At 46.0% G+C, this 60,948-nt stretch overlaps 1 protein-coding gene across 1 annotated transcript; it reads left to right on the plus strand.

Annotated features, from left to right (window-relative positions):
- Positions 1 to 39,672: 39,672 nt before the first annotated feature.
- Positions 39,673 to 60,260, plus strand: LOC144097214 (scoloptoxin SSD976-like). The gene is made up of 7 exons (XM_077629966.1): positions 39,673 to 39,700; positions 49,582 to 49,999; positions 50,829 to 50,916; positions 52,778 to 52,923; positions 54,089 to 54,180; positions 57,892 to 58,004; positions 59,947 to 60,260. Exons 1-7 carry the CDS (start codon positions 39,690 to 39,692, stop codon positions 60,003 to 60,005), a joined length of 927 nt encoding a protein of 308 aa, XP_077486092.1. The 5' UTR covers positions 39,673 to 39,689; the 3' UTR covers positions 60,006 to 60,260.
- The last annotated feature ends 688 nt before the right edge of the window (positions 60,261 to 60,948 follow it).

The raw sequence follows: 60,948 nt of genomic DNA on the forward strand, positions 1-60,948 counted from the left end.
GCTTTATCCTCCCCAATTTCCGGGCACATTCCAGGACAAGGGAGCTGTCAGCGGGCCAGAGCGCGCCGTACCACAGCCGACGCTATGCGCTACCGCGAAGACAACATTCTTTCCCTCCTTCCCCTTTCGACGTGGGCTATCGCCGGGAAGGCACCCACAGCTTCCCGCCGTGCCTCGTGAACAAAAGCGCATTCCCAGAAGGGCCGCGACGGACACCTGTCATGGCGGACAGGCAGTACTCGCCAAGAATGTGGAAAGACAGGCGCTAGTGAATTAGCTCCGAAGAGAGAGCCTGTGTATACTCTCACTTGAGAGAGAGTGGTGGCGTTTTTGTTGTTTATTTAGTTTGTATTGTTAACAGACTCTGGGTTCGAGGCTAAGCCCAACCCAAGGGGTGGTCCCCATCTCGCATGTTATTTTGGATTGGAGAATTGATGCTTTGGGCGGGCCACTGGAAATGACCGCCCTTAGTCCTTTGTTAATCAAGTGCTTAAAAGCACATGTAAACGGATGCAGTCCAGTCTGAGCTGGGGCTCCATGCTTAGCATGTAATGTGATGCTACTTAGGCACTAACCTGCCCGGTCGATGAGTAAAGTAGTGCAAAGTTTGTTCTTTTGTAAATTCAGTTCTGCTTTTTCCAGTTTAACTCTCTGTATATGTATGTTGTAAAATTATGCTCTGCTGTCATCATCTACAAGCTCGCCTCCTGTTCATCTTCCAAGCCGAACGACACTAGAGGAAGGGCTTGTGAACCATCCTCGAAGAAACGGACGACTATTGAAATTCTACTGCATACACGCTCAGGACGACATCGTTCGCGAAGAGGGCCTTCAGCGCCGAAGCCCGACGGCGTGCAGCGTCTGCCAGCAACCGCTCGAGCCCGACTCCGGAGCCACTCCATCGCCCCCATGAAGTCGTCGGCTCGTAAGCTCGGACGCCCCAGCCTCTGATGTATAATCTTAATCATGTGTAATTATTGAATATACCTGTTTGTTTAAACTGAGCCATACGGTGTCTCTTTGCCTCTCCGTCCCGTGTGGACCTGCGCATTATGGGGGTCATCACACTGGTGTCAGAAGTGGGGTCTCAAAAGCAAATGTCCTCTGAATGCTGTGACATTCATGACTTCAAAATTGTAATCAAAAGGGAATCACGGGACTGATTGTGGGACTTTTACATCCATTTGAGAGGCTTGAGGCACTGGAGGGCTTGAAAAAAAAATGACTGTATCTGAGGGAGCTCCCACTCCACAGCCGTCGCTCGGAGCAAGCATGCTGGCATTAGGAAGCGTCATTCCGACGTTTACGGGAGATAAGACAGGGGTTCCAATCTGCGATTTCTTTTCCATGCTAGAAGAGATTGGGAAAATGGGGGGATGGTCCGATGCTCAAATGCTGGGAATGGCGAGGTGTAAGATGGCAGGAGCTGCTCATGATTTTGCATGGCGAGACGAAAAAGTAAAATCCACAAAATCATTTGCGGAATTTAAGAAGCTCGCGTTTGAGCATTTCGACACTGAACCACGTCACGTGCGGGTACAGAGGTTCCGTGACGCCGGACAGATGGTAGGGGAGGACGTGCGAACATTTGCGTCGCGGCTTCAGCGCCTAGCACGCGATACGTTAACCAGGGAGGAGGAAGGAGACCAGCTAAGGAAGAAATACGCGGAGGATCTACTTAAAGAGGAAATGACCGCTTTGTTCGTGGCTGGTCTGCAAGACCCCGTGCGCCGGTTCGTGCTCTCGCGCAAGCCGAGCAATTTCGACCAAGCCGTGGAGGCCGCATTGGATGAGGAACAAAATGAGGCGTTAACGACAGCCGCAGCGAGAGTACGCGTCATAGAGAGGGCGGTGCTCAACCCTGAGGTTGCTCTCTTGACAGAGCGGTTAGATCGCTTAGAACAGCTGCTATCTCAGCAGGTAGAATGCCAGGTTGAAGCGCGCACTCAACAGCGCCCATTCGCTGGAAACCGGAGACCGCCACAAAGCTACAGGCGCGGTATGCGAGATTTTGAAGAAATCGTATGCTTCGCTTGCCAGGGTCGCGGACACATCGCCAGGTTCTGCCAAAACGTGCGCCGTGGGGAGCCACAAAGAGAAGCAGGCGAGACACGCCCTAAGCAAGCCTACCGCGGGGCTCCAGATACCGAGACAAAAAACTAGTTAGTCCTCCCCAGCCTGAGGAGCGTGGGGAGGGAGCAGTAGATGATGAGGTGGTGGTAGTTTGTGTGGCCGACGAGGCATGCCCTGTTGTGCGTTGCAAGTTAAATGGTTGTTGTATGGAATTGTTGATAGATACGGGGTCAAAGGTGACATTGCTTAAGGAGAGCAGTTTTAACACGCTTCGAAGGAAGGGGGACCGCGAGGTGTTGGAAGCGTCTGGTGGTATGGCAACCAAATTTGTAGGCATAACGGGGGATCCTCTTGGCATAAGTGGACTCTACCGGTTACACTTCTCTCTCGGCGGAATTGCATTGGAGCACCCCTGCTACGTATGCCCGGACACGGTGTCTCTGCCAAACGGAGTGTCAGGTATATTAGGGCAGGATTTTTTGAGAAAAGGGAAGGTAGTAGTCTCATTCTCTGAGGAAGAGGTTAATGCGGGCGGCTCAAAAGTTCCGTTTTTGAACAGGAGAGGGGCTGAGATTCGCATTACCGATATTGACACCCGTCAAACAGTGGGATCATTGGAGAAGGTATATTCGCGGGTTGCCGTCCGGCTGGTCGAGGAGGCGGTCGTCCTTCCTTGGTCGGAGCACATTTTGTACGCGTTTGTGCCTTCAGATGTAGAGAGCGGCGCCGTGGGAGTGCTTGAGCCGGTCGACTCTCTCAGCAATGGCCTGAAGGCAGCCGCGTGCCTCGTGACAGTTAATGACGCCCACAGAGTGCCCCTACGGGTGGTTAACTGTAGCCAGCAGCCACTGAGCCTTCCCAAGAACAAAACATTGGCTTTCTTCACTTCTGCGATAGAGCAACGTGAGCCCACCGATACGGTACTCGCAACTGTAGAGCATGCTAGTCCTTCGGCTGCTCCAAAGGTGTCGTTCGATCTTTCTCACGTAAAATCCAGGGAGAGGGAGGCTCTGGCTGGTTTGCTGAACGACTACTCGGAGGTATTCGCCGCGTCCAACCTGGATTTGGGCTGCTGTGGCGTTATAAAGCACAGGATAGAAACCGGCACTTCATCGCCCGTTTACCAGCGTGCGTACAGGATTCCTTACTCCCAACGTGAGGAGATGGAGCGGCAGGTGCAGGACCTGATTGATCGCGGCATTGTCGAACACTCAAAGTCACCCTGGGGAGCACCAGCACTATTGGTGGAAAAGCCAGATGGCTCGTATCGATTGGTAGTGGACTACCGCAAACTAAATGCCGTAACTCGCATCGATCCATACCCCATCCCCAATATACAGGAGACGCTTTCTCAGCTGGGCTCTGCCAGGTACTTCACGGTAGTGGACATGGCGGCGGGATTCTGGCAGATAGCAATGGATCCGGCAGATGCCGAGAAAACGGCATTCAACACGCCCTCAGGGCACTATGAATGGAAAAGAATGCCGATGGGTCTGGCCAACAGCCCTGCTGTCTGGCAGAGAACCGCTGATGTTATCCTGGCAGGTCTTCTGGGGAGGCTGTGCTTCGTGTATATGGATGACATTATCATATACAGTGACAGTTTTGATAACCATTTGCGCGATATTGAGCAGGTTTTGGTGCGACTAAGAGCAGCGGGTCTCAAGCTGAAGCCCTCTAAGTGCCAATTCCTCAAAAACGAGGTGAAATACCTCGGGCACGTTGTTTCAGCTGACGGCGTGCGACCGGACCCTGAGAAACTAAGGTGTGTCTCGGATTTTCCATCCCCGACTAGCGTCCGCCAGGTCCGGCAGTTTCTCGGCCTGATCGGTTACTACCGAAGGCACATAGAGGAGTTCGCCAAGCTCGCTAAGCCGCTCACCGCCTTAACAGCCAAAAATGTCGCCTTTCGCTGGGACGAAAACGCGGAGAATGCTTTTGGGGCCCTGAAAAGGAAGCTAATGAGTGCACCGCTGTTGCGCCACCCGGATTTTTGTTTGCCCTTCGTTATGGCCACAGATGCGTCAAAGTTCGCAGTTGGTGCCGTGCTATCTCAGGTTATCGAGGGCAAAGAACATCCCGTTGCTTTTGCTAGCCGACAGCTGAGCCCCACAGAGCAAAAGTACGGAGCTACGGAAAGGGAGTGCCTCGCCGTTGTCTGGGCAGTAAAGCACTTCAGATGCTACCTTTACGGCCGCAAATTCAAGCTAGTCACAGACTGCCATCCTCTGAAATGGGTGATGAGTGCCAGGGACCCTAGCTCGCGACTCGCTAGATGGAATCTACACCTGCAGGAATACTGCTTTGAAGTTGAGCACAAGTCAGGAAAGACACATCTGAATGCTGATGCACTCAGCCGCACAGCTGCCGTGGCAGCTATAGATGAGTTTGTCCCCGTAGTCGACCCCGCCGAATTACGCACAGAGCAGTGCAAAGATCCTGACCTGAAGCGAATAATCGAAAGCTTAGAGGGCGCACCGTCTCACCCCGAACAGCTAGGTTATTTCATTGACAAAGACGGCACCCTGTGTCGGCGCACGAGGCCAACCAGGAAAGGGAGATTAGAGAAAACCGCTTGGGAGAGAGTCGTCATACCTCGGTCGTGGACAGAAAGGGTTCTTCGCGCGTTTCACGATGCGCCATGCGCCGGTCATTTTGGCGTAGCGAAGACACGCAGGCGTGTGGAGCGTTTGTACTTTTGGAGTGGCATGCGACAGGATGTTAGAGACTACTGTGCGAAGTGTCATTCCTGTCTCGAAAGAAAAACACCCAAGGGACGAAGACCAGCTCCAATTCAGCCGTTCTCTGAGGTTTCGGCTCCCTTCGAGCGGACAGGTATGGACATAATGGGCCCATTGCCCACGACCACTTCCGGAAACAAGTACATTTTAGTATTTGTCGATCACCTTTCAAAATACGCGGAAGCGGTAGCACTCCCAGATCAGAAGGCAGACACGGTTGCAAGAGCATTTGTCGAACAGATCGTGCTCCGACATGGACCCCCGAGGCAACTCTTGACAGATCGGGGAACGAACTTCGTGTCGCAGCTAATGAGGAGAGTTTGCGAGCTGCTTAAGATCGCTAAGAAGCAGACAACACCGTACCATCCGGCTTGCAACGGCGCGGTGGAGCGACTGAGCCAAACCGTGGCCGGGTTCCTGTCGCATTTTGTTTCGCGCGACCAGCGGGACTGGGACTTGTGGCTCCCGTATGCAATGTTTGCCTACAATTCCGCAGCACACGAGAGCACGGGCGAATCGCCATTCTTTCTTCTCTACGGCCGAGACCCGGACCAGCCTAGTGAAGTGCCAGAGGGCCCCTGTCGTGTCCCATACGCTTCACTGGACGACTATAAGGTTGAGCTAGAATCGCGCTTGCAATTGGCGAGGGACATCGCAAAGGAGTCCTTAAAGAAAGCGGCGAAGCGCAGGAAGGAGGTGCACGATCGCAGTGCTAGAGACGCGCTGTTTGATGTGGGGGACAGCGTGTACATTGAAAACTGCCAAAGGCAGATTGGGCTAGCTCGTAAGTTCCAGACGAAGTGGAGAGGACCGTGCGAGGTTGTCGAGAAGCTTTCTCCGGTAAACTTCAGAGTCCGAGACGTGAACCGGCGTTTGATAAGGATACACGCAAATCGCCTCAAGTCGGCACCGGTTCAGTATTCACGAAATGAGGAAAGCGAAAGCGCGGATTTTGATGGGGACAGAAGTGAAGCGGAGCGCGCAGATAGTTCGCAAGAAACGCTCTCTCCTGCATTTGTTCGGCAGGCGCCCGAGATGTCGGCCGGAATGCCACCGGATTTACTTCATGCATTGCTAGAAGAAGAAGCGCGCGAGGTTGCCGCGCAGATAACACCAGGAAAGGCTCCTGCAACGAGCCCTCGCGAGTCCCAAAGCAGACAAAGGGTCACAGACTTACTTAGTATGACTCATGAAGGCCGATATCCGCTGCGAAATCGGAAAGCTAAGTCGGACTAATGGCGTAAACAGAGCGGAGTTGTGAACTGGTTAGAATTGTGTAATGCCGCAGCTCATAACATTGCTATATGCGTATGTGTTAAGTTATCGGGGTTAATAGTTAAACCTTTCTGTCATTAAGTAACACCTTCACAGGAGAGCATGCGGAGCGCATGCAGAACCTGCCCTACTTCCTTTCGTTATCTATATTTTTGTCTGTGCCGTGATCGTGCTAGAAGTGGGAGCTCCTTTGTAACTGTGGTAAATTTATTTCGTCCAGTTTGGACTAGAAAGGAGAGGCTTGGGTGCTGAGTTTCATGTTTATCTGTAAAAGAAGATCAGTGCTGCCCCTGGAGACGCCAGTATCGACAGCGGAGGCATATGGTGTTGTGCAGTGGTGTTGAGTGCAGCGAAAAGTGTTTTGTCGGACGCACTGTGCGAGGCGATTCAGAAAGACAAGGGGAGCTGCGTGGACTCAAATGTTCGGAGAACATTCTTCTGGAGGGTGAGCGAGTGTGACATTCCGTGTGTGCTACTAGGATCCACGTTCGACGGCGCGGCGTAGACGGAGACCCGTGACAGCGGCATCATGAATTACCCAGCCATGCTATTTGAGTGACGACCAGAACAACCGGACCCGCCGCCGCCGCCGCGGGGAAACAGGCTTTATCCTCCCCAATTTCCGGGCACATTCCAGGACAAGGGAGCTGTCAGCGGGCCAGAGCGCGCCGTACCACAGCCGACGCTATGCGCTACCGCGAAGACAACATTCTTTCCCTCCTTCCCCTTTCGACGTGGGCTATCGCCGGGAAGGCACCCACAGCTTCCCGCCGTGCCTCGTGAACAAAAGCGCATTCCCAGAAGGGCCGCGACGGACACCTGTCATGGCGGACAGGCAGTACTCGCCAAGAATGTGGAAAGACAGGCGCTAGTGAATTAGCTCCGAAGAGAGAGCCTGTGTATACTCTCACTTGAGAGAGAGTGGTGGCGTTTTTGTTGTTTATTTAGTTTGTATTGTTAACAGACTCTGGGTTCGAGGCTAAGCCCAACCCAAGGGGTGGTCCCCATCTCGCATGTTATTTTGGATTGGAGAATTGATGCTTTGGGCGGGCCACTGGAAATGACCGCCCTTAGTCCTTTGTTAATCAAGTGCTTAAAAGCACATGTAAACGGATGCAGTCCAGTCTGAGCTGGGGCTCCATGCTTAGCATGTAATGTGATGCTACTTAGGCACTAACCTGCCCGGTCGATGAGTAAAGTAGTGCAAAGTTTGTTCTTTTGTAAATTCAGTTCTGCTTTTTCCAGTTTAACTCTCTGTCTATGTATGTTGTAAAATTATGCTCTGCTGTCATCATCTACAAGCTCGCCTCCTGTTCATCTTCCAAGCCGAACGACACTAGAGGAAGGGCTTGTGAACCATCCTCGAAGAAACGGACGACTATTGAAATTCTACTGCATACACGCTCAGGACGACATCGTTCGCGAAGAGGGCCTTCAGCGCCGAAGCCCGACGGCGTGCAGCGTCTGCCAGCAACCGCTCGAGCCCGACTCCGGAGCCACTCCATCGCCCCCATGAAGTCGTCGGCACGTAAGCTCGGACGCCCCAGCCTCTGATGTATAATCTTAATCATGTGTAATTATTGAATATACCTGTTTGTTTAAACTGAGCCATACGGTGTCTCTTTGCCTCTCCGTCCCGTGTGGACCTGCGCATTATGGGGGTCATCACACTAGTGTAGGAGAACGGAACTCAACACACGACAGACTGATCGCTGGCGAAGAGACATTGCTTATGCTTCGTCAGCTACTGCCAGTGCCTCCTGGAAAAATAAGGACCTATGCACTCTTCCTGTGACGTCACAGGAGGACTGCAGAGGCTGTTTCTTTCTAGTGGGAACTGGTACCAATCATCCCTGTTACTTTTTTTGTCACAGCTCTACACTGGCGACCCAGACAATAGGGCACCGAGAACTCGACATTTATCATCCTACTTTCGTTCATTTTTTTATTCTTAGATTGTGCGAATGCCACTCATATATCGGTTTGCAAAAAGCCCTTGCGAGACGTCTCTGATGCCAAAAAGAGAAAAAAATGCCGGGCACACTAATACAATGCGATGATCAATGCCAAAAACCATGAAAGATAGAGCGAGAAATAATAGAAGCATGAAAGGTCAGAAATTTTTGAATTTTTTTCGCTGTTACCCGCTTTATTGCCATGTTACACAAAATGCTGTCACTTCTTGAAGAACCATAATATCTCAGTAGATCTTCCTGAGCATATGTTTATGGTTGTTTTCGTCGTGATTTTTCTGATACCTTTCAGCGACATCTTCCTGTTTCTACATGAATTCAGTCAATTAAAACATGGGTTGCATTCAGTGCTCTGTATTCTGTAGTGCCCTTCGTCATTCACTGTGTGTGTCTGGTCGTCCATGTCGACGTCTGCACCGAAACACAGAATCTCTCCTGCAGGGCAGCCTCATTACCTTTCTCAAGAGCACCAGTCGTACATTATACTCGCTTTCAAGCTGCCTTCACGCGCTTTCTTATCTGATCTAACCACTATATTTTTAATGTGAAAGCATTAATAGCCTTATCAAGAAAAAGTTTGGCATTGCTCACAAAGTTCTTGAATTAGCTCGAGAGAAGCGATGTTAACAGACCGGATGATTCCCATTGGCTAGAGAGTATTGACGTCACCAGAGATGAAAACTTCGCTTGGCTGCAGGAAAGTGCTTTCACTTCTGGTGGAGGCATCCGCAGCTTCTAGGCCCGTCGCTGTGGCAATACATAAGGTACTTATTTATCCCTGTGATTTTTTATTGCTCGCGCTTATGGTTAGTCAAACTCCATTTCTCTCACTTCTCATCTGAGTCAACGTTTTAAAGTGCAGATGCCCGAAAGAGTAGCGATATCTCCTGGATAAAACATAAATCAGTTGAAACTGAGCAATTGAACCATCTTTTTTCTGGCTAAAAACATGGTCGCATGCAAAATTAATGCCATGATGAATACTACTCGCATTCAGAGGACAATAGGACTTGCTTCTGTTTTATTTGCTCCTTTTTTAGGAAGTCTCAAGGTTTTAATTTTTACCCACTCAAGCTTGCTGTTTACGAAAAAGAGCGGGTTTCCAAAATTATAAAACTGCTTAGACCTATGCTGTGCTTCAAATACGACGGTAAAACAGACAGCGGATCGCGATCTGTCATGCATCACATTAGCTTCATAACCCTGCCTGTTCAGAAATAAAGTAACTTGAATGCTCTACTAATGCGTCCTAACGGGGCCACAGCAGTGCAGAGATAAATATAAGTGGTTGTACTACTGCCCTGCAGCTTTGTCGGTGCATATCAAAGACTGCATCACGCATGTCATATGCAGATGTGCCGGCCAGCCGTAGCACGGAGTATGTTTCAAATTTTCTGACATTCATCAAGAGAGTCAACGTTGTTTGTTTGCCGAACTTGAGACATTTGCTCGCTCTCTTCATTGATGTACGGTCGTGACGGTAAACATCAAGAGTTGCTGTTTTTACGCGGAAGTGCACAACGCACCTCCTTGTATAAGAATGAAACACCACTCAATATATGATAAGAAATGCATGAGAGAAGCTTCAACTACGAAACGTGCTTCGTAATACTGTAGCCTTGAGTATGCTGTCTATCTGTGATTAAAGCAAACAAAGGCATATTGTACATAGCTAGAGTAGGACTTGTTCTGATATTGACGTTCTTCGCGAAAACGAAGTTCTGGGGATCAGGTGGAGTAGGCTCTTTGACCACCTTGACTGCCATTGAATGGTTCATGCACTCCACCAACCGCTTGGCCGTGTCGGCGTCGTCAATCATTCCCAGCAGACGAGGAGGAGCCCATCCGATTACTCCTCGATGTAAGTGTCGTGTGGTCTGTAGTACAAGAAGGCCCTAGCGATTAAGTTTATTCCGTCGTGGCTAGCGCCGATCGATATGTAAACACACGCTATGGTCGAATGGCAAAAAGATTTTTGCCGTTGATGCATGCAGAGACGCTCTCACTCTTGCCATTTCTCTGTGACAGAGGACCTCGTCTGCCGCATAAGGAGACTTTTTCCTTTCCCACCGCTCCTGCATGGGGGAATCCGGCGTGTCGTTCGCGGAACCGTGCGCTTCCTTCCGTGGTTACCATAGCAAACTGCTCAATGTGATCATATTAACTGCGCGAGTTGGAGCACGCTCCAATCAAAGGGCGCCTCGCACCTGCTTCTTATCCACAGGGAAGGCACGAACTGATGACTCAGGATAGAGACGTTAATGCGTGCCTTGCCTACAAAACAAAATCCACATAGCTCCTTAGATTCAGTACATGCGATATTCTTAGTTTTTAGCATGCCTTCGCAACTCGTGCTGGACCTTACGTTAGCAACAATTACAACTTCTCAAAGTGAATGCGTTTATTTCAATACAGTGAGGCCAAACCCTTGCCCTTTAAAAGATCTCCTGCCGCTGTCTTCTTAATCAGTCCTGGGAGCCCGTCTCTCCTCCAACTCTGTTGGGCTACCACATCATACGGGGATTAGCAATGCACGCATAGTATAAATGGTAAACAGTACTTCAATGATGCGTGTGTGTTAGAGGGTATGTATGTATGCTGTGTGCGTAGTGCGTTTGCATGTAAACCTCAAGTCAAGTGTTTATTAATGCCAAATCCTTTCTAGACTTGTCGACGGGGTCGTGTCGCCAAAGCGTGTCACAAAACGTGTCCCCAGCGATCATGACGTTCTCAAAAGAGACAGCAGCAAACGAATTGCTGTGATCGATAAAGGACGACGTGAGGATGATGCGAAAAAAATTTTGCGTCAATATTATGATGAAATACTTAATTAGAGCCAATAATGTCGAAAATGTCGAACTAGCTCTGGCGTTGATATAGTGAGTGCACGGCATAACAGCCGCGGGCGGCAGAACAGTGGGAAAATAGGCAAAGAAATAAAAACAAAGATTGAAATGAATTGAAAGGTGTTTCATGAGTGATAATGAAACAAAGCGCTTGATTGACATAGCTTAATTAGTTTATTGATTAGAAGCAAATGTAAATGGACTCAAAGAGAAGAAAAGAGGCGAAGGGTGTCGAAGAGGTGTCACTGCTATCGTGTTCCTCCGTTGCGTGTAGCCGCAGTGATCTCTAACATTTTTTTAACTAAGGCATAAAGTACGGAACTAGAGTAAAGTATGTTACACGAGTAAAGGAAAAACAAAATTAATGTGGATTAGCTCAACTAATCAAGGACATACAAAGCGAAAGATGTCGGCGTTCACTGTGTCCGTTGGCGTTGACAATGTTCTAGATGGCGACGGCTTTGAGCAAAGGAAGGGCGCATAACTGGCTTCCTGGATATGCGGATGCCTCATTCGTGCTTTCATACGTGTGGTGGGGGTGAGAGAGACAGATATGTGGCCTGAATGCATTAGCGCTGACAGCGTTGTGGCTGACATGCGGCACTGCCGCAATAGCTAGGCCGCAGCGTTCATTGGGTGATCAATCTCTCGCGATCAACCATTAACTGTATGCCACCTTCCAGGGTGGCAGAGAGGGCGCGCTGCCTATTCAGTGTGCGGAACGCAATCAAAGCAGGCTTTTGCAGTTGGACACCAACCTACGCCACGTACATTAAAGCGAGATTGAGGTCTCCACTATCCCACCGAGCCGGTTGCGCGCCTTTCCATTCGTGAAAATTAACGGCCTTTGCAATGTTGTCAACGCCAATGAACTCTATGAACGCCGTCCGCTCGCTTGTTTTGTTTGGTTTTGAGGAAAGGAAATGGCACAGTAACCGTCTAACATATCTCGGTGGACACCCAAACTGCGCCGTAAAGGAAGGTATAAAGGAGGGAGGGCAAGAAGGAAGTAATAATAATAATAATTGGATTTTGGAGAAAGGAATTGGCGCAGTATCTGTCACATATATCGTTGGACACCTGAACCGCGCCGTAAGAGAAGGAATAAAGGAGGGGGTGAAAGAAGAAAGGAAGAAAGAGGTGCCGTAGTGGAGGGCTCCGGCAAATTTTCGACCACCTGGGGATCTTTAACATCACACAGCACACGGGCGCCTTAGCCTTTTTCCTCCATAAAAACGCAGCCGCCGCGGTCGGGTTCAAACCCGGGAACTCATGGATCAGTAGCCGAAAGAAGAAAGAGAAGACTTAAAATTGAAAGTTGGAAAGGCGCGGCACTGCGCTGCGCGGAACACCTGTGGTTCAGTGCTACTAGTGGCGCATGCGCAGTAGTGACTAGAGAGCGACAGAGAGAGAAATATCCGCAGCGAGGCACGCGTTGTGACGCCATGCGCCTCCTCGAAGCACCGCCACGGCGAAATCGCAAGTTCGCGGGCAGTAAAGCTTTAGCTTTAAAAAGAGGAGCAAAGAAAGAATGGGGGGGGGGGGGGGGAGGGGGGCACCTCACCTTTGAGGTCAGTACTAACACATGGTGAAGAAAGGTTTCTGCGCTGGTGCTGACGCACCACCGTGTCGGAATGAAGACAAGCCAATGTGTTCTAATTCTTTTGTGTGGGGGTCGGAATAAGATTGGCGCCTTTGTTTGGCAGTTGGTCTTTGGTGCTTGCTTTTTTCGTTCGCTTTCCTACTTATTCTCTTGTCTTTCTGGAATAAAATTCAGTGGCGAGTTAGCGCCTGTCCGCGTCGTTCTTTCTATCTTCCGTGGTTTATTTTCGCAATTGAGCAGCCTTAGGTGCTCAATGAGAAAGAAAGGAAGTTCTATGTCCTGCTTGACAGTACTGATGAACTTCAGTATGAACAAAAAACACCTGGATATTTTTGTGCACTCTAAATGTGTGGGTATTGATGGAAAAGGCCTTACGGTGGGGCCGATGACGTCCCAGCCGTTGGCGTGATGCCACAAAGAGAAGGTATCTCGCGATAACGAAACAACAAACCAGATTCCACGCCTCGGTATCCTGGCCTGTGGTCCAGCCTATTTGCAAAGCAACAGCTCATGTTCCTTTCAGCTTGACTGGTCGTTTTGATGTGGGTCGTGTTTTTATTACACTTCATCAATGACTGCTAATGGTCTCTGTGGATTGCCGTTTTGCACAGCTCCATACTCTCGCACATAAAAATTAATTTTTAACCTCGGTTAAGTGACCGCTTACTTCTAACTGGTGATGAAAAAGCTTCACAGTTCCCCTTAACGCTGGCAACGCATGTGCTGAAAGGGAGCTTGGGTATGTTTGTTGTGGCACAGGCGTAGAGGCGGTTGAAACTCGCCAAGTTATAAGCGATAGCTCACTGGCTGCTTTGTTGCAGATTTCCGGATGACGAGCGTGAGATACCCAGGCGATAACGAATATAGTAAAGTTCGTTTGGCTGACACTATAAGATCATTAATACCAATTTACAAATATCCTCTCTCTTCCGAGGGGATAGTACACAATCTTGCCAAGAGACAGAAATATGGAAGCTAAAAAAAAAAAGACTCGTAATTAAGTAGAGGACAGCGTAGCCCTATGGAAAGGAAAAGTGTAGGTGCGACGTTAAGAGTTAGGAAAAGAACTGGATGGGTCAGAGAACAAATGTTAGTTAATGACACACTAATTGAACTCAAAAATAATATAAGTTCAATAGAGGGCATAAAATGCGAAGATAACATGACTGACGGGTCCTTAGGGTAACAGAGTAGATTCTAACCGAGGGTAAGTGTAGCAGGGAACAGCAGAGAGTAAGGAGGGCGGACGAGATTAGGGACTTTTATATTAGGGGAATCTTATCGATTATGGGGATAGGAGAATAACGGTGTGCCAGTGCGCAGGATAACAGCACAAGGAGCATCATTGTTCTGCGCGTGCGCACTGGCTCCCCGATATTGCCCTATCCCCCTAATCGATAGTGTCCCCCTGATATAAAAGTCCATAATAATAACCTTGCATAGAAAACGTGGGCGCAGCTTGCGCAGGACAGGGTTGATTGGCGTTCATTTGGAGAGGCCTTTGCCCCCGGCAGTGAGCGTAATAAGGCTGGTGATGACGATAATTTCACTTTAACAAAGTCTCAACGTAATTACCTGCACCTCTGTAAACACGACAATGCAAGGTAACACATACGATATAGACAGGCAAGATTTATAAATTTCGTCGCCAATTCCAGACAAATCCAACCACACGAATGCACGTCACAAATATAAAAATAAAGTAAGACTTTGGTTGTCTACCCGGGCTTCAGAACAGGCGCCGTCGCACTTCCCTCTATCCCTAACAGAAGCACAACCCTACTGCTAAGCTCCAACTCTCTCCAACCTGGGATAAATGGCTCGCCCCGAACTCTTCCTCAAGAATATATCCCTCGGCAGACCAAGTACATTTCACGGGTGAATTTAAAGGGAGCCTGTTTAAAGACACGCCGAGGAGAAGTTGAAGGTTGCCTGCATGAGTTGACTACCACATGCTGATCACAAAGAGATTCTTTAAATAAAGTCACTCTTTCATAAATTTTTCGTCCTATTTAAGTCTTTCACTCGGAGAGAGAGAGCAGGGAGGTAAAATGCAGGCGCGGCACATTTCTGAGATATCTGCGAAAATGGCCCTATTTAGCAGAGAACTAGAGGAAATGCCGGCAAGTACTTGAATGCTATACATTTAGGCGTTTATGGGTATTTTTAGGCAAACAGCTAGAAACGCCTCCCCTACAAGCCCTGTTGAGACGTATAATGCGTTCAGGAAATTATGTATTTAGAACGTCATCTGTGTCTCCTTTGTGTCCTTTGCAAGAATGACAGTGTCGAAAATACTGCTTGTTCGCCAGAAGTTCACGTTAAAACCAGCATCTAAAAGAATAATTCCAAAATAACCAGTTTTCGTGTATTGATACACAGTGCAACCTAGAATCCAAGTATTAGGTAAACGTATTCACTCATTTGTCGGGCATATATATACTGCCAGCTGATGTTCACAGGTGGCGCATGAAGGCGCATGAAGGCCCTGGCAAAAAGGCTTAACTAATCACTTGTCGCTATGAGCTTTTAATTCCAGACCCTCTGCTCTTCAAACCTTTTCAGTGTTGCTGGTTTCCGTTATCACAACTCCACAGCTTCAGTCCTTGCTCAGCGCGAAGACTCAGACACGCTACCAAATAGAGCCCGGTTTCAAGCTGTAGCCTGAGCGTCGTGACAATATACGAGTCCACATATCACACAGTGGGCTGGATGGAGTGGCGATAGGTTATGTACACTCATGGACAATGGTTTGCGGAATGCCCTTCCACAGAAAAAAAAAAAATTGTGGCCCTGCAAGGCAGGTTTATACAAGCATTGATTTACAACAGACAAGCCAGCTCCATTTCCTGGAAAAATACCAGGTGACTAGGTAGCGAGGCAGCCCATAAATATATTTTTTTTCTTGTGAAATCCGCATCATACCAACCTTTGTCCATGACTGCACGGTTAAAACTACACAACGAGCGATTGCAGATTTCGGGAAGGTTTCATTTTCCAAAATAGTTTTATGTATGTTTAGTATTTCTGAAATGTTCGCCCCTGAGCACGCGGTATGCCGTCAAACAATTCGTTATGTTATGAGCGAAGATATTATAAAAAAAAATGTTCCAGCCGCAGAATTACCTGTTACTTCAGTTTCTTCGGGCTGGAAGCACAGATCAGTGCCACTAAGCGCCTTTACAACTGGTCTTCTATGCTGTGCCACAGCATGCACAGCGTATGACTACAAAAAATTACATGAAAGGGAAAATTGCGTTGCGCATGCCAATCTGCAAATGGAATATGTTAAAACAAAAATCGTCATATCTCCATAGTCGGCGGGGTGTATTCCATAAGCTATGTGACCATTCTGCCAACTAGGCTTTTTTCATACCATCTGTGGGCCAGCGTGAACTTTGGGACGCAGGGACATAGAAAGACACGTGAAATACGAAAACACTCCGTTCCAGAAAACATTTCTTTGTCAAACGAATAGAGCTATCTTATTGATGCATAACGGACTTTCCGGTTCGCAGTACTGCTACCGTGTTTTAATACCTTTAAGAATTTTTTTCACCAGTGTACAGCGGTGTCCTGCCCACTTAAACGAATGCTATCTGCTTAGTATGCAAGATTTATTGCGCCCCGTTATCCTTTTCTGATACGGTTAGGTAATTAGATATATTATTCAAGTCTAGTTTTCTGACACGATAGTAATCAGCCGCAGTTCCGGAACGTACCGCACAACCTGTGGGCAAAAATTACGCAAGATACCAAAGTTATCACACACAAAACATTGACACATTTATCAGGTAAAATGACTCATTTGCGCCATCTCTCTGAAAGCCTAACAGTAGCAGCTTCCGCCTGCGGCCAGGTTGATATAGCTTCCTCTGAGTAAAAAACAAACACACCGTGCCCCCCCTCCCAAACCCCCTCCAAAAAAAAACTGCATAATCTGTTTCGTCACTCTAGTAAGCGAATAGCCTACAGGAACGATTCAAAACGTGAAGGTCTCAATGCGGTGAATTACCACGCCCATTTATTTATTTATTTACCCACAGCGCCACAGTGGCATTACTGTGTGTGTGTGTTAAGTGGGGGGGGGGGGGGTGTAGGTTGTACAAAGCAACAAGAATTCTTACAAGGCAGTCACAATGACAATGCAAACACTTCATTGTCAGTAATATTAACAAGAAATGAAGACAAAGCATTCAATTCCATTCTGGAACAGTGTGAGGAAAAAACGACATTTTGAACAAATCGGTTCTTCATCTGAATTCGAGCCCTTTATGGTTATGATCAACCCGATCGGATCATGTAGTGTGGATGTAAAATGTACTTGTCCCTAGGAATAGCAATTCTGTTCTAATATTTATTATTAAAAAATTTAAGCCTTAGCTTTCTCCTTCTTACTTCAAGGGGTTCCCATTCTAATTTCTGTTTTATGCCAGACATACTAATGTATTTGTTATAATTCCAAGAAACATAGCGGGCCGCTAAGTTCTGGTCTGTCGGTCTTTGTCGGCGGGCCCCATACAGTTCAAGCATATTCCAGAGTGGACCTAATATACGTTTTAAATAGTAAAAGCCTAGAGTCTTGCGGTAACATCCTCGTGTTACGGCGCAAAAAACACATTTTGCAAGCTTTCCCAGCAACATAATCAACATGTCGATGCCAACATAGTTTTTAGGTGATATACACACCTATACACTTATATTCGAGAACAGTGTAATGTTGGCTTATGTTGGCACTTTAAAAACGGGACCTGCTTCTACACCGTTCTTAGCCGCTTCACTTATGAGTACGGCAATGAGCACATCCGCGCAGAGATAATGGGGCGTACTATGACAAAAGGGTAATCTTACTCTAATATTTTTTTTTTCTAGTGAGATGGGGTTCTCTTATTATTTCTGATCGGCATGTTCGCTACTCACAGATACGCCAGTCCGCTTCCAAATGCTGAATAAAAGTTCCGTGCTGTTGACAGTAGATCATAGACCAGACCAATGGGTTCAGACCATCGTTTGAAATAGAAAGGCCTATAATATTGGTGGTGTGCTGCGTGAGTTCAAGGGGATGGAAAATACTGGGCACTGTCTACTGTAGAGTTCTTTTTTTCTTTCTGCAGTGCGAAGCTCTTTTTACTGGAGCGTTAGACGCCTGCCATTACAATGCAGTTTATTCTATGCAATATGCAATAATCGCAGTGGCGCCTTAGTACTCTCAAATATTGTTCATATCTCTTCGGCATGAATTTAAACGATTCCTCGCTCTAACCTCCTTGTATGGTTGAACTTGCATACGGCTACGTAGTTCGAGTGTATTCCTGGAAAAATAAAGTGACGCAATCAGCGGAAAGTGGAACGAACTTTTTCAGCTGTGATTTATTTACTATCGTTTATGTGCGGTTCGTTGATCCCAGCGTTGCGCCTGACATGGTGTGCAGTGAGGTAATTTTTTTCTAGTTATGAACTTCGATCCGCACTGCATCTGTCTCATTTAGCCCAAACGGCCATTCTCCCACTAATGGGGGAAAAAATTTGCACAGTGCTGCACTACTGTAATTGGTTTATGGGCGCTCGGAGCTTTCATTACTCTAAATCAGGAACCCCTAAGTACTCTTCACTTTTACAAGTTCAAGCATATCCATACGAACAGTGCCCACTAAGGACAGGAATAGTTCTGTAGTTAGATAAACGAATTATTATCAATGGGGGCCGTTGTATTAGTCCAGGTCAAGGAGAAAGGTTCGAAACGAGGAAGTAAACCTTCTCTGTTACAAAAAAACACAGTATAAAACTAGTACTCAGGCATAGAGGCCAAGATTTTCTTGTGAACAGCAGAGCTCGTTCTTTAAATACAGTCTTATTCACTAAGCTAAGCACTAAGTGCAAGTTAATAGCACTTTCGAAGCAGAATGAAGCAAGCTGGTGTTGCATAATGAACTTCGGAACTGCTTTACTAAAGAAAAAAGAAATGCACTTATTAGGCTAATTACGCAAGGCTCGCTCTCCCATCTGGAGTTTTTACACTCGCTAAGTGAAGTCCATTCGCAGCAAAGGTACCACTGTAACTGAAGTTATCTTGATGGCGCTTCATTGCAGCTAGGTCATTTAGGCATCCTTCAAAGAGGCGTAAGCAGCCGATGTTAACTTCTAAATCTCATTTGCACTGCCATGCGTGAGAACGCCATCGAGCTACACAGCATACCGGCCCCGTTAACGTTCGCTGTAGTTAGGCTAGGTGATAATGATCCTATTTATTTTTACGGCCAATGGAGCGAGGAAAAAGTCCAGGTCGTAAGTTCAATTTGATGTGTCTGCCACATTTTCAGGAGATAATTTTTATACCACTTGGTTGTAAGTGCGGACTAACCAGGTTTTTACCTACTCCCAAAACCTTGCAGCTCAGCCGTTGTTACGAACGGAGAACCCCAACATGCCAAGAATGTTCAAGTGAATTAGGGGCCCACATCTAATAACTGGTGGCAGCGGTGGGATAGAAGCCCTATCTCTAACAACTAGTTGGCAGCGGTTGGACCGACCATGCGGCGTGGTGTTGCTTCTGTGGGTGAGTGCTCGAACTTTGCTTGAGATTCGCCAGGCTTCAAATGTTTGGGTTAATACTTTGAACTGCTGGGAATCGAGGGAAGTTGATCAGTGAGGCGAGTGTGTGCAACTCACGCCAACAGTTGTTCAGCAAAGTCGAGTTGAGGCTCAGAGCAGAAAACATGGATCTAACAAAGTTGCTAAGGACAGGTTTGGTGTCATTATGCGAAGAGTTGAGTGTAGAGGTAGAAGTTGAGATGAAAAATCGGACATTTGCAGGTTTATCTTGGAAACTGCCGAGGAAGAAACGGTTAGCAATACGTGGAAACTCCTCGAAGCGGAGCGAAAGAAAAAAGATGAGCGAAAAAAAAATAGAGGAATGACGGCGAGCGGCAGAGCAAGAGGAGCGCGAGCTCAGATGGTTACAGCTCGCGTGTGAGCTAGGGAAATTGGAATATGAGATCTCGAGAGGCACGACTCCGGAGAAAGCGAGTCAGGCCGAATCGTTTCAGTTGGACAGACGTGACGCCGTAATATAGGATTGTGAAACGGCGCACAACCACCATGAAGTTTGCGGAGCTGTAAGCGTGTTCAAACGCAGTATCGAAAGCCACCCTGAGACAGAGGACGAAAGCTCAATTGCAGACGAGCAGGGCGTTTCATGGGTAAGCGCTCAGAGCGATAAGCAGGCGGTGGATGACTGCCTTCAGGGAGGCGAACGGCCCAACTCGAGGCCAGTGGAAGGTTCGCCTGTCAGCAATGTGTAGCTGCCACCGTGCTGTGAAGAGGCCAGTCTAAACTTGGATTGGCCCAGCTTGGGGGCGGTGGAAGGTCCGCCTGTCAGCTGTGTGAAGCTGACATTGCGCTTCGAAGGTGATGAGGCCAGTTTAGACTTGGAGAGAGGTTTCTGAGGAACGATAGAAGAACTAGAAGAAGCTAGTTTGGATGAGGTGACGCGCACGACACAGCCGAGAGGAAAAATAAAGAAAAGATCAAGAACCAAGATGAAACGATTCAAATATCGGGCCCTAAATTCAGCTGCGCAGGCAGGTGCTAAGGTTAGCGCGCAGGGAAATGCGGCAGAAGGGAAAGAAAAACCTTCCCACATTGGACCTTGTCATCTTGCAGCTACAGTTACTGGTCAGGCGGCACGCGCAGGTGCTTCTAAAGGTGACCGCAGTAGCGGAAAGAGAAAACCGCATCTTGAAAGCAGAACACGAGCGAGGTTTTTCAAAGGGCGTCGATCTACGGAAAGACTAAGACCGCGCATGCTTCACAAAATCGCGGTGAGAAAACAAGCAAAGCGACCCGACAGGTCAGGAGGCCCTAAGTTGCGTGACATTCTGAGGATGCGAGCGCGGGCATCGAGCAACATAGACCACGTATGCATGCGGGTTCAGCGCGTGCACTTGAGAAGGATGAGTCCTTCACTTTCCGCACTGCATTCGAAGAAGCGCGCAGGGCGAGTAGCCGAGCTTGCTTGAGACGAGAACAAAAGGCAGCTTCTCGCGCTGGTCGCGGTCCGCCCGGAGTTGGTTATCGACACTGCATGTGCTATCAGGGCCTTTTGAGCCTGCCGAGGGGCTGTGGAGATGACAGTAGCGATCAGGGATGGTTTTTTTTCAGTTGCCCTTTGTCACGAGTTTACAGCAGTACAATCAGTCAGAGCGCGACCCCGGCTGGCGCAGCTGAGAGACTAATCCTTTCGATTCTGGGGTAGTGAGCCATGTTTCACCCCTCGTAGCCATACGAAGTAGCTGTTTTTTTATTATTACTCTTTCGTTTGTGTGCGTGTAAATTCGAGGAAGGAAATGCTATTTTGACTTAGGTCAAAGATTTGGATCTGATCAGGTGTTACTGTTTTCTTAACACTTAAACAAAGGTCATTGTGTCATTGTGTTAGAAGGGACGCGTGTGAATTTTGGGATGCTACCAAGTGATAAAGGCACCCACAGGAGTGCAGCGAAGATAGTTCCCGAGCAGACAATGAGCTCTTTGTGTAGGTAGAACCACTGAGAGCTAGCAAGTTTTTTTTTTGTGTGTGTGTGTGTGTCTGAAAATTTGGCACAGGTTTGCTTTTATATCTTTAGTAGATTCAGACATGTAGGACTTGGTCGAGATACCAAGTGTTTTTCGCTACATAACGGCAGTGTTGCTAATGTCAGGCGCAGGCAAAGAAAGCACAGATATTTGTGCTCATTTGAGTACTTGTGTTTAGCGGCGCTTGGTTAGCTAGCCGAATTTGGTTAGCGAATGAAGTGAGGCGACAGAATTCTGTGGAGAGCAGCTGTAGCAGCTTTCTGTGCAGGTGATGGTGACGAGGTGTATAATTGACTCATTGAGTTTAAGAGAAGGCTCTCGCCAGTACGGGATTGAGAAAGGATTGCGATGCGCAGTCACATCTTTGTGAGATCAACTCAAACAGTTGATTATTAGTCTCGAGCGTCAAGCTTCAGTGAAAAGAGCCAGTGGATTAATTTGAGCCTGGGCCAAATTTTAAGCAAAATATCGATATTCGGGTGGTATAGGGGGATCACAGGTTTGAATGATAGGGAGTAGAGTTTCCAATAAAAAATTTGTTGGCTTTGACACACCACCGCTGATCGTACAACGTGGCAGTCTGTCTTTGGCGACCTCAGATCAGACGCGGACGTTCGCTTTGTCCTAAATTCGGGCAAAATTGTGATGCCAGATTGTTTGTTTGTTTGTTTGCTTGTTTGTTGTTGTTTTTTGCGTAGTGTCGTCATTATTATTCTTCTTGTTGTGCTTCCAAATTTGCTACCGCTCTGCAAGTCGTGTGCAACGAATCGGGCTTTGGCAGCCAATTTGGCAAACATGGAAGCTGAACTTAGTAGCCGCGAGTATTGTTGTCAGCTAGAAAATTTTGTGCTTGCGTTTATGCCGACAATGCAGTCGTATTGCATAACAGCCTGGCGGCTCCCGGATGAATTTCGTGCACTGCCTGGGGAGTGGCGCCATGTTGAGTGGCTGGTTTCGATTAATGACTCCATTGAACAAGGTTTAGGACTCTGTTCTGTGCTCGCAGACAAAATCAAGAATGACCTCCAACGCTACAACTCAAGTCCCTCTCTCCTCGGCCAGTGATTGTGACCACTGGCCGATCGAGATTCTCCTGGCCGCGGAGGAGCCGTTACGGACGGAGAACGCCAACATGCCAAGAATGTTCAGGCCAACTAGGGGCCCACATCTAACAACTGATGGCAGTGGTGGGATAGAAGCCCCATCTCTAACACCGTCCACTCGACTGGTAGGCTATGTTTTGTTCTTTGTCTCTCCATCAACCGGACTCAAAGAGAGCCTGCCGAAGCAACGCCCACGAGATAAAAGCTTTTGTCACATCAATCTTGCGCTGGTATTCACTTCCTTTTTTATGAGTGAGTCTGAACTTGCGTCGCTCCGAAACATTTCGCGCGCGAAATTGCTTGCGAAAGTTCTAAGCAGAGGTGGTAGTTTTACTTGTTTATTTTGGTCCCTACTCCTGCTTTCCTCGGCAGTTCTTCGTCTTAGGAGAGCACAAAAAGTCTCGACGTTTTTCGAGATGTGTAACGACGTTACCAGTCTGCTGATGCTGCTGACATCGCGGCACCGCTCCCACTGACATTGCCGTATAGGCGGTGAAGGAGCGTTATTGCAAAACATAAAATGTCCGAACACGGGCACCGCAAAGCGCACGCCGTCGCTTGTTTGGAGACACTTTTTTTTCTTTTTGTCGTTGCTGCGAAATATGAAGCAATTGTGTTTGGAAAAAACATCATGGTAGCTTCCTCTGTAAACAGCGACCGTCAAATTAAAATGTCCGAACACAGCCTTTTAATGCTGACATGAGAGGCCAATCGAACTGAGGCGATAAGTAGAATTAAAGTCCGAGGCAACGTGTTGCATGTGGCAAACTACAACAAATGAGAATACAGTACGGCCTACACCAGGCACAGACGAACGGTGCGGTTCTTGCTCCTGACAGAGAACATTATTCGTTTAACGATTTCCAAACTTTTTTTTTCCTCTTGCCTTTCCCCATATCACTGATTGCGCACATGCTACGGTAAGAGTCGGAGCCCGCGTACCCGCATCTCATAACAGGAAGCCGTCAACTGCGAAATAAGTTGTGAAATAAAAAGGGGTACGATAGAATTGTATAGCAAATCGCATTCATGAGAGGAAGCTCACCCGGGAGCTCACTTGCAAGAACCAAGAACCATGATGCATTTAGGATAAACGCAAGGATAATGATTCTGGCGGAATGGACAGAGCCGCCAGCAACTACCTACACTAACACAACGCTATCTAACACAACTAACTAACAACACTAACACTAACACAAGTTACGGGCCGTGTGTCGCGGCCGCTTTCGCTGAGGCCTCTTCGCACTCACCGGATCGAGGTTTTCTACAAAACCACACTCACTGAAGAATCAGGAATAGCCCCACCCCGCAAAACAGAACCCATGAACCCATGCACGCTCACGTCGAACCCTGTCTATGGGTCGCTCATTCGGCCGTCAGCAAACACCCCCCCCCCCGCAATAACGCTCCGGTTTCCTCCCCTATATTGCTAGGTAACTATATATTTGTGTTGAGGTTCGACTTACATTTCCACATTCACTCGTTGACAACTGCGTGACAGGACATTCCTGCTGACTCATAATTTCCCAATGTGCAGTTTTCGCCACGCGGGCTGACGTCGGTAACTATACCGCGCTTTTTAGGAATTAATACGCGTTCTTTAGCATCAAATGACCATCTTGACTGAACTAGTAAAATATACAATCTCGTCGTAACCTAGGTTTGCGGTATGCTAGAGTGTATTTTAAAGCAATTTCCAACCAAAGCCGTTTAAAACGACATCTTAATTAGCTACAAGAAAGCGGGATTTTCAGGGAAGTGCGCAATACATCACAGGTCCTTCGACACTTTGATTAAAAACCTACAGACTAAAAAAATCTATATGCGTGATTTTAAGAAAAGATTTCTGATCGGGGAAATGATCAATGGTACGGCAGACAATGCGTAAAAGAAGAGCAGAAGAAGCATGCGTAATGGCAATGGCAATTTCCGGCGGGTTCAGCACACAGCTAGTTCTCCAATAAAACTTGATAAAACGATACCACTAAAATTGAGTAACAAAACCTTTGCTGCATTCTTGTTTTCTTGAGTGCATGCTTAAAAGGAACGACGTTTTCGCTGCGATCAATTGGCAACCATGAGTTTAATCATTATTTATTACTGAAAATATCGGGCAAGAGTTACATAGAATGCTTGTGCACTTGCAAAAAAAAAATGTATGATGACCGGCTTTAAAAATAAAAAGAAGACACTAATGATCGACCATCTGGCAACGATGCACTGAATGATGGGTACTGAGAGAAGGTAGAAATAATGAGGCACTGCGTCTGTCTTACAACAAGAAGCCATGGCGAAACAGGTGAAAGAAGACCACGAGGTATTTATATATATATATATATATATATATATATATATATATATATATATATATATATATATATATATATATATATATATATATATAAGCAACGACGGTAAGCAATGAACACAAGGAAGCAAGCGATAAGTACGAGCGTATTTTGTGCTTCTTGCATCTTGATAGGTTCATGCGTTATTCAACTAATTATAGATCAGCAAGTGGTTGAAAAATCAAGATAATTCACTCATGATATTTTTTATTAGGTAACTTCCTTATAGGGCAGAAACAGGATACTAACCGGGATACCTCTAAACAAGACTGCCGACGGCACATCGAGCAAAATAAAGGCAAATTATGACCCCTGAAACACGACCGTCTGTCTGGCCTCGCGAGAATTTAAGAACCACCTTCTAAGTTTGTGAAAAAAACAAAAAAAGAACACCAGAAAATAAGTAAAGGAGGAAAGAAAGGAAGAAGAAGAGGGATAGGTGCGATGATAACAAAAAAAAGTATGGTATAGAGGAAAAACGCAAGCGGGTAATAATCATCATCAGCATTAGGCCAACAGCATCCACAGCAGCACAAAGGCGCTTCCTTTTGATTTCCATGCAGCCCTGTACAGCGCAGCTGCGGCCCCATTATTCCAATTTTTTCAATGAGCGTTTATTTTGGAACACACATATTTCACAAGTTGCACCGCAGCGGTGGCCTAGTCGTTCGAAGAACAACGCAATGGCGTATATCGCTGTTACGAATGCTTCCGCCCTCGTTGAATCTCCCGGAAAGGTAAACTTCACATTGCCGCGGTGTCCTAGTCGTTTGAATATCCGCCTCGCATGCGGAAGGTGCCGGGTTCGATCCCCAGTGCCGGCGGGTGCCCACCGGGTGATGCAATGTGAACAGGTTTTCCCCTGGTCTGGTGCTCGGCTTATTTACGGTGAAATGCTTGGGGAAATGGGTCTTTCACCCTATCTTGAAAAGTCGAAAATGCATTGTGCCATGGCGCTCTTAGGCCATAGATTTCTTTGGGCCATAAAAAATCTATCATCATTTCACAAGTTGCCACTAACTTTAGTAAAACTTTTGGTTGCCTTTACCGGGTCAGCAGCCTCTTAACCATTTCCCTAGAAATGTCTACGTACTAGCACTATTTTTTTTCCAATTTATCTTATTGTGCAATGCTGTGGGGCGCCACCATTTTGAATAAATTCCCGAAGTTGTTGCTTTTGCAAAACAGAGGCCCTGCAAGCTATTGAAGGGTGCTATGGCAGACCAGAAAACTTGTCAACATCCCCACTGTATCATAAGTGTAATCTGGTGAAAGCATTCCATGTCTACATATTTCGCTCGTTGCAATACATCCATAGCAATCATTATAGTATCCCATAGGTCGTACGCCCTCTTCATATTTATCCCCTCCGGCAACAAAGACACTTAGTCCCTAAAACCGGACTATTTAGGGAAAACAAAAGCTCAGTTACTAGATTCTAGTTGTTCTCAATAACTCATCTTTTTAAATTTTTCCCCACTAAGCGTTTTTTGTTTTTGTGATAAGTAGATGGTACGAGTCTCTTAAGTGTTTTCGTGTCATGTTTATAGACTGCCTTGGTTTTTAGTGTACTGTCTTTTTGTACATGTCATATTTGCGCCAAAATACTGGCATTTGATGTAACTATTTATTTGCTATTATGCTCTGTTAATATTTTGAATTTCTGTGCTGAGTACTGCTGTACTGACTGTTTTGCAGAACTGTGACCTCGTCAGTTTCACCGCATTTTGTCACAGTTCTCTCTTCCAACCTTGAAAGAAATAAACCTCAAACTCAATTTCAGTAGTTTATTTCCATACAATGTACTAACTTTCTAAAATCCTAATCATCTACCCACGTTACTCTGTACCGCTCTTTGAAAAGTTTACCGTCTGTTAAAATCCGCTCTGTTATCTCAGGGGACCACTGGTCATTTGTTCTCCTGTTTATACTTCTTTCCCACGTCGACATCTTGATTTTAGCAAGAATATCATCAATTAGCCATTTTCCCCCCCGCCCTTCTCTCGCTGTGTCTTAACGTTCTGTGTATCTTTTTCGTACAATACATGCTGCGTTGTCTCCACTTTAGATCTGAACATTTTTTTCTCAAAGTTCCTGCCCCGTAGGTGAGTACTGGGATGTCACAACTATTATGTATTTTCCAACTGCGCAATACCAGTAAGCTTCTAGCCATGATATGGAGTACCTAACAAACTCGCTCCAAGCGATTCTTATTCCCTTGACAACTTCATAATCATGAATAGTGATCCGCGTCCACTGCTATCCTTAAGTGATGAAGTAATTAAAACACAGAGTTAAGCTGCTTTGTAGATTCTAATGACAAAAAAAACAGAGCGTTGACAAGGGACCGGGTAATCTGCCGCGGCGCTGTTTTTTCGCCATCACTACATTTATGCACTTCGTTATCACAACGAGCACCTCGCTGCCTATGGTAAACTGTTGCCCCTTTTCCAGAATGTTCAACTTTGCTTCAGTTTCCTTCCCAATAATTATCAGCCACACCCTCCTGATTTCAGGGCTCATGTTCGGTACTCTAAACGGGTGTTTACCAGAGCAATATTATAAGAAGTTTGAGCACATCCTTCAAGCGAGTTAATCTCTTTTGCAGTTGTCCTTGTGAACTGCTTCTCTTAGGAATAAAATGCTTTGGGTTCCCGTACTCGCCATCATCCGTAAGCAGCAGCAAACCTTAAGGCGAATGTGAGGCCTAATATTGAGCCTAACCTATCCGAAATGTTCAGAAGAAACGGCATCAAGCAGAAAAGACCTTTCCCATAACATAGCCGCAATCGGCACTCGAACCAGCGTCGCCAACAGGGTGTTGCATTTCCCGATGTCTTCGTCCACATGGCCGTTGCTGCAGCCTTGCGCGCAGCGTGCTCTGAATGGTATTCGCTCGCTTTAAGTGCTGTGAATTGTCGTCTTTGTCCTATTTTATCCGTTAGGTCTGGGCTTCCAAACGGTGGGTGATAGTAGTGCTGAGCACTTGCTAGCGGCTAAACTGTCGTCGTCGCTTTCATCAGTTAGTTCGGAACTTCCAACCGCTCGGCGCCAGTAACGACTGTAAAGCAGCGGGCTACTTAGTAAACCGTTACCTTTTCAGTGTTGTGCTGTTGTAATTTAGCCAGATCTCTGCTGACGAGATTGTGTAATCAAATCGGATTTACAAAGAGTTTGCTAGCCTCTGTTGATCAAGGCAGCTTATCGTAGCAGCGCACAAAGACGACAAGTCGGCCAAGGCGGCACAAAGACTCGCTAATGCCGATGAAGAGCAGACGCTCTCTACGGCGCGTCAAGCACAGTAAGAAGCGAGGGATGCTGAGCGCGCTGCCCGGTGCGATAAAGAAAAACGGCTGCAAGCGGCGGCACACAAAACACAAAACGCTGCGTGTGAAGCCGAGCGAGCTATCGAGGCAAGGAAAGCGGCTAATTGCAATCGTTCCTCATGCCGAAAAAGCAGCCAGTAAGAGAGACGACGCCTGCTGCTGAGTACGATGAAAAAAAAAAAAGAAACGATTGAAGATGGGGGAACGTACGGCAGCCGAAAGCCCTCACGAAAAAAGTCTGCGGCTGCCACCATCTATGACGTGTGCGAGAACTGATTACGTATTTCCTGCACTGCCCTGCATTCTTATAGTTACTCACGAAGACGAGATTAGTTACACTTGACAACGAGATTATATATAATCTTGTCGATTAGTTACTCTTGACGACGATATTAGATATAATATATAATCTCGTCGTCGGGAGTAAATATACGTATGCAGTGCAGTGCAGGAAATACGTAATCAGTTCTCGCACACCTCGTAGATTGTGGCAGCCACAGACTTTTTTTCGTCCGGGCTTTCGGCTGCCGTACGTTCCCCCATCTTCAATCGTTCCTTTTTTTTTCATCGTACTAAGCAGCAGGTGCCGTCTCTCTTACTGGCTGCTTTTTCGGCATGAGGAGCGGTTGCAATTAGCCGCTTTTCTTGCCTCGATGGCTCGCTCGGCTTCACACGCAGCGTTTTGTGTTTTGTGTGCCGCCGCTTGCAGCCGTTTTTCTTTATCGTACTGGGCAGCGCGCTCAGCATCCCTCGCTTCTTTCTGTGCTTGACGCGCCGCACAGACCGTCTGCTCTTCGTGGGCATTAGCGAGTCTGCGCCGCCTTGGCCGACTTGTCGTCTTTGTGCGCGGCTACGATAAGCTGCCTTGATCAACAGAGGCTAGCAAACTCTTTACTAATCCGGTTTTATTGCACAGTAGATGAAGGGTGGCCATAAACGAATATTCAAAGAGCCATAAAAAAATTTTTTTAGCGAAGAGGCGCAATACAAAGGGAGGTGTAACAATTCTGTCTAAAAACTTCTTTCAGCGTAGCTGGTGGTAAAGTGAGTCCCACTCATTAAATTATTGTACACTGTGCCTTTGCAATGCGATGCCCCATTCGTGAAGCAAGCACCTTTAAGGTGTTTGCTTCACCCCGGACAAATTTTGTATATTTTTGTCCCAAATACACTCTACTGCTACTACTACTACCACTACTACTACTACTACTGTCTTTAAAGGCAAAAAGGGAAGGGGGGGGGGGACATTGGGATTACAGACGCCAGGGAGTCCCGAGCCGCACTTGGACACGCCAGGAGCCACACTCGGCTCGTCAGCTGCAGTTTGGGCACCCCTGATATAGACTATATGTACATTTTACTATTTTTTGTGAGATCGCGAATATTTTGTTTCTTGGAGTGTTCTGCATTGACGCATCCTTATATGAGTGTAGCTCTGAGTGCGGCATAAAATGCAGACATAAAGTTAGAATTCGAAAAGCATTGTTTTCAACCGCAGAGTAGGGGCAGTTGTCGCTAAAGTAAACGACTCGTTTGTTTTGCCACTGCGTCAGCTAAGCCAACGCAGATTCATACACAGGAGGAAGACCAGCTTTTCGGGGAAAGGGAAGGTGGGTACGCTTCAGACTACCACTCTGTGCGAAATGTTTTTCTGATCCATGGAGTTCAATATCGCGACGCTGCAGCACCTGTGCTATGTGATGCGGCATAGTGGAGGGCTCTGAATTAATTTCGGCCTAATGGTTCTTTACACAGTGCTCGAATTTTACGCAGCATACGGATATTTTATTTCGAAAGCCCCACTTCACTGGCAATTTTGAAAAACGCGATATCTGTCGGATGCCCCTCAGATACCTAAGAAAGAAATTACTGGATTGCACATAAGTCTGCTTAAGAGCGGATATGCGCATGCCTTTTCCTTTCATCTCTTTTTCATTCAATTGTTTATTTATTTTTCTTTTATTATTTTTATTATGTTTATTAGTTGATTGGTTTTTTTTTCACATTTTTACTTTCATAATATTTCCTTTTGTTTTATTTTTTATTTTACCCACCGATGCCATCATCATCATCGCTATAATCAACTATCACAATCGCTGTCATCATCACTGTGACCACCATTATCACTATTTATCTGTATCACTCTCGGCAGCTATCATTGTAAAATCACTGCCACTATCTATCTTTAGCACTAAGTGTGACTATCAGTAGCTATCACTATCACTATCGATAACAATTTTTTACAATCAATTTACTAACATTCACTACTATCATTACATTGATGTTGCTTATGAACTGTTGCTTAATCAACTTCTACAATTTATTGTTTACGATCTATTTACTAACTTTCACTACTATCATTACATATATGTTGCTTATGAACTGTTGCTTAATCAACTTTTACATTTTATTTTAATTATCATACAACTTATGATTGACAGCTCGCGTGGATACTTTTGTGTACAACTTCCGTCTACAGCTTCCGCCTACAACTTCTGTCAACGCCATTCATCAGCCAAGAACGGCTTGCGCCTTAATAAAATAAATATTGCAGCGACTGGATTTCGAACCCGCGGCGGCGCGGACAGATTAGCTTCGGTGACCACAGCACGAAGACACTATGCTATCGACGCAACCGATCACGCCTCGTGTTAAACTGCCACACTTTCACTCTGTGCACTGCACGTCTTCGACTTCATCAACTTCCATCCGTGCGTAAAAAGCACTAATACCTTCCTACCCCGCTAAATCAGCAGGTGGACGGGAAGCCTATGAGACATTCACGAAAGGAAAGGAAACGCGCATAACTGACTCCCTGGGTCAATAAACACCTCATTGGAGCTTTGGGCTACGTGGCGGTAGTGACAGAGACATGTGCACTGCAAGCACCGGCAGAAACGCGGCACTGGAACCCGTCGCAGTGGCTGAGTGGTTAGGGCGCACGGCTACTGAGCCGCAGTACCCGGGTTCGAACCCGACTGCGGCGGCCAAGTTTCTATGGAGGCGAAACGCAAAAGACGCCCGTGTGCTGTGCAATGTCAGTGCACGTTAAAGATACCCAGGTGGTCGAAATTATTCCGGAGCCCTCCGCTACGGCACCTCTTCTCTTAATCCCTCCTTTATGCCTTTCCTTACGGCGCGGTTTGGGTGTCCATCGAGATATGTGAGACAGTTACTGCACCATTTCCTTTCCTCAAAAACGAATTTTCAATTTTAAAATGCGTTGGCGGTGCCAACATTGTCACAGAAATGAGGCACTAGAGGAACATCCCGCCGGTGTCCTTTCGGAAAATTGGTAATGACGATGAAAAGTTAGAGACTCAGTTCATTAAGTGGAGACGAGCAAAGTGGTTGAGACTTTAAATCTAGCGTGACAAGCCCGGGGTGACTCAGTCTGCTCCGACATGGACAACGCGCCTGTGCCTTCGCAGCAACCACAGATGGCGGTGGTGTCCGCCTGCGAGCATCAACTTTCGCACATTATTTCATGCTTAGCAATGCTAAGCCGTCATCACTTTTTGCACTTCGCCCGCGCTGAAAGGTGACCGCCACACGCGGGTTTCGATCTCGAGACCATCGGCTCAGCAGAGAAAAGCGAAAGCCACTCAACGAGAGCGACATGCAGGAGCAACATTTCGGAAATCCTGCATTAAGTATATGCTCCAAATTTCATTAAGCGAATATGTGACCGGACTCAGAGCACTTTAGTACGTCAAAATTTATTACCCTGAACTGGATATCAGATTATTATACTCAGCACCTTTTCTCCAAAGAAGTACCGAAGTGACCGTTTGTGTAACTAAAATATGCTAACGTATGTAGATGCGGTCTCGGTATTGAACGATCAAGAGCATCAACAAGATGTGAAAATTCGGCGGCGAAGTCTCCTCAAGTTGCCTGAGTGTTAGAAGATTGTGCACTGATGTTACCCTTGCGTAGCCCCAGACTCGAACATATACAGCACTCATTTTTCGGCCATTCATATACACATAAATTTGTCATACAAAATGCGTGAACTGTTAGTACATGCAGTGATTTAAAATTTGAATAATATTTTTTTTTTGCGGAGGCATTTTTATATAGCGTACATGGCGTTGATTGTGGGTATGAATATGATTGGCGCATATATTGACAGTTTTCGAAAGGAGCGGTCCAGTTTGCGTCATGCAGTTCTTGAGGTGTCTTTGTTATAAAAATTGGGGTCAGTGCTCTTTTCCTGCCGTTTACAAGGCTCCCAGAGACATTAACAGCAAAGTTTTACCACGAGGTCAGTTTTCTTTGCAGGAAAGACCTGAATCAATTTGATGAGTGCCACGTCAGCGTAATTAATGAGATTCTTAAGTTACAGTGAATATCAAACGTGCAGATGTGTGAATGACCGCATGCGTGTGTTTGATACAAAATAATGAACTAAGGCGATTACCAGAAACTTCCTTCGAGAGTCCAGTGTGTATCTATATTTGTAGATAATACTTTATGCCATCCGGCACGCTGTAGCAGGAAAAAAAATAAACTATTTGCTTTCACACATCTCTATCATCTAAGCTGATATCATTCTCATATGAAATACCATTCAAACGAAGTTTAATGATCTCCTGATGAGATTGATGCACTTGATTTTTAAACGCCCCTTTCTCCGTGGTCTGACCGGTCCGCTTCTTTCCTGGGGGCAACATTGATTCAATTTATTTTTTTAATTCCTGTTTTATCTTGTTCGCGTCTGATTCCTCATCTCTATTTGCTTTTTTTTTCTTTCCTCTCCTCCTCAGTTCCACCTCCCTCCAGAATAATTAATACAGAACGCTTTTATGTTCACCTCCGTGCCAGATACTTTCGCCACTTCGTTTTACCCTTTATGCTTCGCCAGTTTCTGGGTGAGCAGTATAAAAATATTTGCTCGGCAGCTCTCGGCGTTACGCCAGTCTCTTCATCCTGGGTCCGTGCCACTTTGTCGGTATTCCCGGGCAATTTCCCGCGTCCAGCAATGCATGGAAAGAATTGCAAAAGGGACCTGCTTATTCCCGTCTTCCAAGTTGCGTAGTAGATGGGATAGCGTTTTAAGAGCGTTTTTGTGTGGTAGACAACGGCAAGCTGAGGAGTGGCTGTACGTGTCATCGTTTGCAGTGTGCAGGCAGTGTTTTAGTGTTTATCGCACCCTGAACAAGAGACTCATCCTACGATCTTATGTCTTAAGTACTTGTAGGCATTCCAGGTTCAAGGGAGAAATGCGTAGGCAGAGTTCTCCGCGAGGCTTGGATGATTCGGGACATTAAAAGAGAGGCTGAAATCGAAGGAAGCTTGGCTGTGACTAAGAACGCTTTATGAGCTGAATGATTCGCAGTTTAAAGCCGTAAGACGAATAACGCCTTCAGCTGCACCTTTAACGACACCTTCTAACTTTAATCCTAATTGTGCCACTTCAGCGTTTCACTTCAAAGCTTCAGTTTAAAGTTGAGTCCGATGTTTGCTGTTGCACACCGAGCTTCTCCTGTTGCTACACAAACAACTCCTTCAATGCTTCATGGGCTTTTGAGAAGTGTTTTCGTGCAGGTGTATTGGGGCGTATTACACTTCACTTCTGTTCCGTATAGCGGTTCAATTTTTTGCAGATCATTGTGATTCTTGTGAAGAAGAGTTATTGCATGTTATGGTTAACAGAATTCAAGCGAAAAACTTCAAGCATCGAAGGCACTGCCCCAAAGAAACATTCACAGATTGCGCCTGCAGCTTTCCTCCTTGCGTTCGTTTCTGATAAAAGCTTGAAAAACAATAGTATTATCCGCAAGAACTCTTCTCAGGCGGCCTATTTTAGACGTCGATGGTACCTTAATTTCTGGTATAGAGTCCAGAATACGGTGTACAGTACACAGGGCTTAATCTTTGGCGAAATAAATTTTTTGTTTACTAGAGAATCCGCGTTCGACATATATTCAACAGAAGCAAGCTCCGCAGCCTATGCATAGAACTGTATCTGTGCGCAAAACGCAAGTATCTCAAGAGTTCGCTATCGAATAAGTATTGAGAATTTAATACCATATTATTTTAATAAAACTACAAGCCCACGTTATAGGTAGTCTGCTAACCGGAATGTTTCGACTTTTTAATAGGAGTCGTCCTTGTACCGCATACCGGAAATCACTGTACTTATGAAACGCAAACTTGAGACTTAGCTAACATTATAAACCACCGTATCTACCGCATACTGGCAGATTCGTCGTACATATCAACCCCGTAACTTCAGGAACGGAAAAAAAACTGTTACGTCGCACAGGTCGACCCACGGAAGCCGGGAACCGCCAACACACAATAAAGGAGATCGGATCATCTCACCACCTACGATGAGGCACCGCTTTGAGAAACTCATCCCCGAAGACGGGCCCCGCCGCGGTGGCTCAGTGGTTAGGGCGCTCGACTACTGATCCGGAGTTCCCGGGTTCGAACCCGACCGCGGCGGCTGCGTTTTTATGGAGGAAAAACGCTAAGGCGCCCGTGTGCTGTGCGATGTCAGTGCACGTTAAAGATCCCCAGGTGGTCGAAATTATTCCGGAGCCCTCCACTACGGCACCTCTCTCTTCCTTTCTTCTTTCACTCCCTCCTTTATCCCTTCCCTTACGGCGCGGTTCAGGTGTCCAAAGATATATGAGACAGATACTGCGCCATTTCCTTTCCCCAAAAAAACAATTATTATTATTATTATTATCCCCGAAGACGGGCGCCCAGCGCCAAGCGCGAAGGCGCTTCGTACGGGGGAACGTTCCACAGAAGACGCGATATGTTATGGTTTTCACTTCGCTTACTTAACGCTACGCACACATTCTTGACGTCCACAGCGTCACTCGCTCTCGCTGCTTTCCTCGTGACAGACGGGCGCTTTTCGGCTGCACTGAACTCGGGCGGGCTGCGGCTAAATTTATCGCCGCCTCCGGGCGTAAGGTGACGGCTCGCTTGCGTGCTGCCGAGAACGAACGCCAATGTTCAGCGGCACAGAATCACCGCTCGGCTGGGCGACAGGCTAATATTGTTGCGGGTTTACAACCTGCGAACGGCACGAAAAGGGCGCTGTTGGGCTTCGCGCGTTTTCGTATCGGCGTGATATAAGAATGTTCTGCGCTAGTTCCTTTGTTAGCAAAGAACTCGCGAAACCTTTGCTGAGTAACTGTCAGAAGCCAGCTGCATTTACAGTACTGTCGTCCGAGTCGTTCTCTCCGTTGTTCTTCACGCTTTTTCAGCCTATTTTGTACCTCTAACTGGCCCCGTTTTATATACTTGTTGACGCTTCAAGGCGGACACCACATTATTAAAAAAAAAACATGTCGAGCTAAACATCAGTAAATACGGTACTTATGTTTGCTTCTATTTTTTTGCATTAAACGTATTGAGAGTATCGTCAGGCTGCCGCATACCTTCATGTTACTGCATCACTGCCCATTTTAATTGCAGATCAGTGTAAAATAATGAAATTATAAATGTGGAATGGTACTGACCTCAAGTATCAGCATTTGAGCAATTACTCACGATTGCCTCAAAAGCAACATATCAAGTACCATTTCCTTTTGGCACCCTCGCGCAGGAGTGTCAGAGTCTAATAGAATTCACAAGTGATCAGTACTTGCTTGCTCATTCTAACGACTGTTTAATTTTCACATTCTGGTGGAAAACAGAAAGAAATTATTTCTTGCGCAAGTCTTTCTTTACGGCATGTGCTTAAGACCGCATTCGACGGCACATAGCTTTTCATTGCTCTCATTTGCATGGCGGTAAGCTTGTCCAAAATGGCGCATCAAGCCCCATCTCATGCAAGGTAGCTTTAGAGAGGTCTTGGGAGCGTTTTGCTTTTGTTCCTCTTTTAAATGCGGGCTGCTAATGCGGTTATTTTTCTACCGCTGCTCCTGAAGGCACAAGTTCCACTTCACTGCTACCAGCTAAAAAAACTACAGGACAATCAGACATCTGATACACCACTGTATGAAAGCAGTTCAATCCACTCTCGATGATGACTTTGAGTGTTTTACTGTAAAGAACTCTCTTAGTCTAAGCCGAGGTTTCACGCAAGCGGGACAATTTCTTTAATGGGTGAAAGTGGGCCGAGTTAAGCCGAGGGTGGCGATGGATTGGTTGGCAGCAGCCCAGCTAGTGGGGTGGTGGGGTGCAAAGCAGCTGCTCGTTAAGGACAGCTGGCTGTCCTACTGCAATTAGAATCCGATTTCGCAGTCAATTTTTTGCTCCGTTCTAATGTGTGGAGGCCTTGTAAATGGCCGAAGTACTTGGGCTGGCGTGTTCGTGGTGGGAGATGTTTCTTCAAGCTATAAGTTCGACGGTTAGGTGGTGGAGGGCGCTTCTAGGGGGCGAAGAAACCATTAAACATCTTATTATCTAATACCATCATCATCATCCTGACTACGCCCACTTCACGGCAAAGTCCTCTTCAATGTCTTCCCAATTAACCCTCTCCTTTGCCAGCTGCGGCCACCGTATGCCCTCAAACTTCTTAATCTCATCCGCCCACCTAACTTTCGGCCGGGCCCTGCTACGCTTGCCTTCTCTTGGTAATATGGTGGCATACAGCCGGATGCGATGAAGGTGTGGTTACTCTCCCTGCTGTGAAAGTTAGAAAAAAGCGATTGAAAGATTGACAGCTCACAAGCAGGGGTGACATAAGGCTTTAAGTGTAGAATTAAAAATGTATATAAAGAAAATGGCGAATTTATAGACCGATTTATAACATCCTTAAGGATATATAAAAATGAACAAAAAAACGAGCATGCTGGCAGCTGCTCCCACCCGTTTCAAAGGGGACGCTTTTCCATCCATCCATCCGGCAGGCAAGGATCGAGTTGGGAAGTGGATCAAGGATTGAGGAGGGAAGGCAGGGGGGCGGGAAGTCACGTACCTGAGGAAAAGCAGTGGAGAGGTGGCCGGTGGATGGAAGCTTCATTTTTCGAGGCTAAAGACTTACAGACGCCGAGCTTTCGCATTGCGACACTGGTATTGTTTCCGCAGTAAAATGGTATGCTGTTAGTGACCAGTTAAAGTTGGTATTACAGCGATGATCGGCTGCCGACACGAAAGACGCGGGTTAGATCGCAGCCGTGGCGGCCAAATTTCGAGTGAGGCGAAATTACAGTACATAATTGTACTGTGCGACATCAGTGCACGTTAAAGAACCCCAAGGGTGAACGAAATTTCCGGAGCCCTTCACTACGGCTTCCCTCATAGCCGGAGTCGCTTTGGGACGTTAATCCCTCGAAACTGACAACACTTACTACGGTGATCGAGCGTCACGATAGCAAACATTATGCTGCAAACGGTTTTCTTTCACGTGGGTGGTGATTTGGAGTAAGAGATACAACGCAGCATGAAGTTCCTTTAATAATACGGCCGCCTAATCGATGGGCGCGTTTCCCACGCTTCGATGGCTGTCTTCCTTGCTTTTCTTGCGGCAAAAATCTCCACGAGTTACTGGATGACCTGAAGAAAGGTGTTCTCGGCTTTCGATTCGCGGCATAGTTGCGTCTTTCTGTGTTTGAAGCTTTTAAGAATACGGATTACGCATGGCAATCCGAACGCGGATGACGATAGCGCGTATAGTTATCTATTCGAAGCTTGTGTATACCTGTGGGCGGCATTAATAATGAGAGGAGATTTGTGGGAGGTCATAAGCGAGCGCCAGGCTGGTTTTATTTTCCGAGCTCTTTCCATCACTGCCTAAGAAGGAAGCCCGCAACAACCTTTTCCCGGGAGGGCGCCTTATTATTGCGTAAGCATTATACAAGTTGTTTCACCTAACACTTTTTACGCAATGTTTAGAAATAGGCTTCTGGGTTTGAAGAGCACTTTTCTCGGCATAGCGTTGTTAGCGCTGCAGCAACATCCGAATACAGCCAAGACGCGTTAACTAGCAGTCTGATTAAGTAATACTGAATAGTTTACTTTTCAGCTACTACTGTTAGGCTCTTTAATTATTATGAGGCCTGTAGCCCACTGTAAATAATATTCATATGAGCTTATAGAATTTGGAAAACGCGGTTACCCTCGGTGCTGTGGCCGAACATATTTGGGCTATTTCGACGAGTTATGCTCACTGGAGAGGTCGCTTAGCCTGCAAGCTTCTTAGCGCATGTATTTTGCCGCGATGCAGCCAAAACTTGCTTGGCCATAGCACCGAGTGTAACCGCGTTCCCGAAATTTTAAAAGCTGATATGCATATTACTTACGGTGGGCTAGCTACACGCTTCCCAGTAATTAAGGAGCCTAACGGTAATAGTTAGAAAGTTAACTATTCAATATTTGTTAACCATCCAGCTAGTTACCACGCTTTAGCTGTATTCTGATGCACTTAAACGCTGACAATGTTATACCGACAAACGCGCTCTTCTTACTGAAAATTCCCAGTTTAAAAAAATGTGTAAATTCTCAGGCGAAACACTTTGCACAAAAGTGGGAGTCCGTGACCGTCCATGGCGTTCATGGCCCGAAATTCCTCAGTGACGTCACAATGCTCCCGCATGACGTCAAAAGTAGACCATACTGCAGTGACGTCTGGAGCAAAGACAAATATACGAATTTTATTCCCAAAGGTGCCCGGTATTGAACCAAGGACCTTCAGACAGCAAGGCGACCACGCAACCTACAGGCCGCAAAGCCGGAGTATTTTTTGGCTAATAGCCGCCGCGGTGGCTGAGTGGTTATGGCGCTCGGCTGCTGGCCCGAAAGACGCGGGTACGATCCCGGCCGCGGCGGTCCAATATCGATGGAGGCGAAATTCCAGAGGCCCGTGTGCTGTGCGATGTCAGTGCACGTTAAAGAACCCCAGGTGGGCGAAATTTCCGGAGCCCTTCACTACAACGTCTCTCATAGACTGAGTCGCTTTGGGACGTTAAACCCCCATAAACCATAAACCACTTTCTGGCTAATAAACGTGAGCCTAATGTATGCGTTTTGTTACGACTTTATGCTAATGCGTAGTTATGACATTAAAAAAGAAGGAATCTTTAGTGAACCTCGCAACAGAGCTCGCGATGAGACATTGCTTTCGCATTTAAAGCACGTAAGCAATCTTAAGTGTCATCCGTGTTCTTTTTCCCCTGCTCACGAGTCTATATAGCTGCTATTACAATTGGAAAGCGTCATAGAAAACTAGGTTGGTCTCAGCCACGTCATGCACAAAGGCATACAATTTTATTTATGTTATCTGTGTTATGATTAACATAAGTGGCATGTGGGGTGGGCATTTCTGATGCGCTGCGTTGACACTAGGGCTGCAGATCGTGACTTGTAGATAACACAAATATAAAGTTCTCCCTCTTGCGAACACACTAAGTCTAAATCACACTAACCACTGTTTGAGTCGCATTCCGGGGCAAGTCATATCTGCTAACGCCACGTTCCCATCAATAGGTTCTTATTATCTTTCTTTTTTCACTCTTATACTTCGTCTTTCAATCTCTCACAGTGACTTTTCAGACATGAGCTGGTGTACAACCTAAATGGGCTTCCTTTTAGACAGAAGTTAGTCACCTATCTCTCCTTGAGAGTGTTCACAAAAAGTCCCTCAGTTGTTCTGATAATGCGCATATGTATTCGTCGGCAAGACATTCCAATATCAGTATGCCATCCTCATGATAACATGATATATACGCATGTAACGCTCAATATATTTCTGCTGATAACAAAAATCAACACCAAGCAGAAAAAAACTGAACGGAAGTAGGAAATTGCTAAAAGTGTTCTTGTTATCGCTCTATAGCGTCACGAGGCAGAGCGTATTTAAGCAGCACGCATTGACTTTCTGGAACAGTGAAGTCAAGACAACTCGCTCGTGCACAACATGACAAGACCGTAAGTCAACCACGTTTTCTTGCTTTATACTAAGAGTAATTATAGGGAGACGTTTATGCTTTACCAACCACTAAAGAGGTAATGTTCAAACTTTTTTTTACATTGAACTTCGACATATTCAGCAGCGAGACTGTAGTTCTCAGTATTAATGTCCAATTTATATTTATATGTCACTTCAGCGTTTGCCTGCTTCCCAGTGGAAAAGGGGACTCCTTTTATGTACATCTTTCGCTAGCGGCACAAACGACGGGAATAACACGCGGCCAGTGCCATTCACGTGCTCCCCGAAACTTGGAACATAACTGTGTGACATGTGAGCAAAGGTTTTATTCCGAAGATATTTATTTAGTTCTGCACGTGATGGTGGAACAAGCCCGCAGCCATACTGTAAATTGTTTCAGAGAAAAAAAAAAGCGATTTTCATTGAAAATATTGTTTGCGTAAAACAGCAGCTTGTTGGGGAGAATGTTTTAATACTTATGTTCACCCAGTTTCTGATTTGTTACTGTTTTTCCTTTGCTGCAACATTTCATATGCGAGCAAGAAGACTATGTGTTGCGGTTAATTTGCCTGATTTTTAAGCTTGAACTTCAAATGGAATTGGGAAATGCGTGCATCAAATAACGTCATTGAGCCTTTCATTTTTGCTGTTGTGTTTTGTTGCTTATTAATTATTTGTGGCCTTTGTACTTTTTTTTTTCTTAATATTTGTACTTACCTATTTTCTGTATGCTCACCCTGCGAAAATCCCTTCCTGGGATTGCAGTATTAATAAATAAATAAATAAATAAATAAATAAATAAATAAATAAATAAATAAAATATTATTAGAACTGTAGATCACGCAGCCGTCCGTAAAAAAGATTCATGTGCTAAAAATTAGCACCTGGCAGAAAGTAAGCGCAAAACATTGATGGCAAGAGATCCTTAGGTACCAGAAAATAACGACACGAGCACCCTCCTCTTATTAGGAAATTCCGCTGTAAGTTGCATGCAGCGTCGGCGCTGAAAAGTAACGTATTGCCGCAGACATGAATCAAACCGAAGCGATCAGCTGGGCTAACGCGATCAAGTGCCCCGTATTTTACGCGGTAGCATACGGCTGCAGCAGCATCCCAGGTAGCAATGGGTTTTTATTTTTTAAGCAAGGCAGAACTACGGGGGGTAATTAAACTGCGATCTTGAACCGAGTGTAATACCTTGTTGGAAACATTTTCATGTCTCAGTCACCGCTTACCCCTCCTGGAAGCTCGTATTCAATTACAGTGAATATTGTAACTTGACATGCTCTGTTTCCCCAATATATCTCCGTTTCGCACTATACCTGAGATAAAAAAAATCTACGACCGCCTACGTTGTTAGGCCCTCATTGTCTGTACGAATAAGACCTCGCGCTTCCGTAAATTGCAAGACGGCTGATATGGTTTGTTATACGCAACCCTAACTTGATTAGTGTGGCGTGAAACTCTTTATTCCTCCCACTGCGGGCTCCTCACCATCTATAATTTTTCTATGTAGGCTGCGTTTTAATGAGACACATCGTACTCCCTCCCTAAAGCAGAAGAAAATGGAAGTTATTAACGCCAAAATTTTAAGGAGCTTGTGCGGCGGAAAAGCCGGTGTCATTGCCGTAGGCTAAAGCTTCTCCGGCTTCATCGCGTCGTTCTTGGTGAAAAATACCAGGCGCGCCAGCAGCAGAGGCCTGGCGCAAGTGCTCAGTCAATGCGCGGAACCAGCACTCCCCCTCCCCCGCGCGCCATGGCTAATTGCAGCTGCCGATAAGAAGCGAACCGGCACCTCCTCCCCACGCGCGGCTCCCAATAGCAGCCGAGGATAAGCGGTGGCGGCTTGATAACGCCGAGACGTTCTGCTCTTAAAAGCGTAGCTTAGGCGTCCTCCAAGTTTGTTTTTTCTTAGTTTAAATATGCTATTCAGCACTCGGCTATAAGTAGTAACCAGAAATCTGGAATATTTTCTTGAATGCTGGTATAGTATACTATAATATGAAATATACTATAAAATATTACACATGCTATTAAATAACGTAATTTGCTGCATATATTTTACGGCATTTTTCTTATGTAGTTGTTAGTGTGACATCCGTAGTAAGCTGCCCACATCACAAGCGGCGACTGTGCTCTCCTCACAGCAACTCATTTTTAAGCCAATTCCATTACTTGGGAGGGCAAAGCGTTGCCTCTGGGCCCCATCAACACCTCATGCATAACCCGGGGCTACGGGAAGCCAAGAATTACTCTGTCCGTACCAACAACCAGTGCAGTAGGTAACATACACAGTGTGCGCGGTTCCGACAATAATGCTGCTTTTTTTTTTTGCTCTGACGCACGTCATCAGCAAGTCGTTTATGGTACGCTCCGAACTGCTTTGACGGGTTTGGATAATTCGATTGCGCCAATACTGTCGAAGCCTACAGAAAGTGGGTCAGCTGCCAATTTTGCGTCCCCTTATTTGTTTTGAGTGTGCTGGGGGCCGGCTTTTCGTTGCAACTGTCCCCGGTAAGATGCAAACTGCTAAAAAAGATTGGCACTTTACCGACGGTTTACAGGCAATCAGTGACGCGTTGTTCGTGTGTGTGTGTTATGCCTTTTTTCCCTTCTCTCTTCCTCCTTTTAGTCCCCTAATTCCTATTCCCCAGAGCAAGGTAGCCAACCGGAACCCCTTTCTGGTTAACATCGCTGCCTTTCTCTCCTCCTCTTTATCTATCTATCTACAGGTAATCAGGAAGATAAATGAATTCATTTGCACGTATTTAGCAAAAAAACACCCTAACGTTGGGATCCATCAATGCACCTCAATCGCGCTGACCAACCAAACCTAACATCAGTGATTAAAATTTTGCTATGTTTTTCCATGGAGGAGTTTCCAAACCATAACGCGATTAGTGGGCTCACTAGTTAACCCGACTAACGTGTTCTAGGAAGTTAAACTGCTTGCGCATATGTCTTTTAAGGAAATTTACTACGCAATCATCTCTACATCATATTCAGAATTATAACGGCTGAAATGCCCTTCAGAGATGGAATTTAAAAAAATTAAGTTCTCGACGTCCGTATTTTGAGAGTGGATCATCGGTGGCCTGTACACCGCATATTCTTGATTTTTTTTAATGAAACGTAGCATAACAGCGCATCGGCACAAAATTCGATTTGCGCGCCGTTTCTAATCGAATGCCTCTGCAATTTATAGAGCGAGAGCTGTAATAACTGTGCTGGGTAATATACGACGAGGCTAACAAGGTGCGATTCGCGCTGCTGGTTTCAGGTGCGTATGCGGTTCGTGCTTTACAATGAAGTTCTTTACATACATACATACATACATACATACATACATACATACATACATACATACATACATACATACATACATACATACATACATACATACATACATACATACATACATACATACATACATACATACATACATACATACATACATACATACATACATACATACATACATACATACATACATACATACATACATACATACATACATACATACATACATACATACATACATACATACATACATACATACATACATACATACATACATGTTTTATTTTCCACGAAGGAGTGGATGGAGGCCGAAAGTCGTGTATCTGCGCCTGACAAATCCTCGGAGGTTACAGGTGTTTAAAAAAGAATCAACCGCGAAGTAGGAGCAGCTCCGAGCGGGAAAGGATATGGAGAAGGGCACAGGTAGTCGGGAGAACGGGCGCGCGTCGAGCAGGGGAGAGAGTAACGGAGGGGATGCAGATTAGCACTTTTACCGCGCATGCGCAGCCTGCGCAGCCAGTCCCAGCGTCGAACTGAAAAGCAAAAAAAACACAAAAATTGCAGGAACACTTAAGCGCCGCCCTTAAGGATATGACGCGATAGCGTTTTTGAGTTAATGCCCATGTATGCGGAATTCGCTATTCTCAACTTTACATTCATGGTCCCTGCAATTCATTTCGCTGTATTAAAGCTCGACAGACATACTCACTGTCAGCAGAATCACGATGTTGCGTGAGAGCGGCGGTAATACTCCACGGGTGCAAACAAGGTGTGGCTTCGTTAGTTCAAGCGCAAAAGCGCTCTCGCTGATTTTCTCCGTATCTGACGTGAACACGGCGGCAACATTGAACTCGGGTGGGCTGCCATTAAATTTACCGACACCTACCAGCGTAAGATGACGGCTCGCCTGAATGCTTCCGCGAACTGTCGCCTACGCTCCGCAGTCATGACGCCGCCCGTCTGGGCGTCAGGCACAAGCTGCGGTTTTACATTGAGGTGTACGAAGCGATACCATGGTGGGGCTCCGTGCTTGTCTTCGTATCGGGCTTACCTTTGCATGTTCTGCGTGGCTCTCTTGAGTTGCAGGGAACACGAGAAACCTTTGCTCAATTAAAGCCAGAAGCCAGGTGTTTTCACAGTAGCGTCGTAGGGGTCCTTTTCTCCTTTTATTACCCGCATTTCTTCAAGCCTGGTTTGCGCCCCCAACTGGCCGTAATTCGCCCATTGGCCGACCCTGAATACAGTGTTCGCAATATTGACAACAGAAAAAAAGAGGTCTACCTATTCACAAGTAAATACGGTACCTCTTCATTTTTTTTTTCTTTTAAGGTTTTCATTGTATGCAAGGATAGTACTTTCCTCAAAATTTTTGTTTATTTACATTTGGTGTGAGTGCGTTTGCTAGGGTGTTCTTGAAGGAATTCGCAAGTCGGCAGTGCTCTTTCCTACATCCTGAGGATTTTTTTTTACTTTGACATTGGGGTGGAGAACGGAAATCAGGTATTTCATGGCCAAGTGTTTCCTTATAGCAGGTGCATATAGCCGCTGAAGGCAGCGTATCGGTATAAGCTGCTACGACCTGCATTGTGGTGAGCCTGGCAAAGATTTTTGCAAGCCTCACCCCGTGCAAGGAACTTTGGACAAAGCTTAAGATCGACTCGCTTCTGTCGCTGTTTTAAATGCTCGTCATTAATGCGGGTGCTTTCTCATCGCTGCTTCTGCAAGCTGATACTCTACTCATCGGTTATTAGCTAACAAGGACATGCTGTTAATGGTCCCTTACAGATAGTCTTACAGAGCTGATCCAATGCAACAATAGCTAAATGTATGTTACAGGTGATTTTCTTTTAATGTGGTGCTAGCAAATAGTACGTTTAACACTACTGCAGCCTAATCTAAAGCAGCTCGCATGCTTCGATGGGTGCCCAAGGTGCCCCGAATGTGAACTGGATGGACGGAATTCCGTCGCTGAGTGCGTCAAGGTTTCAAGCTAATAGATTGAGCATGGGTATCTCAACGTGTATGATCGCAGCGTATATTGATATCGACTCGAAGCAGTATACCTGCGGCTGGCATTAACAATTCAAAACACTGCCGGGTCGCCCGAGGCGAGTGCCAAATTGATTTTAGTTCCACCAGCACCTAAAAGGCAGTGCGCAAGGAGTTTTCCTAGGTTGGCGTGTTATCTTCATTTGCCCAGAAGCATAGGCCAATAACACGGCTGTTAAGCACCTAATCTATGTGTTCATCTCAGGTACGCATCTTTGGCGCAGTGCGCTGATAGTACGCGGCATATCATGACTTGTAGAGGCCACATATACAACTACATACATTTCTATCGGTTTCTGTCGCGTCATGGCGCAATCATTCGAACCACTTCTTGACTGACATGCCGAGGCGTGTCATCTCTTCCAACGCCATATCTCATCAGTTATTTCTGATTTTCTTTCTGGCTATTGCCGTTCATCTTTTAATCTCACAGAGGCATTCCTCAGTCAAGTACAAGCTAGATAGGCTTGAATTTAGGCCTAAGTTAATCGCCTGTCTTTTAGAGCCAGTACTCATAAAAAAGATCGCAGCTGTTCTGATAATGCGGAAATGAGTTTCACAGAGCGACGTGCCCGTATCAGTATGCCATCCGCGTATTTAAAAGATATATACGCATATAGCGCGAAAAGTAATCTTGTGCGCGGATAATCATGTCAAGAAAAAATATACAATGGAAGTGAGCAATCATAAAATGAGTTCTCCTTATCGCTTTACAATTTAAAAGGCGGTGAGTGTTTAAGCAGCACGCATTAAACCCCGAAGCGTTCAAGTCGTGACAATTCGCCCGTGCAAAATATGACAAGACCGTAAGTCAGTGACTTTTTTTTTGCTTGAGACAGAGTAATTAAATAGCGAGGTTTGGTGCCATCCGAGAAAGAGGCCATGTTCAAACTTTTTCCTTATAAATATAGACACATTCGGCCGTGAAGCACTAGTTCTTAATTACACCGCATTTATTTTTTATATTTATCTCTACTTCTTTACTTGCGCTGTTTTGCTGATGAAATTGCGAGTTTTTTTTATTTAGAGCGTTCGCTACTGGAAAACTCGATGGGATTAAAACGCGGCCAATGAAACTCGGTAACACTCCGTAACTTGGAGCTTAACTCTGCCACTTATGAACAAAGGTTCTGTTGTACGATGAGGCTTAATTAGTGCAAAGCATCATACGGAAACTGACTGGTGGACAGTCTTGTAGTATACGTTTCACAGAAAAAAAGAACACGCTTCAGCGTATTGTTTGCTTAAAACAGCCACTGACAGGCAGCAATTTTGCAATATTTTATTGACAGTGTATCTAATTCGCTGCTGTTATTAAATTACGGCAACATTTTGTGTGCGAGCAAAGAGACCTTATAATGGTTATGATGCCTGATTTAAAAACCTGAGCTTCAAACGCAAGAAGAAAATGGTACATCGAGTAACAATATTATTCTGGATATAGATTCAATCAGAAACAAACGTCTATGCATGAAAAGTATTAGCAGGCCGAACTTTAATGCAAAATAAAGAGGGAAAACGCCCGGCAACTATGCTATGGGGATGACGGACGTAGCGAGTCCCTTCAATTCAACCAGGATGACCTTGGCAACCTTCCTTGACTCTAACACTACTTCTGATGATAGGTTCCGGTACTGCATACGGGCTACGTGACATTAAAATAGAAAAAAACCACTTGATACTCGAAAACAGAATACCATCTGCTTCATCCAACCAGAAAGCACGCTGCACTTTTCAGCGCTGTATTGGCGCTTGGGGTTAATATACTGCATCACGCGTAAATTAAACCTACGCGAAGAGCCCGTGTAACACTATGAAGTGCATATAGTTGGAAATGTCACGGTCGCGATGAGTTTTTTTTTGTAATTTTTTATAATAAGCAGAACAGGGTAATTTAACATGATCTTGAACACAGCCCAACAACTTTTGGCGCCAAGTTTCATGCAAACTATCCCCGCTGAACATATTCAATTCCAGTACTTATTGTAATTCATAATGTTCCGTTTCTTATCATCTTCGAGAGTAAAATCTCGACAAACGCCTGCGTTCTTAGTCCCTCCTTATCAGTTTGAGTGCTACAGTTTGCGGTGCCACATATTGCAAAGAGACTGCGTTCTGTTGTGATAATGCTACTCAAGCTTTCTTAGCGAGGTGAGAAATACTTAATTGCGCTCATTCCGAATTCACTATTTATAAATTGAAATGAGACGCATGCCCTGCCTACTTAAAGCACATTAAAACCGTACCTATTTCGCTGTAATGTATCTTATTTGCCAATGGGCTTTACGTTTGAATTAAACATATAGCATACTTTAGAACTACCTGGCAGAAGAACACCGTGTTTATATGTTGGGCTTGCTTCCTGTCTTTTACTACTCTTCCTTTCAACAACAACAAAAAAGCAACTAAATACCACATTTTGCTGCATATACTTCCGAGTACTTTCCTTAAATACTTCTAATTGTCCACATCACATGCTACAGCTGTGCTACAGTTACAGCAACCATTACTCAGCCCATTTCATTCTAGGGCTGGCGGGGTGGACGGAGAAAGAGTTGGGTTTCGAATCCAGCACCACTGCGTACAGCCGTGAGAAATATGGAAGAGAACAATGTTAGAGCGTTAATTTCTTGATTACTTCGTAATTATGTGCGACAAGCACACTTTTTCCTAAGTAGTTTTCCTCTTACGGCATAATATGCAGGAGTCATTCTCAAAATTCTAGCAGAGAAATAACCAGAAAATTTGCAAATATGAGTCAAAAAGCTTGTTCTCTCCCATATTTCTCACCACTGTACATTAACCGGATTACAAGAGGGCGGGACTTACTCTGTCTGTGCCAACGGCCGACAGCGCACACTTTGATCGCGGTTCCGAGAATTATAGTGGGTATTTTCTGTTCACGCCGACGCACATAATAAATTAGTCTTTTGCGGCACGCTCTGAAATGCTTTTACGGCTTTGGCTAATTTGATTGCCCCAACGCTCGCAAAGCCTTTCGAATCTTTGTCACCTGCCCATTTATGCTTGTTTATTTCTTCTGAACACGCGCTGCGCGTCAGCTTTCTGCTGAAGCTGCCACACGGTAAAATGCTGGTGACTAAATGAGATCCAGACTTTACCAGCGGTTCACAGAGAATCAAGAGGAAGGTGCCATTCATTAGCACGTATTTGACAAAAACAAGCCCAAATTTGAAATTCATCAAAGCAGCTTAATGACACCGAAAGAAAACAAGAAAAAGCACGTACAGGCTGGAAACTTCAGTGATGAAAATTTTGCCAATTTTTTTCCTGAAGGTACTTGGAAATCATAGCATGATTAGTAGTTCAACCGGTTGCAAGCGCGGCTAACATGTCGTTCAAGAAAGTTTTATTTTTCGCGTGTATTTCTTATCCAACTTCACTGCGCAATCATCTCCAAGTCATTTTCAAGCTTCATAAGTCTAAAATACTCTTCAGGGGTAGAGCAGACTGGAGAAGGAAAATGAGAGGCTCGTGGAGGTGGAGGTAGAAATCGAAGTTCCAAAATTTGCTTTGGGGGGATTGTGCGCCGCATATTTATTATTTGCTTTTAGAGGTCGCCTAACACCACAAGTGCACAGAATCCGAATAGCACTACATTTCTTTTCGAATGCAGATATAATTTTTATTCACCTAGAATATGGCGGAGCTTAGTACTCGTTAGCTGATTAAAGCTACGAACAAGAATTTTTTTTCTTCCGCGAGTTACGCTTTCGGCAATTTTATTGCGTGTTCCAAACAGGAAATAACTCACGGGCTTAATGCTTAGTGAGACTGCATGGGCGAATTCGCGAGATCTGAACATATTCTACCGAGGCTTCCTACTGGCGCACAGGGCTCTTTGTGCCAATTGACGCTAGCATTAATACAGCCTGCTGTGATGAAGCATTTGTTTTCCGACAAGCTGCACGAGTGGTCAGTGGTAATGCTGAAAAGCGGCCAGGATTAAGAGGGAGCTACAAGCTGTCGTGATGAATTCTGTTTACATAGGACACCTTAAGGTGATATACATTGGTCTGGAGGTTCGTTGTACGGCCAGATTAAAAGAACAATTTTTCGGAGAGGGCTGCATAACCGCCACACTTCATTGACGTCGCTGCCAACATAGCGAGTTTGGACTGGTGTCGAAAACTGCACATCACTTTTCCGTCTATTTTATTTCTCTTATAGCGCAAGACGAACTTACGTCGAATTTTTGTGCCCTTCACCGCAACATTAAAAATAAGAACCTCAAAAAATTTTCCACGCCGTACGAACGAACCACATGTGTCAAAAACTTGGCTTGTTGATGTTGATGATGATGATGATGACCTCAGGTTTAATTCACATACCCCGCGGCGGTGGATTGGCCATGGTGCAATACTTAGCTTGTTTTGTTTTTGCTCTGCCGTCGTCGTTGTCGTCAACGTATTTGTTACTGAGGTGATTTCCTTCTCTAACTGAGAAACATCAAAGGCTTCTTATCACTGCCTGTACCTTCATTGTTCTTCTCTCCTTCCCCACAACGCAGAAGCCTATTGGCGGCCTTGCTGGCCGCTCTGGTGCTCGGAGTAGCCTTCAACCTGGTGTTCGCATCGGGGGGTACATGGCAGCCCCAGGACCCTCCGCCGCAGTCTCCGCAGGAACCGCCTCTCCAGCAGCCTCCGCCGCGCCACCGGCCTTTCCCTATTCCCCTCCCGTCGTGGTGGAAGCCGCACCAGAGGCCGCACACCCCGACTCGGGAACCGCGGCCTCCCCGGGTATGGCCCTTCCCCATCACGCTGAACCTAGTGCGGCCAGGCTACTGGGGCGCCTTCAACGGCACCCTGCTGCAAGCGGTTAGCCCCGATGAGGTGATACGCATCACTCGACTCCACAACCAGCTGCGTCGCACGCTGGCATCTGGAGACCTGCCAGGCTTCCCTCCAGCCGCCGATATGCTTCGCATGGTGGGTGTGCGGAAGGCAGCGGGTCGTTGACTTAAAGAAGGGGGGAGGGGGGGGGGCAGTATTCCTGGTCATTTGTACATGTTTCTCTGCGCTAGCCGAACGCTCATTGTTTTCTCATTGTTTGACGGCGTCGCTAGAGCAGCATGCCGCGGTCTTTCGAAAACACCCGCGTTCTCTTTGCTGTTGAATAGACGTCTTCCACGCGACCTCACGAGCGCCCTGATAGCGAACCACGTTTAGCTCCCAGGGTGTTGTCCGGAGTTAATGGTGGCGGGTGGATTACAAAAACAGGCAGGTTCACTATGCACACCTGCTTTTCTAATAAATGTGGTGCTGTGACGTCACTGCAAAAAGCTGTAAGAATGTTATTCAACGCAACTTGAGATTGCGTACTTTCGAGGATGTTCCCTGCGTAGTATTGTATTTGAGGTGGGCTTATCATTTGTAGGCCTTGATGCGGGCGCTTTTTCGTGAAGGAAGGGCGAAAGCGCTATGCGTCTCTGACTATTAGCTCTTAACCATAGACAATGGCGAAAAGTCTAGAAGTTGTATTTGAGGTCTCAATGGTTTGTCTGAAAGATTACTTCGAAAGAAGAAATATTGTGTAAAAAGATGAGCTACAGCTCGTATTAAGGATGCAAGCAAAATATAGGTGCAACGCGCTAAGACAAATAGGGAATTAAAAATTACTCAAATTAACATCGTGTAAGCCGAGCCCCCTTTTGCACGCAATATTTATTAAAAGTGTTTGCGGTCCGCACAGCACAATCGCTGTCTTTCTCACCCATTAACAGCTCTCGTCAACTATTACCTTTTTTTTGTTTTACAGGAATACGATGGAGATGTGGCCCGTCGGGCTCAGCTACACTCTCAGAGCTGCCGCTTCCAGCACGGTTGCTTCGGGTGCGGGGCCGTCGGTGAGTGCTTGCGTTCAGCTTTTCGGCGCCGTACTTTAGACAGTATAGTGACGAGCAGAGAGCATGCAAGAGATAGAAATTGATGATGATGATTATGATGATGATGATAGTGAATGGCCAGGGCGCAAGGGCATTTGCGGCCAAAGAACGCCATGGCGCAAGGTATTTTCGTTTGTTGAAGGTGGGGTCAAAGACCCATTTCCGAAGCATTTCAACCTGATTAAGCCGAGCACCAGGACAGGGGAACCTTGTACCCATGGTATCATCGGTGGGTACCCGCCGGCACTGGGCATCGAACCCCGCACCTCCCGCATACGAGGTGGCTGCTCAAACCACTAAGCCACCGCTGCGGTAGGGGTAGCAATTTTAGAAAAACTCATATGCCTAGCGCTTACTTCGGGAAAACGCCATAAAGGCTGGGTAAATGTGCGTTCTTAAGCATTCCGTGACGTTGCTGCCTCAATCCATATAGGACGCACGAACTAATTCGGTTAGCTACAGTGGCAACCAATGACTACTATACGACTGTTTTGAGCTTTAGACTCCTTTTGGCCGTTTTTATTTTTCAATAATGGCACAAAAAATGGTCATTTATTAACTTTGCAGCCAACTGTCAGCAAACCAAAAAATGTTTGGATGAATCCTAATTGTCTTAAACCGGACACAGAGTACCAGAAAAACAAACGTCAACCTGAAGTCGCCAGAAGTCAGAAATGGCAGTTGGCTTGGTTAAGGCCCAGAAAGGTAGCCTGCCTTTCAAGAGCCGCATTGAAACGGTAAAGCATTCGTCGTGAGACAAACATCGCAGTTCATAGCATTATCGTTTTCCGCCTCTGTCACTGGCAAAAGTCGCTTCATGCAACGTGAACACTCGTTTAAATCTCTGCGCGGGCGATGATTTCCAATTTTTTTATGTGTGTGCGCCCGAAAGACCAGGGGATAACACACACTACGAGTGGCAACTAATGTTTATGAACAAAACCGAAATACTAGACAAACATATATCAGTAAGAAGGATCGAAAGAAAACAAAGAATGGGGCGTTAGTACATCCAGGATCCTCTGGCAGGTGGTGCTATCGCTAACGGTTCCCTAAGGAGAGTTTTGAATGGAAATTCCTAAGCTCAGAGACAGGATGGATAGGCAAGACATTGGGGTCGTCCTAGCAGACCCCATGTTCACTAACAATTATTAACTATTTTAACTGAGTCTAAAACCATTAGGTGATATCGTTGTCTTCGAATGATATACTGCGCAGTGGGAGCGAAAATATGCGAGGAAACGCAGCGTTTCCTGGAAGGAAAGGTTAATGTGCATAATATAGCAAGCCCCTTGGATTGGACTCACCTTGGGGGAAAGGCCTAGGAAGAGCGAATGGACAGTGCGCAATAAAAGGTTCTATGGCAGGAAAGCTATGGTTGCCGGAATGACGCAAGCAACTCTTCAATGGGCACTTAAGTAGAAATAACGCAAGTGGAGGCCTTGTGGTTTCAGCATCTACTCGTAAGCAGGAGAAGCAGAGTTCGATCCCCAGTGTCGCTAGGTACCCACTAGTGATGCAATCGGCACACAATTTCCCCTTTAATCCATTCTTGTGTGGACAAAAAAGCTGTCGTTTCGCCATAAAAAAATGTCATTAAAATCACTTAAGAAGAAGCAAACAAATTTTGTTTTCCTGATTGCTATCATTTGCCACGTTAATGTGGCAGCCCAGGCGGTCGTAAATCAAACCTGCAGGCTTGTTGCCCTTAAAGAAAGCCTAAGCCGGAAGCAGCCATTTAACGCACAAGTGTAATCATTAATACCGACTTTGTACGCCACTATACCACACTCATGTTTCTGTTTCAACAACAATGATACAGGAGGCTACATCGGACAGAACCTGTTCCTGGCGCCCAACGGCAACTGGGAGCAGGCCCTCAGGTCCTGGTGGGAGGAGTACCGACAGACCAGTGGAGCCATCGTCAGCCGTTACAGTTTTTCAGCCAGCAATGGTCACTTCACGCAGGTAGGAAATGACTGCTGAGTAAGATTGCAGCTTGTTTCTGATCGCTATACCCCTGGGTCAAATACTTGGTTTCTCCTGGTTGTTTCCATCCACCGTGTCGTTTTTTTGCGACATAAAAGCAATGAAGTTGTTGCTCCAAGCTGCCTGTTTGTCCCCGCTTGTGACTGGTGCCATTAGGCTGACGCGTTTACCCCTGGAGTAAACTTATGGAAGAAGCCAGCTCGAAAGTAAGAAACTGGCAAACACGAGCTCTTTCTTCGTGGGCTCCTTCTATGGGGAACCTGCGCTGCCAAGGTGTCACTGCAATTGTGCCACTCGGTGACTCAAAACTGATTTTGTCAGCCGCTTGGGCCGCTGCAAAAGCGAGAACACATTCTGCGCGATTAGATACCCGCGTTTGGCTGACAGCACTTATTGCCTAGCTTCTCTCGGCGTAGCCCAGATAGCTGACGCACGGCACGTGCGCCTTCGACAGAGCGCGGAGGCTCACGCCAATAAGCGCCTGAAGGTGGCGCGGAGAAGTACTAATCGTCACACTTCCTGGGGCCTTAGGGTTTAGAGATAATAATAGTCATGTAAATAAATCTGCGGTGGAAATTAGCAAAAAGCGGTTGGAGGATCGGTGGCACAAAAGCAGAGAGGTGACATAAGTTTTAAAGTCTAGGAAAACGTTTTTTTTTTTTTAAAGAATATGGCGAATTTTATTACAACTTACAGCAGAGTTAAACAAAAATAAAGGAAAAAAACTGAGCATAGTGGCAACAACCACTGCCCCGTTTCAAAGGGGACGCTCCTACCTTCCATCCATTCCATCCATCCATCCATTCTATCCATCCATCCATCCATCCGTACTATCCAAAACTGCTTGCCCTTCTCGCTGGGCAGTGTGTTATGGCGCTGCAATCGGCACCGAAAAATTCAGCGCAAGTTCCCCATAGGTCTGGGTTTTAGCTTGTTTTTCTTTAAACTGCAATCGAAGATTTAAGCCTATATAGGCGCTCAGTGCTAAGCTTTCAGTTGAGTGCTGCGGTCATGTCACACACAACAATCGACACGCTTTAGCACGCTTTCCCCGCAAGCATTTTTCATCCTGCAACTTGCCATGCATGTTCTTGCTTTATTTTATGTCGTTCGGTCTGTCCGCAACCGTCCACGTCATTCACAGATGGCCTGGGCCCGTAACGCGAAGGTTGGCTGCGGAGCCGCCGACTGCCGCCAGCTGGGAGGACGCTTCATGGTGTGCAACTACGAGCCGGGGTGAGTGCTCATTCATTCATTCATTCATTCATTCATTCATTTTTTTCTTCACCATTTTGTTCTCCTCCCTAGAGTAGCTCCGATATTGACATTTCCAGCTGTTGGTTGTTTGTCACACGCAGCGTCAAACGAATTTTAGAAATGCTCTAGTTTTCCTTCAAGAGACACCAGCGTTCTTTTAATAGAAACCTTATTGGCCGTCATAATACCATTTGCAATGTTCTAAACGAATGTATCTGTTCTCCGTCCTACCTACGCCTGTCGCTAAACAGCATGTGATTGAATGTGCCGGCCAACTCTTTCCCCGCCATGGCCACCAAGTAAAAAAAAAACGCTAAAATAACGTCCTACTGGATGCACTGGTAGCCGTTTGGGCGAATTGGTTGCTCATGACGGCAAATGCTGCGCTAGTTATACAAGGACGAAAAATAGAGTACATGGTGCCTTCATCGTTCCGTCCTTGTGTTACGAACCCTACATGTGCCGTCTTTAGAGCCATAGACTGATCGAAAATAAATAAGAAGCAATAAGTTCATCCGTCTCAGTCACCTGTAACTGCACACTGAAACAGCTTTTCGTAGTAACCGTGTTGTCCAAAAGGGTATGATAATTTGATTTTAGCCTCAGCTACACTTGCAATGTCGAGCGGTGGTCTTACGTATACAAAGGAGACTTCCTGGTGCTTAAAACTGGTTGTCTCACTATTGTGTTGCCGTCGAGTAGGAATCCCTTAGAGCATTGCGCTTACTTCACTCGTCGCCCTTTGTCTCGACGCCCGAACTTTTCGCCATTATCGCGGACGCATGAACTTAAGTAGTAATAGCTGCATTACCTCTGTCCGTGAATAGGTAAATCCGGAATGTATTTAGCGCTGTACCTGTTACCGGCCTTTTCTGTTATTTTAGTTTGTCCGACTCGCTTCGGTGACTTAGTGATTGTGGCCCTTCGCTGCATGCGTGATTACGCAAGTGGAAAATATTTTAATCTGCTTACTGAGGGTACGACGCTTGATCAGCGCTGGCTCATTTGCGAAATGATTAATACAATGATGATGCCACCCACGTCTGCCGCTGCCTCTGAACTGGCCTTCAGCCAGTACAATTAGCCGCAGTAGCCTATGACTTCTTCAGTTGATTGGTGACTGAGGAGCAGTGTGCTCAGCATCACGGTCCGCGTTATGGCCCCTGGTTATATTGCTCAAGTTGGCCTTCGCTGAACGGTAGATATCCTGGTGGAGTGCCTGCAGAGTGGCCGAGCCCGAGCCTGCATATGTAGTTATGTATCTTTTTGGTGCGTAGTTTGGCATTCAGGCGGGGCGAAAACAACGCCTATCTAGAGGAAGCAGGCTAATAGAGCTAACACTGCATAAAACAGATACAAGGTAGAAACCAATCCTGTGCACTGAGATTTCAGAGCAAGTTGAATAAATACCCTGGATGACCAAAGCTAATTCAGTACACGTTCTTACGGTGTTTCTATTCTTTTAGAAATGACGTCAGCGCTGCGCAAGACAAAAAAAATAATGGAATACAGAACAAGGCATTACTAGCAGGTGTTATGACTATTAAATACTGACTACTCAGCCGCCAGTAAAGTTGTGTTGTTGGTTGCTCCAGGTACTAAGCTTCCTTTATTTACTTTTATTTCTTGTGTAATGCCAAATGTGTGCCAAGAAATGCACCGGCTAGCCACGCAACAAGTTTTACTCAAATGCCTGAGGCTCTGCGTTCAGTATGGCGCACAAAATAGGTGATTTATGTTGGCCACTTAGCCGCCACGGCCGGGGATGGAGAAATGCAAACTGATAATACTGCAAGATGCGCTTTGTGTAAACAGATGGGGCGTGCACATCAATAAGTTCTCTGCGCCCTTCAGAGACGCATTTCCCGCAAAGACCTAGTGGTAGTGCGCATACTGTGCCGAATTTCTCTTCTGAGATATGCAGATAGGCTTACGACTATAATGCGTGAAAAACGAGGGCGAAGAGTGAGTACCTGAAGCGGAAAGCATACGGCACACGACCGTCTGCCTGTGCGATGCGACGGGACTGTCAGCAAGCCCCTCCCTGCTTGCAAATAGCGTGACGTTGAGGGGCGTGACGTGGTAGGCGAAAACAGTATCGATCAATTTCTTTTCGCGTGTCTCGCATACATCCACATATATTCCTCTGTCGCACTTTCCTCACTCTTGCTCTACCGGGCTGTCAGCAAACGAACATTTTCCGTGGGAGCCGTGCCACACCCGCGCCGATGACGTGAGCACGGAGGAAAAAATTTACACATCTGTGTTTATTATCTGCAAAAGTGCCGCGCAGTATTGGCATTTGTGTTCACTTGTTGGGCAAAGCCCTTGTTGCCTTGTTCGATTCTAAAAATTCTTGCCAGTGCTAAACGTTATATTTATTTTATTTTTGTAGTAACAGTGAAAGCTGTGATGCGGGAAGAAGGGGAGAACTCGGCAGCAACAACATGCCTCTGGCCTGCGCCAGTACACTCTAGTGAAAAGAGGAAGGAGTAATGGTTTGCTTAAGCGGATATAGAGAATACGCAAATTTATGCGAGGGTGGAGGGAGCCATGTACTTGATCTAAGCGACAAAATAGTCTCGCCAATATCACACACGCACACTTAACACAAAGCCTTCATAAATGATTCTGAGAGAGACGCCCAGGGTGGTCTCTCATATGGTGTTCGAGGAAAAATTGCTGGTGATTTAGCTCTTGTTAACTCTGGTCGAAAGCGAAAAGCTGCATCTCCCTGGCTACGTTTGTGGTCGAGCGACTGGCGGTTTTTTTATTCGTTAAACGTCTTGCTTTCTTCGAAACGACATAAACTTCGCGACCATATGGCTTCTCGTCGTGCGGCTACGGCAGGATGTTCATCTTTCTCCATCGCCCCAGGCGTCTGGCAGTGAGCGCGCACACACGCGCTTATATACCCCTCGACTTCTTGCACCTCGTCTTCTATATGACGTCAGATAGAGAAGCGACACCACCGGCTATTACGTCAACCACCTCGACTTTGACCTTTGAGCCTTGAGCCTTGACCTCTGACCTTGACCTTATGGACCACCTTGGTGTCGAACCTGACTGCCACCAGTTATGCTCATGATCTGACCTCTAGATACATTCAAGGTCAAACTTTGGACCAGCTGACGGCTCTAAAAGCTGGCGCAGTGAAGCTTTTCGCTTCAATAATGCACGCGTGCTCGCGCAGTTCACTACTGTTTCCACGTAATGATAACGAGGCGCGTGTCGATCCAAGCCTTTTTTTGTTGCAAGCCAATATGAGCTGTCATTGAGCGGGGCTACACGGCGAACCCCCCCCCCCCCCCCCTCCCCCCGATACAATCAACATTTCTCACTTTTCTTTATCTTTTTAGTGTGTCTTTTTCAATACTTCACCAAACTGTGGCATTATGGATTAACTGTGATGGATCTTTGCGGGCGTACGAATATACACGAGGGTGCGCACCATATGACAAAATAAGTTAGGCTAACATTTAGCATTACAATATTTCGGCGACTATTGCGAAGAATTACTTAACCGTGCTACTTTATGCTGTTTTTTTTTTTATTGAAGTTCTGTATTCGCCCTTCTATGCCTCTAAGAATGGAGGTCGAAGTTTTTCTAAATAAAAATCATCTTTAGTGCCTCTCTCACTATTCGACGGGCTTGACCTGTTTTAATTTATTTTTTTATCTTGCTCTCAGAGGCAACATGATTGGCCAGCCGGTGTACAGGGAAGGATGGCCCTGCTCTCAGTGTCCCCAGGGCTCGACATGCACTTCGGTGGAGGGCGAACGCACGGAGATGTCACTTTGCGGTGAGTCCAACGCGAACACTCCAAAGAAGTTTCAGTGTTAGACGCAGTTCTAACAATGACGCAATTTTTTCCCCCTTTGCTGAAGGGGAAGTTTCTTTCCTCATCCTTTTTTTGTCAAGCGAGTTTCTAACCCCGGTACCGCAGTCTAAACCTGTTGCCATGGCGGATGCCTGGGATGCTCGCGTGTCGATAAGAGCCGGTCATGTGCGCACTTTTCGCCCGCGGCTGATGCGTGGCAACACGGGCCCCAAAGTACTAGTCCCATTAAGCTGGGCGCTCTACGAAAGAAGTTTCCCTGGAAGTTGTGTAACTGGTTTGGAAGCTTGAAAGTTTTAAAGCTTGTTTGATAAGCATAAAGCATGAATTACGAACGCACAACTTGAGGGGCCCAACACAAATCTCTCGACCACTGTAAGCTAGCACAGATCACGTAGGCGACAGCTACATTATAACTAATTTATTTAGCAGGAAACATGAACACTAGTGAAAACACGAAGTAAACGCATCTTATTTTTAGGCTAAAACACGAACCAAAACACTAAACAATACAGACTAGGATGAATTGAGTAGAAAAAGTTTTGACGGATTAACAGACCCCTGTTGACCCGAAATTGAGGTGGAGTGTCAATGTGTGGTGATGGCGTTACCATGTCAATCCAAGCTGGCTGTTTCGTCAGAAGACTTTCCTCTTTTTTCTATTTGTCCGCGTGAATTTATTCAGCCGCCGGATTCGCAGCGGTGATGTTGAGAGATGTTACTAAGCAGCAAAGATGTGGCAGACTACGTTACGTAAAGGTGCTCTTTGCACCTTTACACTGAGTTGACAATAATAACATGAACTCTCATAAGAAAACAACAAATTTTCATTCGTGCTCAGTAAAAAAGGAGGGGTTCATGGATGTCATCTAATAGTTAAATACGTGTTTTTTTTTTTCTTGCGAAGGATCAGTTATCTATAAATCTATTCGCTTCTTAACAGGAATCACTTAGTTTCTAAAAAAGTGGTCAGCTTCAATTAACATGTTCATCGCGCGGAGAGCCAAAACTCCATGAACATCGCAGGAATTCCATGCAAACCTGTTGGCGACAACCGTTTTTATTTTCGCGCAGGTCTTGAATCGTCGAGCTGCATAGGTCAGAATAGTACATTTAGTGACAATGCCATTTGGTGACGGTGAATATACGCGCAAATATTTCGCACATCTGCTCCTTTTTTGTGTGTTTTTTTCTTCAATAGAGGAACCAGTGGCAACCATAATGAGAGAAAGAACATCTTATTGGAAGTATCGCGCAAGTGAATAGTGGGTGCTGCGCAATGTTTCCGCTTTTTGTGCAAGGCTATTAGACATCATTGTACTCTGCGCTGCAATTTATAATTCTTTTAACAAAACCAACGCTTGAAGATACGGACAGAAAGGTGAGACACACATATGTGTGTGTTTCTCACCTTTCTGCCCGTGCCTTCAAGTGCTGTTTTTGATAAATTCATGACCAACGCTCCCAACAAGCCACTTTGTTATAATTCTTACTCCTATTAACGTGAAAGCATCCGAAGCCCATTGTGGACGAAAGGTGTCATCAGGGATAAAGCTTGCATACTGGCTGGAAGGAAGTGACATCAGTTCAGTACCTGCCCATTGGCTGGCGGAAGTGGCGTCACCAGACAGGAAGTTGACGTCCCTTCCGGTAAAGGCATCAACAGTTGCTAATGCTACGCCATTGCCAACACATACTGAAATTAAGTGCCCCTCGGAATTCTGCCGCCCACCAAACACTTCTCTTTAGTGGTGGCGAATTCGTGGATCGTGCACAGTACTACAGATGTACGATCTGGCTCCATAAGCTCAGACACAACGGTTCGCGGAAGCAAGGCACATTTCAATAATGATATAAATCTGACAAATCTGGCCGTTATTAAAGTGATTTTTTTCTTTTCTTTCAGCCAATCAAGGCCTCAGTTGTCCGGCACCTCAGCCAGTCGGGCCTGTCAGTCGCACGTGATCGGCCTACGTTTCCATTGAAGTTACATTCCGGCTTCCCTGTTGCCGAACAATTTATGTCATCTCTCACCCAATTTCTCACTCTTAGATAATAAATATTCCAGTAACATGCATCTGTAATATTTCAATCCTTCTTAAGTAAGCGTTGAGACCTTACTTCTTCTAAATCTACATCTGTGGCATCGTGGCTATGTTTGTTTTCGACCCTCCCAAGTTGGCTTGCATAGCTGTTTCTTTGTTTAATGGAGAGTCTACTGTACTTGGCAAAAGGAATGCAATAAAACGTGACGAACCTGAAATCCCTAGTTCGGCAATTTTTTCTTAATTATGCGGAGTTTTCTCAATCGTAACAACTTTCACGATAAGCACCGTCACAAAGTCAGGAAGAGAGCCGACGGGTTTTTAATAGCGAAGTATTGAAGTAGTAAGTATACGGTAAAGCAAGTCAGGTTGCCTAGTAGTTGGCGGAGTCAGCATAATCTCAGTAGTCAGTGTATGATTTGTGACATCGAAGAACAAGAAACGTCTACCAATATTCGCAATGGCTGCTTCTCAAGGATCCATCGGACATATGTTAGCACAGCGAAGCATTTAGGCCTTCGCAAGAAAGAGCACCGACTTCAAGACGAACGCAAGAAGCGCTTATTAGCCGGATGAAAAAAATTAGGAAGAGAAACCTACGTGCTCTCGATGTTTTAAGTTGCAACCCCAGCGACACAATCAAGGTTCTTTCATAAAATTAGCCTTCCAGAGCTTCAGCTTCTACTCGAATGCCAACATATGGCGACATAGACTCAAAGCATTGCAGGTCCGCAGGGATATCATTTCGGCACGGTTCATTCAAAGCTAATCATTTCCGGCTCCATAACTCTTCATCTGTTTCGACGGCCTATTTCAGCTTCAGCCCCTTCTTTTTACTATATGCTCGGCCCCCACGCTGCACC

The sequence above is a fragment of the Amblyomma americanum genome, chromosome 7, assembly GCF_052857255.1.
Source record: "Amblyomma americanum isolate KBUSLIRL-KWMA chromosome 7, ASM5285725v1, whole genome shotgun sequence".
NCBI classification, from domain to species: domain Eukaryota; kingdom Metazoa; phylum Arthropoda; class Arachnida; order Ixodida; family Ixodidae; genus Amblyomma; species Amblyomma americanum.

Coding starts and splice junctions, on each gene's coding strand:
- LOC144097214 (XM_077629966.1), top strand. Junction 52,924..54,088: donor GCAATGGTCACTTCACGCAG/GTAGGAAATGAC, acceptor CGTCATTCACAG/ATGGCCTGGGCCCGTAACGC. Junction 58,005..59,946: donor CACGGAGATGTCACTTTGCG/GTGAGTCCAACG, acceptor CTTTTCTTTCAG/CCAATCAAGGCCTCAGTTGT.